Source organism: Ranitomeya imitator, chromosome 3 (assembly GCF_032444005.1).
Source record: "Ranitomeya imitator isolate aRanImi1 chromosome 3, aRanImi1.pri, whole genome shotgun sequence".
In the NCBI taxonomy this organism is placed as follows: domain Eukaryota; kingdom Metazoa; phylum Chordata; class Amphibia; order Anura; family Dendrobatidae; genus Ranitomeya; species Ranitomeya imitator.
Window position 1 is genome coordinate 362,397,773 of NC_091284.1, and position 72,089 is coordinate 362,469,861.

Below are 72,089 nucleotides of genomic sequence, written 5' to 3' on the forward strand. Positions count from 1 at the left end.
TGTTTCAATTTTTCTTTTTCTCTATTGTACATTAGCTTAGAATCTATCTTTAGATTTGCCATCTTGCACACTGCATACAAGCTCAGCCACAAGGCTTCTACATTTTAGACTCTTCATTTAAAGATAAAAATTTCATTGACTTGACATAGAATATGAATGACTTAAATCCATTTTTCTTACCTTGAAATATCTCAGCTTGTAATTCCTTTGTTGGACAACGGTGGGCTCTGGTCATCAGCAGGTCTATTTTCAGTATGTTTGGCACTTATAGTACTTCCAGTACTTGTCAATCTATCTGGCATCTGTTAGTCCTCACTCGTAGGTTCTGTGTGACTTGAAGTGTTGTAGTGGATTTCCTGAAAACTTGTACAATTGAAGCTTAGCAAAGCTCTTCTCTTCCCCCGTGTGCAAGTCGAAGGAAATCCATGAAAAAATAGCACAAAAAAATCATATCTGGCTGGCTTGGCCAAATGTTAAATATGCTTCTTTCGCACATTTATTTAATTAGGACTCTTTACCAGATGCGATACTCTTAAAGAAAAATGTCATGATATTTTCATTAAAAATGTAGTGATTTATTGGATTGTCCGCAAAAAACCCACATTGCAGCAAAACATAAAATAGATGAAATAGTTACGAATAGATTGTCCATTTGTCCATATCAAAGTTTTTTCCCCATCTTTCCTTAGATTCTGAATGGTAAATGGCGTCTGACCCTGTCATGGAGTATGGTAGAGGTCTTCATAAGCACATCTACCAGCTGTTCATTCCATCTGTCTGGAGTCTGTAGAGAGTGAAGGTGACAGCCGGAGGAGCCCCCTCGTGACCGCCCGCACGTGATTTTATATGTCCCATAGAACACATGTTCTCTCTGCATGTTGTTAACTTTTACTCTGAGATAAATATACAGAAATAGCTTTTGTCATGTCAGCGACGCCTTCCATGAGGCTCAGTACAGAATTGAGTATAATAATAATTCAATTAATAATTAATATTTAATATAGGAAAATTGGCAAATATAAGAATAAATGGGAAGAATCAACTTATATCTCATGTTTATGACATTTTCCCCTGGGGGATAAACTTTTTTTTGTTTCAAATTATTAAAGGGCATCTTAAAAAGAGCCTTGCATAATAATAATAATAATAATAAAAATCTTTATTTTTATATAGCGCTAACATATTCCGCAGCGCTTTACAGTTTGAACACATTATCATCACTGTCCCCGTTGGGGCTCACAATCTAAATTCCCTATCAGTATGTCTTTGGAATGTGTGAGGAAACTGGAGTACCCGGAGGAAACCCACGCAAACACGGGGAGAACATACAAACTCTTTGCAGATGTTGTCCTTGGTGGAGTTTGAATCCAGGACTCCAGCACTGCAAGGCTGCTGTGCTAACCACTGCGCCATAATTGAATGGCTGTAACAGCATGCAACACATTCACGATCGTGTTCTAGTGGCAGCAAATGATGATATGTGAAGTAAAGCATTATTAAAAACTAGGACCAATGTTAAGGAGCGGGTCTAATAGACTTGTAATGCCCATACACCAAGTGCATGGGCTGACAAACATTTTCCCATAGGGGGTACAGTTGTAAAAAATTATTTATGAGTAGGGTTGAGTGAAACGGATCGGAAAAATTCAAAAATCGCCGACTTTTGGCAAAGTCGGGTTTCATGAAACGCGACCCGATCCTAGTGTATGATCGGACATGAGGTCGGCGATCTTCGCGCCAAAGTCATGTTTCATATGACGCTTTCAGCGCCATTTTTCAGCCAATGAAGGAGGACGCAGAGTGTGGGCAGCGTGATGACATAGGTCTCGGTCCCTACCATCTTAGAGAAGGGCATGAGAGTCATTGGTTTGCTTTCTTCGGCGTTACAGGGGCTATAAAGGGGCATGCACGTCGACCGCCATCTTCTGCCGATTGTAGCATAGGGAGAGGTTGTCGCAGCTTCATCAGAAGAAGGGATATATTTAGGGAGGGAAGATTAAGCCCCGAAACTGCATGTGCTGTAGCGATTTCCACTGTCCAACACCACCATTTGTTTGCAGGGAAAGTGGAGGCTATATTTTTGTGCATCAGCTCTGTAGCTTATGAGGCTGCCTTATAAGGCTCCCTGATAGCTACATTGCTGTTTGCACGCTGCTGTGCAAACCAACTGCTTTTTTAAAAGCAAAAATCCTGTTGCTCCTTTCTGCACAGTTATCTTGTTTATTTGTCCACAATTTTGTGTGCAGCAGTCCTTTTTATTGCTGCCATACTTTTCCTGAGATCATTGTAGGGAGATTGAAATTGTACTACAGTCCTTGCATTTTTTCATATATATTCCAGCCACTTTCTGCCACTAGGGTTGAGCGAAACGGGTCGTTCATTTTCAAAAGTCGCCGACTTTTGGCAAAGTCGGGTTTCATGAAACCCGATCCGACCCCTGTGCGGGGTCGGCCATGCGGTACGCGACTTTCGCGCCAAAGTCGCGTTTCAATGACGCGAAAAGCGCCATTTCTCAGCCAATGAAGGTAAACGCAGAGTGTGGGCAGCGTGATGACATAGGTCCTGGTCCCCACCATCTTAGAGAAGGGCATTGCAGTGATTGGCTTGCTGTCTGCGGCGTCACAGGGGCTATAAAGGGGCATTCCCGCCGACCGCCATCTTACTGCTGCTGATCTGAGCATAGGGAGAGGTTGCTGCCGCTTCATCAGAAGCAGGGATAGCGTTAGGCAGGGTACATTAACCCCCAAACCGCTTGTGCTGTAGCGATTTCCACTGTCCAACACCACCTTTTGTTTGCAGGGACAGTGGAGGCTACATTTTTTTCCCCTCAGTGCTGTAGCTCATTGGGCTGCCCTAAAAGGCTCCCTGATAGCTGCATTGCTGTTTTTACGCCGCTGTGCAAACCAACTGCTTTTTTCAAAGTTATCTAAAAACTACCAGCCCCAAGAATTTCTTCCTTTAGCGCTGTATTTTTTAACGTCTATCTTTTTTGCATTATACCCAACAGAAGCCAGCACAGCTTCTGTCTAAATACCAGCAGCTCTCCTTCTCTTTTTCTTTTAAGTGTCAGCACATGTAGCGCCAGTGAGGTTTTTTGATAAATTATACCTTTCTCTCCTTGATAACCAGTAATGATAAAGCTGACAGATGAGGGTTGCAGCCTGCAGATGTCAGTTTTGCCAAAGCTTATTACCAAAAATATATCAGATCCTACATTTTTTTTAATTTACTGATTTATTAATTTACAGCACAGGCCCTGGATGATGAATACTCCCATCAGCTGCACTTGCTATCTTTGCTTTCAGTGACAGCAGGCGTAGGCTGATAGGAGTGGTACTCCCTCATCAACCGATGCCTGGGACCAGCAATAAACTTTTTACCGACGGTCATAGCTGCTGGCTGATGTTGTCATCTGACAGCGTGGGAATTGCATCTCTCTGACCGGCAGTAATAATCTTACCACCTATAAGAGCCTGTGAATGTTGAAGGTCACTGGGTCCAGGTTCAGCTACCGTTTGGGTACTCTGACTGCACCTTTTTTATGTTTGGCAGACCCCGGCAGACCCGAACATCCACAGATTTGCATATCACCACTCAGGAGGGAGTGGAAAGTTTCAAAGAGTCATTTAAGATTGTTTGCTAGTGATATAATAATATATTCTAGGTTCTTCAAAGAAGCCACCTTTTGCTTTGATGACTGCTTTGCACACTCTTCACATTCTCTTGATGAGCTTCAAGAGGTAGTCAACGGAAATGGTTTTCACTTCACAGGTGTGACCTGTCAGGTTTAATAAGTGGGATCTCTTGCCTTATAAATGGGGTTGGGACCATCAGTTGTGTTGAGCAGAAGTCTGGTGGATACACAGCTGATTGTCCTACTGAATAGACTGCTAGAATTTGTATTATGGCAAGAATAAAGCAGCTAAGGAAAGAAAAACGAATGGCAATCATTACTTTAAGAAATGAAGGTCAGTCCGAAAAATTGGGAAAACTTTGAAAGTGTCCCCAAGTGCAGTTGCAAAATCCATTAAGTGCTACAAAGAAACTGGCTCACATGAGGACCGCCCCAGGAAAGGAAGACCAAGAGTCACCTCTGCTTCTGAGGATAAATTTATTCGAGTAACTAGCCTCAGAGATTGCAGGTTAACAGAAGCTCAGATTAGAGACCAGGTCAATGCCACACAGAGTTCTAGGAGCAGACACATCTCTACAACAACTGTTAAGAGTAGACTTTGTGCAGCAGGCCTTCATGGTGAAATAGCTGCTAGGAAACCACTGCTAAGGACAGGCAACAAGCAGAAGAGACTTGTTTGGGCTAAAGAACACAAGGAATGGACATTAGACCAGTGGAAATCTGTGCTTTGGTCTGATGAGTCCAAATTTGAGATCTTTGGTTCCAACCATTGTGTCTTTGTGCGATACAGAAAAGGTGAATGGATGGACTCTACATGCCTCGTTCCCACAGTAAAGCATGGAGGAGGAGGTGTGATTGTGTGGGGATGCTTTTCTGGTGACACTGTTGGGGATTTATTCAAACTTGAAGGCATACTGAACCAGCATGGCTACCACAGCATCTCTCAGCGACATGCTATTCCATCCAGTTTGCGTTTATTTGGACCATCATTTATTTTTCAACAGGACAATGACCCCAAACACACTTCCAGGCTGTGTAAGGGCTATTTGACCAAGAAGGAGAGTGATGGGTTGCTATGCCAGATGACCTGGCCTCCACAGTCACCAGACCTGAACCCAATCGAGATGGTTTGGGGTGAGCTCGACTGCACAGTGAAGGCAAAAGGGCCAATAAATGCTAAGCATCTCTGGGAACTCCTTCAAGATTCTTGGAAGACCATTTCCGGTGACTACTTCTTGAAGCTAATCAAGAGAATGCCAAGAGTGTGAAAAGCAGTCATCAAAGCAAAAGGTGGCTACTTTGAAGAACCTAGAATATAAGAAATAACGTTATTGTCATGATCCGTTCCAGGGTTTATTATTTTCAGTTGTAACATGTCTGTCCAATATCCCCATTTGTTTATTGTCATGATCACCTATGGTTATTACTAGGGTTGAGCGAAACGGGTCGTTCATTTTCAAAAGTCGCCGACTTTTGGCAAAGTCGGGTTTCATGAAACCCGATCTGACCCCTGTGCGGGGTCGGCCATGCGGTACACGACTTTCGCGCCTAAGTCGCGTTTCAATGACGCGAAAAGCGCCATTTCTCAGCCAATGAAGGTAAACGCAGAGTGTGGGCAGCGTGATGACATAGGTCCTGGTCCCCACCATCTTAGAGAAGGGCATTGCAGTGATTGGCTTGCTGTCTGCGGCGTCACAGGGGCTATAAAGGGGAGTTCCCGCCGACCGCCATGTTACTGCTGCTGATCTGAGCTTAGGGAGAGGTTGCTGCCGCTTCGTCAGAAGCAGGGATAGCGTTAGGCAGGGTCCATTAACCACCAAACCGCTTGTGCTGTAGCGATTTCCACTGCCCAACACCACCTTCGGTGTGCAGGGACAGTGGAAGCTACATTTTTTTTTTTTCCCCCTCAGCGCTGTAGCTCATTGGGCTGCCCTAGAAGGCTCCCTGATAGCTGCATTGCTGTGTGTACGCCGCTGTGCAAACCAACTGCTTTTTTCAAAGCACAAATCCTCTTGTTCCTTCCTTTCTGCACAGCTATCTTTTTTGTTTGTACACACTTTTTATTTAATTTGTGCATCAGTCCACTCCTTATTGCTGCCTGCCATACCTGGCTGAGATTACTGCAGGGAGATAGTAATTGAAGGACACTCCCTGTTTTTTTTTTTTTTTTGTGGGAGATTAAGATTGACATTTCCGCTAGAGTGCCATCCCTGTCTGTGTCATCTCTCACTCAGTGGGCCATAGAAAGCCTATTTATTTTTTTGCTTGATTTGGGTTATAAAATCTACCTGAAAAAATCAGTACATCAATCAGTGGGAGAAAAATATTGGCCTCAGGGCTTGTGTGCCACTCTTGACTCCTGTGTGTGCCATCTCTCAGTCAGTGGGCCATAGAAAGCCTATTTATTTTTTTGCTTGATTTTGGTTCTAAAATCTACCTGAAAAAATCACTACATCAATCAGTGGGAGAAAAATATTGGCCTCAGGGCTTGTGTGCCACTCCTGACTCCTGTGTGCATCATCACTCACTCAGTGGGCCATAGAAAGCCCATTTTTTTTTTTTGCTTTATTTGGGTTCTAAATTCTACCTGAAAAAATCAATAAATCAATCAGTGGGAGATTAATATTGGCCTTTGGGCTTGTGTTACAGTCCTAAGCGTGCCATCTCTCTCTCTCAGATAGTGGGCCATAGAAAGCCTATTTATTTATTTTTTTATTGGGTTTATAAATTTTCCCTGGAACCAAAAAAAAAAAAGTGGGAGATTAATATTGGCCTCTGGGCTTGTGTGCCAGTCCTGAGCGTGCCATCTCTCTCACAAATAGTGGGCCATAGAAAGCCTATTTATTTTTTTGCTTGATTTGGGTTCTAAAATGTACCTGAAAAAATCACTACATCAATCAGTGGGAGAAAAATATTGGCCTCAGGGCTTGTGTGCCACTCCTGACTCCTGTGTGCATCATCACTCACTCAGTGGGCCATAGAAAGCCCTTTTTTTTTTTTTTGCTTTATTTGGGTTCTAAATTCTACCTGAAAAAATCAATAAATCAATCAGTGGGAGATTAATATTGGCCTTTGGGCTTGTGTGCCAGTCCTAAGCGTGCCATCTCTCTCTCTCAGATAGTGGGCCATAGAAAGCCTATTTATTTTTTTTTTTTTTATTGGGTTTATAAATTTTCCCTGGAAAAAAAAAAAAAGTGGGAGATTAATATTGGCCTCTGGGCTTGTGTGCCAGTCCTGAGCGTGCCATCTCTCTCACAAATAGTGGGCCATAGAAAGCCTATTTATTTATTTTTTTTTGGTTTTATAAATTCTCCCTTAAAAAAAAAAAGGAGATAAATATTGGCCTTTGGGCTTGTGTGCCAGTCCTAAGCGTGTCATCTCTCTCTGTCTCTCAGATAGTGGGCCATAGAAAGCCTATTTATTATTTTTTTTATTGGGTTTATAAATTTTCCCTGGAACAAAAAAAAAAAAGTGGGAGATAAATATTGGCCTCTGGGCTTGTGTGCCACTCCTGACTCCTGTGTGCGTCATCTCTCACTCAGTGGGCCATAGAAAGCCTTTTTTTGTTTTATTTGTTTTCTAAATTCTCCCTGAAAAAATCATTTTATTTTATTTGGTTTCTAAATTCTTCCTGAAAAAATCATTTTATTCTATTATTTTTTTTTCCTAAAGTCTCCCTGAAAAAAACAAAAAAAAACAAATCAGTGGGAGATTAATATTGCCCTTTCTGCTTGTGTGCCAGTCTTGACTCCTGGGTGTGCCATCTCTCTCTCTCTCCAATTGTGGGCCATAGAAAGCCTATTATTTTTTTAGCTTGATTTGGGTTCCAAAATCTACCTGAAAAAATCACTACATCAATCAGTGGGAGATAAATATTGGCCTCTGGGCTTGTGTGCCACTCCTGACTCCTGTGTGCGTCATCTCTCATTCAGTGGGCCATAGAAAGCCTTTTTTTGTTTTATTTGTTTTCTAAATTCTCCCTGAAAAAATCATTTTATTTTATTTGGTTTCTAAATTCTTCCTGAAAAAATCATTTTATTCTATTATTTTTTTTTCCTAAAGTCTCCCTGAAAAAAAAAAAAAAATCAAATCAGTGGGAGATTAATATTTACATTTGTGCTTCAGTGACAGTCCTGCGTGTGTGGCATCTCTCTCATTTGTTGCCACCAACAACAGAGTGTGTAACATTGTGCCTGATTTTCGTTGTGGTCTCACTCACCTGTAAAGGGGTAGCTAAATCATACTGAAGTTATAGCTCACCGTGTAATTTGTGTGACAGCAACAAATACCGTTAGTTTGTTTACGTTTTTAAAACAATGAGGAAGTATGGTGGAAGAGGTCGTGGCCGGGGGCGTTCATTGTCAGCTGGTAATGAGGGTAGTGGTAGTGGTGGAGCATCAGCTGGTCGTGGGAAAAAAAATATTGCACCTAAGTCTGGAGCTGTGGAGCCAGGTTCGTCGTCAGGCTACACAAGGCCTCGAACGCTCCCTTTTCTGGGAGTAGGAAAACCGCTTTTAAAGCCGGAGCAGCAAGAGCAAGTTTTGGCTTATCTTGCTGACTCAGCCTCTAGCTCTTTTGCCTCCTCTCGTGAAACTGGTAAATGTCAAAGCAGCGCGTCGTTAGTGGATGTTCACGGTCAGGGACAAGTCGCTTCCTTGTCCTCTTCAGCAAAAACAACAACAGAGAAGAATGCAGCAGGCGACACAACGGGTTACTCCATGGAGCTCTTTACACATACCGTCCCTGGCTTAGAAAATGAAGCAGTTAACAGTCCATGCCCATTACAAGTTGAATCTGACATGGAGTGCACTGATGCACAGCCACAGCCAGACTACTATGCTGGTCCTTTGACTCAGACCACAACATTGCCCTCGCAGGGTAATGATCAAGAATCAGACCCTGATGAGACTATGTTGCCCCATCACGAACGCTATACCACCGACCGACACGGTGACACAGACGAAGTTGCACACGAGCTACAAGAAGAGGTAATAGATGACCCAGTTCTTGACCCCGATTGGCAGCCATTGGGGGAACAGGGTGCAGGCGGCAGCAGTTCTGAAGCGGAGGAGGAGGGGCCGCAGCAGGCATCAACATCGCAACAGGTTCCATCTGCCGGGCCCGTATCTTGCCCAAAACGCGTGGCAAAGTCAAAACCTGTTGGAGGACAGCGTGGCCATCCGGTTAAAGCTCAGTCTGCAATGCCTGAAAAGGTATCCGATGCTAGAAAGAGTGCAACGAAGAAAAAGAAGACTGACAGCACTCACTTATTGGGGCGCCAGGTCCGCATCCAGGGAACCTTCCTGGATCATCCACATAGTCCAAAGAGAAACAAAAGACCAGCGCTCCATCCGGATGTAGTATTCCAACGTGCAAACTTTATTGAGCCATGTAACAGCGACGTTTCGACCCGGAGGTCTTTATCAAGCATGCTTGATAAAGACCTCCGGGTCGAAACGTCGCTGTTACATGGCTCAATAAAGTTTGCACGTTGGAATACTACATCCGGATGGAGCACTGGTCTTTTGTTTCTCTTTGGGCTAGAAAGAGTGCAGTCTGGCATTTTTTTAAACAACATCCAATTGATCAGCGCAAAGTCATCTGTCAAAAATGTTCAACTACCTTAAGCTGTGGACAGAATCTGAAAAGTCTCAATACAAGTTGCATGCATAGACATTTAACCACCATGCATTTGCAAGCCTGGACTAACTACCAAACGTCCCTTAAGGTTGTAGCACCCTCGGCCAATGAAGCTAGTCAGCAACGCAACATCCCTTCCGGCAGTGTTGGGCCACCATTTTCCGCACCACCTGCAGTATCTGTGCAGGTTTCTTTGCCAGGCCAAAGCAGTCAGGGTCAGGGAATCACCAGTTTCGTAGTAGGAAACACTGCATCTAGGGCACCGGCGGCAACAATACCATCTCCCACCGTCTCTCAGTCTGCCATGTCCACCGGCACCCCCGCTAGTTCCACGATCTCCAGCTCTCCAGTCCAGCTCACCCTACATGAGACTATGGTTAGAAAAAGGAAGTACTTAGCCTCGCATCCGCATACACAGGGTTTGAACGCACACATAGCTAGACTAATCTCGTTAGAGATGATGCCCTACCGGTTAGTTGAAAGCGAAGCTTTCAAAGCCCTGATGGACTACGCTGTACCACGCTACGAGCTACCCAGTCGACACTTTTTTTCCAGAAAAGCCATCCCAGCCCTCCACCAGCATGTTAAAGAGCGCATCGTCCATGCACTCAGGCAATTTGTGAGCACAAAGGTGCACCTGACAACAGATGCATGGACCAGTAGGCATGGCCAGGGACGTTACGTGTCCATCACGGCACACTGGGTAAATGTGGTGGATGCAGGGTCCACAGGGGACAGCAAGTTTGGGACAGTTCTGCCTAGCCCACGGTCTAGGAAACAATTGACTGTAGCCGTTCGCACCCCCTCCTCCTCCTCTTCGTCCTCCTGCAGAAGCGAGAGCTCGTCCACAGACCGCAGTCGCACAACCACTCCATCCGCAGCTGCCACTGTTGCACACCAGGTCTCCCATTATGGGGCAGCTACTGGCAAACGTCAGCAGGCTGTATTGGCTATGAAGTGTTTGGGCGACAACAGACACACCGCGGAAGTTCTGTCCGAGTTCTTGCAGAAAGAAACGCAGTCGTGGCTGGGCACTGTAGATCTTGAGGCAGGCAAGGTAGTGAGTGATAACGGAAGGAATTTCATGGCTGCCATCTCCCTTTCCCAACTGAAACACATTCCTTGCCTGGCTCACACCTTAAACCTGGTGGTGCAGTGCTTCCTGAAAAGTTATCCGGGGTTATCCGACCTGCTCCTCAAAGTGCGTGGACTTTGCTCACATATCCGCCGTTCGCCCGTACACTCCAGCCGTATGCAGACCTATCAACGTTCTTTGAACCTTCCCCAGCATCGCCTAATCATAGACGTTGCAACAAGGTGGAACTCAACACTGCACATGCTTCAGAGACTGTGCGAACAGAGGCGGGCTGTTATGTTTTTGTGGGAGGATACACATACACGGGCAGGCAGTAGGATGGCAGACATGGAGTTGTCAGGTGTGCAGTGGTCGAAGATTCAAGACATGTGTCAAGTCCTTCAGTGTTTTGAGGAATGCACACGGCTGGTTAGTGCAGACAACGCCATAATAAGCATGAGCATCCCCCTAATGCGTCCGCTGATGCAAAGTTTGACGCACATAAAGGATCAGGCGTCTGCAGCTGAGGAAGAGGAAAGCCTTGATGACAGTCAGCCATTGTCTGGCCAGGGCAGTGTACAGGACGAGTTAGCGGGCGAAGAGGAGGAGGAGGACGAGGAGGATGATGGGGATGATTATATTTTTAATGAGGAAGCTTTTCCGGGGCCACTGGAAATTGGTGGCGCGGCAAGGCCGGGTTCTGGTTTTTGGAGGGACACAAGTGACGTGGATTTGCCTGAAACTGCCCCTCAACCAAGCACAACCGCAGATTTGAGAACTGGAACTTTGGGCCACATGGCGGATTATGCCTTACGTATCCTCAAAAGGGACACACGCATAACTAAAATGATGAATGATGACGATTACTGGTTGGCCTGCCTCCTTGATCCTCGCTATAAAGGCAAATTGCAAAATGTAATGCCACATGAGAACTTGGAACTAATATTAGCAACCAAACAATCAACTCTTGTTGACCGTTTGCTTCTGGCATTCCCTGCACACAGCACCCGTGATCGTTCTCACACGAGCTGCAGGCGCCAGCAGACCAGAGGAGTTAGAGGGGCAGAAATCAGAAGTGGCGTTGGCCAGAGGGGTTTTCTGACCAGGTTGTGGAGTGATTTTGCTATGACCGCAGACAGGACAGGTACTGCAGCATCAATTCAAAGTGACAGGAGACAACATTTGTCCAGTATGGTTACAAACTATTTTTCATCCCTTATCGATGTTCTCCCTCAACCGTCATTCCCATTTGATTACTGGTCATCAAAATTAGACACCTGGCCAGAATTGGCAGAATATGCATTGCAGGAGCTTGCTTGCCCGGCAGCTAGTGTCCTATCAGAAAGAGTATTCAGTGCTGCAGGTTCAATACTAACAGAAAAAAGGACTCGTCTGGCTACCCAAAATGTAGATGATCTAACCTTCATTAAAATGAACCACAACTGGATTTCGAAATCTTTTGCCCCACCTTGCCCGGCTGACACCTAGCTTTCCAATGAAAAGGTCTTGCCTGTGGACTATTCTGAATGCCTTTTCCAATCTCGTAATTTTCTGCACCTGATTGTCCAGCATACGACATATTTACACCTCACTAAATGGCCAAACTCCCCACACGGGGCCGTGGTATCGACACTTGGCGACAGCACCCGTGAGAGTGCAGTTTGTCTGAAGAGGTGGGTGTGCCCGCTTTTGGTCGACGGCACTGCCACTGGGTCCCTCCTAGTACAATAAAGTGTCTCTGGCAGTGGTGGTGCGCACCCAACGTCAGACACACCGTTGTAATATGAGGGGCCCTGGGCCTGTACCGCCGGCCACAAGACAGTTCCCCCCCCAGCTCAAACAGTGCTCTACCACTTGCAAAATTATCTCACAGCTCCACCAATGTTTAGTCTATGCGCTGACATCCTTCAATGCCTGCCACTGACAATACCATTGTATTGACATTTTTGTTATGTTAGGCCTTCGATGCCTGTCTGTGGTCACTCCTTCCACTAGGCCTCCACTGACCACATCACTGCTGCCCGTGTACCCCTGTAACCAATTTAAAATTGCCTACAGCCATGTGTTATTATTTTAGGCCTTCGATGCCTGTCTGCGGTCACTCCTTCCACTAGGCCTCCACTGACCACACCACTGCTGCCCGTGTACCCCTGGAACCAATTTAAAATTGCCTACAGCCATGTGTTATTATTTTAGGCCTTCGATGCCTGTCTGCGGTCACTCCTTCCACTAGGCCTCCACTGACCACACCACTGCTGCCCGTGTACCCCTGGAACCAATTTAAAATTGCCTACAGCCATGTGTTATTATTTTAGGCCTTCGATGCCTGTCTGCGGTCACTCCTTCCACTAGGCCTCCACTGACCACACCACTGCTGCCCGTGTACCCCTGGAACCAATTTAAAATTGCCTACAGCCATGTGTTATTATTTTAGGCCTTCGATGCCTGTCTGCGGTCACTCCTTCCACTAGGCCTCCACTGACCACACCACTGCTGCCCGTGTACCCCTGGAACCAATTTAAAATTGCCTACAGCCATGTGTTATTATTTTAGGCCTTCGATGCCTGTCTGCGGTCACTCCTTCCACTAGGCCTCCACTGACCACACCACTGCTGCCCGTGTACCCCTGTAACCAATTTAAAATTGCCTACAGCCATGAGTTATTAATTTTAGGCCTTCGATGCCTGTCTGCGGTCACTCCTTCCACTAGGCCTCCACTGACCACACCACTGCTGCCCGTGTACCCCTGGAACCAATTTAAAATTGCCTACAGCCATGTGTTATTATTTTAGGCCTTCGATGCCTGTCTGCGGTCACTCCTTCCACTAGGCCTCCACTGACCACACCACTGCTGCCCGTGTACCCCTGTAACCAATTTAAAATTGCCTACAGCCATGAGTTATTAATTTTAGGCCTTCGATGCCTGTCTGCGGTCACTCCTTCCACTAGGCCTCCACTGACCACACCACTGCTGCCCGTGTACCCCTGGAACCAATTTAAAATTGCCTACAGCCATGTGTTATTATTTTAGGCCTTCGATGCCTTTCTGCGGTCACTCCTTCCACTAGGCCTCCACTGACCACACCACTGCTGCCCGTGTACCCCTGGAACCAATTTAAAATTGCCTACAGCCATGTGTTATTATTTTAGGCCTTCGATGCCTGTCTGCGGTCACTCCTTCCACTAGGCCTCCACTGACCACACCACTGCTGCCCGTGTACCCCTGTAACCAATTTAAAATTGCCTACAGCCATGTGTTATTATTTTAGGCCTTCGATGCCTGTCTGCGGTCACTCCTTCCACTAGGCCTCCACTGACCACACCACTGCTGCCCGTGTACCCCTGGAACCAATTTAAAATTGCCTACAGCCATGTGTTATTATTTTAGGCCTTCGATGCCTGTCTGCGGTCACTCCTTCCACTAGGCCTCCACTGACCACACCACTGCTGCCCGTGTACCCCTGGAACCAATTTAAAATTGCCTACAGCCATGTGTTATTATTTTAGGCCTTCGATGCCTGTCTGCGGTCACTCCTTCCACTAGGCCTCCACTGACCACACCACTGCTGCCCGTGTACCCCTGGAACCAATTTAAAATTGCCTACAGCCATGTGTTATTATTTTAGGCCTTCGATGCCTGTCTGCGGTCACTCCTTCCACTAGGCCTCCACTGACCACACCACTGCTGCCCGTGTACCCCTGGAACCAATTTAAAATTGCCTACAGCCATGTGTTATTATTTTAGGCCTTCGATGCCTGTCTGCGGTCACTCCTTCCACTAGGCCTCCACTGACCACACCACTGCTGCCCGTGTACCCCTGGAACCAATTTAAAATTGCCTACAGCCATGTGTTATTATTTTAGGCCTTCGATGCCTGTCTGCGGTCACTCCTTCCACTAGGCTTCCACTGACCACACCACTGCTGCCCGTGTACCCCTGGAACCAACATCAGAAAATATAAAAATAAGTATTTTGCTTATAAAAAAGAAAATACTGGAGAGATATCAAATGCAGACATTTTAACATTAAAAACAAACACATACAACAAAAATCTGGTACAGTACTAAAAATGGCCACCAGCTACAATAACTTTCTCCTGCAAGTAGTTAACTGAAAGGTTTTTTCAATTTTAAACACAGATATGGCATCCACCGAGTGTTGTCCTGTCGCGTCTTCTTTATATTATTGCCAAGAAGATGCAAAACAATGAAAATAATAAAATCATTATTTACCAAAAAAATAGAGTAAGTCAAAACCACATTGCAAATAAACATTCATTACAAATAAAGAAGCAGGGCGCGTCCGAGGGTGAGTATATACCTAATAAGAATATAATCACCCTCAGACGCGCCCTGCTTCTTTCCGACAGCCTTCCTTCCTAAGAATCAGCCCTTCCGTGGTGTAGAGAGAGGGTTTGTTACACTCCAAGGTGTTCCCCAGGTTGCCTTTCCTGAGCTTCGATCTTCCGGCTCTCGTTTAGTAGTTGTTGAAAACTATGCTGCATTAGGCCTACAAATTGGGTATGGGGTGTAGAGAGATGGTGTGTTCCACTCCAAGGTGTTCTCCAGGTTGCCTTTCCTGAGCTTCGATCTTCCGGCTCTCGTTTAGTAGTTGTTGGAAACTACGCTGCATTAGGCCTACAAATTGGGTATGGGGTGTAGAGAGATGGTGTGTTCCACTGTAGAGAGATGGTGTGTTCCACTCCAAGGTGTTCCCCAGGTTTCCTCGCCAATGCTTCGATCATCATGCTCTCGTTTAGTAGTTGTTGGAAACTACGCTGCATTAGGCCTACAAATTGGGTATGGGGTGTAGAGAGATGGTGTGTTCCACTCCAAGGTGTTCCCCAGGTTTCCTCGCCAATGCTTCGATCATCATGCTCTCGTTTAGTAGTTGTTGGAAACTACGCTGCATTGGGCCTACAAATTGGGTATGGGGTGTAGAGAGATGGTGTGTTCCACTCCAAGGTGTTCCCCAGGTTGCCTTTCCTGAGCTTCGATCTTCCGGCTCTCGTTTAGTAGTTGTTGGAAACTACGCTGCATTAGGCCTACAAATTGGGTATGGGGTGTAGAGAGATGGTGTGTTCCACTCCAAGGTGTTCCCCAGGTTTCCTCGCCAATGCTTTGATCATCATGCTCTCGTTTAGTAGTTGTTGGAAACTACGCTGCATTAGGCCTACAAATTGGGTATGGGGTGTAGAGAGATGGTGTGTTCCACTCCAAGGTGTTCTCCAGGTTGCCTTTCCTGAGCTTCGATCTTCCGGCTCTCGTTTAGTAGTTGTTGGAAACTATGCTGCATTAGGCCTACAAATTGGGTATGGGGTGTAGAGAGATGGTGTGTTCCACTGTAGAGAGATGGTGTGTTCCACTCCAAGGTGTTCCCCAGGTTTCCTTGCCAATGCTTCGATCATCATGCTCTCGTTTAGTAGTTGTTGGAAACTACGCTGCATTAGGCCTACAAATTGGGTATGGGGTGTAGAGAGATGGTGTGTTCCACTGTAGAGAGATGGTGTGTTCCACTCCAAGGTGTTCCCCAGGTTTCCTCGCCAATGCTTCGATCATCATGCTCTCGTTTAGTAGTTGATGGAAACTACGCTGCATTAGGCCTACAAATTGGGTATGGGGTGTAGAGAGATGGTGTGTTCCACTCCAAGGTGTTCCCCAGGTTTCCTCGCCAATGCTTCGATCATCATGCTCTCGTTTAGTAGTTGTTGGAAACTACGCTGCATTAGGCCTACAAATTGGGTATGGGGTGTAGAGAGATGGTGTGTTCCACTCCAAGGTGTTCCCCAGGTTTTCTCGCCAATGCTTCGATCATCATGCTCTCGTTTAGTAGTTGTTGGAAACTACGCTGCATTGGGCCTACAAATTGGGTATGGGGTGTAGAGAGATGGTGTGTTCCACTCCAAGGTGTTCCCCAGGTTGCCTTTCCTGAGCTTCGATCTTCCGGCTCTCATTTAGTAGTTGTTGGAAACTACGCTGCATTAGGCCTACAAATTGGGTATGGGGTGTAGAGAGATGGTGTGTTCCACTGTAGAGAGATGGTGTTTCCACTCCAAGGTGTTCCCCAGGTTTCCTCGCCAATGCTTCGATCATCATGCTCTCGTTTAGTAGTTGTTGGAAACTACGCTGCATTAGGCCTACAAATTGGGTATGGGGTGTAGAGAGATGGTGTGTTCCACTCCAAGGTGTTCCCCAGGTTTCCTCGCCAATGCTTCGATCATCATGCTCTCGTTTAGTAGTTGTTGGAAACTACGCTGCATTAGGCCTACAAATTGGGTATGGGGTGTAGAGAGATGGTGTGTTCCACTCCAAGGTGTTCCCCAGGTTTCCTCGCCAATGCTTCGATCATCATGCTCTCGTTTAGTAGTTGTTGGAAACTATGCTGCATTGGGCCTACAAATTGGGTATGGGGTGTAGAGAGATGGTGTGTTCCACTCCAAGGTGTTCCCCAGGTTGCCTTTCCTGAGCTTCGATCTTCCGGCTCTCGTTTAGTAGTTGTTGGAAACTACGCTGCATTAGGCCTACAAATTGGGTATGGGGTGTAGAGAGATGGTGTGTTCCACTGTAGAGAGATGGTGTTTCCACTCCAAGGTGTTCCCCAGGTTTCCTCGCCAATGCTTCGATCATCATGCTCTCGTTTAGTAGTTGTTGGAAACTACGCTGCATTAGGCCCACAAATTGGGTATGGGGTGTAGAGAGATGATGTGTTCCACTCCAAGGTGTTCCCCAGGTTTCCTCGCCAATGCTTCGATCATCATGCTCTCGTTTAGTAGTTGTTGGAAACTACGCTGCATTGGGCCTACAAATTGGGTATGGGGTGTAGAGAGATGGTGTGTTCCACTCCAAGGTGTTCTCCAGGTTGCCTTTCCTGAGCTTCGATCTTCCGGCTCTCGTTTAGTAGTTCTTGGAAACTACACTGCATTAGGCCTACAAATTGGGTATGGGGTGTAGAGAGATGGTGTGTTCCACTCCAAGGTGTTCTCCAGGTTGCCTTTCCTGAGCTTCGATCTTCCTGCTCTCGTTTAGTAGTTGTTGGAAACTACGCTGCATTAGGCCTACAAATTGGGTATGGGGTGTAGAGAGATGGTGTGTTCCACTCCAAGGTGTTCCCCAGGTTTCCTCGCCAATGCTTCGATCATCATGCTCTCGTTTAGTAGTTGTTGGAAACTACGCTGCATTAGGCCTACAAATTGGGTATGGGGTGTAGAGAGATGGTGTGTTCCACTCCAAGGTGTTCCCCAGGTTTCCTCGCCAATGCTTCGATCTTCATGCTCTCGTTTAGTAGTTGTTGGAAACTATGCTGCATTAGACCTACAAATTGGGTATGGGGTGTAGAGAGATGGTGTGTTCCACTCCAAGGTGTTCTCCAGGTTGCCTTTCCTGAACTTCTATCTTCAGGCTCTCATTAAATTGTGGTTAAACGGAACAACTGCATTTGGCGTACTAGTTGGTTTGGGGCCTACTATCGGTGTCTGCCACTCCTTGCTGTTCTGCTGGTTTCCTGTCCTGAAATTCCGTTTTCAGGCGCTCGTTAAGTAGTTGTTAATGTTAGACTGCATTTGGCCTACTAGTTGGGTTGGGGCCTACTATCGGTGTCTGCCACTCCTTGCTGTTCTCCTCCACTGAACAAAGCTGTGCCGCCTGTTTACTACTGTTGCTAATTTTGAACTGCATTTCGACTACTTACTGATTTGGGCCTACTCTCTGTGTCAGCCTCTCATTCCAGTTGTCCTCCACTGCAATGCCCCCTGATTAGTCCTGTGTTACCAATTTTGAATTGCATTGAGCCCACTTTATTCTTTGGGCCTATATTTGTGTTTCCTCCTCATCCTGCCCATTGCCCAGCCAGTGATAGATGAGTCTGCTGGTACATTGACCCATAACGCAACATTTCCCGTGCACGCTACACTGCAAGATTGTGACCCTGCTGAAAGTCAGGTCCCCCTTCCCGCATACCATACCACCTTACACGGGGACAAACAGGAAGGTGCAGATGAAAGTGCAGGTTCCTTCATCAGGTGGGGGGAGGAATACTAGTTGGCGACGTCACTGGCACAAGGCCTCTCATAGTACGCAAAAGTGTTGCTGCCGGTGGGAGGCGCCCCCGCCATGCAAACACACCGCTGTACTTTGAGGGGCCCTGTGCCAGTGCCAATGCCAACGAGTGGGCCCCCCCTGCTTGCTCAGGTTCACAGCACTTGCAAAGTTGAAATACTTACCTCTCCCTGCTCCACTGCCGTGACGTGGTCCAGATTTCCTGGGCCCACTAATTACTTGAACCAGCCCTACCCACCACAACTTTAGCCAAATGAACCCCAATTTCAAATGCCTTCCAATTATTATAAGGTAAATTACGCTTGACAAGCTTCATTAAGAAGAATGGATGGTTTTGACATTAAAATGGGCACTCTAGGTGTTTTCCTGGCCCCCACTCACTGCCGACTATGCTGCCCCATTGACTTGCATTGGGTTTCGTGTTTCGGTCGATCCCGACTTTACGTCATAATCGGCCGATTTCACTCGACCCGACTTTTGAGATAGTCGGGTTTCGCGAAACCCGGCTCGACTCTAAAAAGGTCAAGGTCGCTCAACCCTATCTGCCACTGCATCGATTTAAAGTGACAGGAGACAGCATTTGTCCAGTATGGTTATGAACTACTTTTCCTCCCTCATCGATGTTCTCCCTCACAAGTCATTCCCCTTTGATTACTGGGCATCTAAAATAGACACCTGGCCTGAATTGGCAGAATATGCATTTCAGAAGCTCGCTTGCCCTGCTTCTAGTGTGCTATCAGAAAGACTCTTCAGTGCTGCTGGTTCAATACTGACCGAAATAAGGACACGAATGGCTACCCAGAATTTTGATGAACTAACCTTCATTACAATGAACAATCATGGATTTCAAATTATTTTGCCCCACCTTCTCCTGCTGACACGTAGCTTGCCTGAAAAATGTCTTGCTTTCGGCCTCCTCTTACTGACTTCTCCAATTCCGCCATTTGCAGCTGCTGAATGTCCACCATAGGCCATTTTTATACCTCCCTAAATGGGCTGACTCCCCCCACAGGGCCGTGGTCACCACCTGGCGCAAGCAACCGTGCGAGTGCTGTTTGCCTGGACAGGTGTGTGCACCCACTCTTGGCGACGGCACTGGCACAGGGTCCCTCATAGTACAATGAAGTATCTCTGACAGTGGTGGTGCACAATTAACGTCAGACACGCCGTCGTAATATGAGGGGCCCTGTGCCAGTACCGCCGCCCATGAGAGAGTGTTCCCCCCAGCTCGAACAGTGCTCTACCACTTGCAATACTTACCTCTCTCTGCTCCACCACTGTGTAGTCTGTGCTGTTAAATCCTTCAATGGCACTGCCAATACAAATTTGTTGAAAAGATAGATGATAGTTAAAATATACAGGAGCCCTGGCCTCCATTTAGACCAGTTAATACTTTGCACCTAATACCACTGTCTGCTACTCAGCAGAGGAGCCCACCCCAGTGCATAGCTATGCTGCCTGTTTAGTCCTGTTACCAATTTTGAACTGCATTTAGCCTGCTTTTTTATTGTGGGCCTCCAAACTGTGTCTGCGCCACTGATTACAGTTGTCCTCCACTGAACAAAGCAATGCCGCCTGTTTGGTCCTGTTACAAATTTTGAACTGCATTTAGCCTACTTTTTTATTGTGGGCCTACTAACTTTGTCTGCGCCACTCATTACAGTTGTCCTCCACTGAACAAAGCTATGCCGCCTGTTTAGACCTGTTACCAATTTTAAACTGCATTTAGCCTACTTTTTTAGTTGGGCCTACTAACTGTGTCTGCACCACTCATTACAGTTGTCCTCCACTGAACAAAGCTAGGCCGCCTGTTTAGTCCTGTTACCAATTTTGAACTGCTTTTAGCCTACTTTTTTATTTTGGACCTACTAATTGTGTCTGCGCCACTCATTACAGTTGTCCTCCACTGAACAAAGCTATGCCGCCTGTTTAGTCCTGTTACCAATTTTGAACTGCTTTTAGCCTACTTTATTGTTTGGGCCTATATCTGTGTTTCCTCCTCATCCTGCCCATTGCCCAGCCACTGCTAGATGAGTCTGCTGGTACATTTACCCAGACCACTACATTCCCCTTGCACTCTACACAGCCTGAATCTGACCCTGCTGAAAGTCATGTTCCCCTTCCTGCATACTATACCACCTTACACGGGGACAAAGAGGAAGGTGCAGATTAAAGTGCAGGTTCCTTCATCAGGTGGGGGGGCATACTGGTTGGTGACGTCACTGGCACAGGGCCCCTCATAGTACTCAAAAGTGTCTCTGGCAGTGGGAGGCGCCACACGCTGTCAAACACACCGTTGTACTATGAGGGGCCCTGTGCCAGTGCCAATGAGTGAGCCCCCCCGCTTGCTCAGGATCACAGCACTTGCAAAGTTAAAATACTTACCTCTCCCTGCTCCACTGTTCTGATGCATTCCGCGCTTCCTGGTCCCACGAAAATCTTGAGCTAGCCCTACCCCCCACAACTTTAGCCAAATGACCGCCTGTTTTCATAGCCTAACTATTGTTATAAAGTAAATTAAGATTGACAAGCTTAGGAAATAAGAATTTATGTTTTTGGCATTAAAATGGACACTGTAGGTGTTTTCCTGGTTTCCACTCACTGCCGACTTTGATTCCCCATTGACTTAATCAGCCGATTTCACCCGACCCCACTTTTGACAAAGTCGGGAGTCACAAAACCCAACTCGATCCTAAAAAAGTAAAAGTCGCTCAATTCTATTTATGAGTATCATAGACATCCTTGCTTAAAAAATGAATGGCTGTAGCAGCATACAACACATTCACCATGGTGTTCTAGTGGTGGCGATTGATATCATGAGGAAGGCATTATTAACAACTAGGCCCAAAGTTAAGGAGTGGGTCTCCTAGATTTATAATGCCCATACAGTAAGTGCATGGGCTGACAAACATTTCCCCATGGGGGTTAAATGTTTTAAAAATCTTTTATGGGCATCATAGACACCCTTGGCAAAAATTGGACTGGCTGTAGCAGAACAAAACCCGTTAACCCTGGTGATCTAATGGTGAAGAATGAGGAGACATAAAATAAATCATACTGAAATAAAAGAAATAAATAAAAAATGTGACTCCACCTATGAAAGAAAATAACAAAAGGGAGGGGCGAACACTGGTTCATAAATATGAAGCCAAATGTGTCCAACGAGATTCGTTTGTCCCTAGCAACACCTCAGAGACAGGGATATGAATAAAAATATAATATAAAAGCATTTGAATAATTTTCTATTGTAGAGGTATGCACTACCTCATTAGAGGACTATCCAGAGCTAAAAAAATCAGAAAATATAAGAATACATGGGAAGAAGATACGTACATCTCCTTTTTACTAAATTTCCCCCTTGGGGAGTAACATTTCTTTTGGTTTCAAAATGGTAGCGGGCATCATGTAGACACTTTTGCCCAAAATTGCACTGGTGTATCAGCACAGAACACGTTAAACCTGGTGATTCAGTGGTGGAGAATGAGGAAACAGTGATGAAGGCCTTATAAAAAACTAGGCTCAATGTAAAGGAGCCGGTCTCCTAGACTTATAATGCCCATACACGAAGTGCATGGGCTGACAAACATATCCCTATGGGGGTTACAGTTTTAAAAAATTATTTATGGGTATCATAGACACCCTTGCCCAAAAATTGAATGGCTGTAGCAGTATACAATACATTCACAATTGTGTTCTAGTGGCAGTGAATGATGATATGTGGAGGAAGGCATTATTAAAAAATAGGCCCAATATCAAGGAGCGAGTCTTCTACACTTGTAATGCCCATACACAAAGTGCATGGGCTGCCAAACATTTCCCCATTGTGGGTAAATTTAAAAAAAATATTTTCTGGGCATCATAGACACCCATGACAAAAATTGGACTAGCTGTAGCAGCACAGGACCCCTTAACCCTGGTGATGTTGTGGTTGAGAATGAGGAAACATTGAAGGCCTTATTAAAAACTAGGCTCAATGTAAAGGAGTAGGTCTCTTAGACTTGTAATGCGCATACACGAAGTGCATGGGCTGCAAAACATTTCCTCATTGGGGTTAAATCTTTTTAAAACATTTTAAGGACATCATAGACACCCTTGCCAAAAATTGCACTGGCTGTAGCAGCACAGAACCCGATCTAGTGGTAGAGAATGAGGAAGCATAAGATAAAGGCCTCATTAAAAACTAGGCCCAATGTAAAGGAGCGGGTCACCTAGACTTGTAATGCCCATACATGAAGTGCATGGGCTGAAAAACATTTCCCCTTTGGGGTAAAATTTTAAAAAAATATTTTATAGGCATCATAGACAACCTAGCCAAAAACTGGACTGCCTATAGCAGCACAGAACATGTTAACCCTGGTGATCTAGTGGCGGAGAATGAGGAAACATAAGATAAATCATACTGAAATCAAAGAAATAGATAAAACATGTGAGTCCACCTGTGAAAGAAAATAACAAAAGGGAGGGGCGAACACTGGTTCATAAATATATAGCCAGAATGTGTCCAACGTGATTTGTTTGTCCCTAGCAACAGCTCAGAGACAGGGATATAAATAAAAATATAATATAAAAGTATTTTTCCATTGTAGAGTATACACTACTTCACTAGAGGACTGTCCAGAGATAGGAAAACCGGAAAACATAAGAATAAATGGGAAAAATAGAAGTACATCTCTTTGTTTTACATTTTCCCCTGGGGGAGTAACATTTGTTTTGGTTTCCAATAAGTAACGGGCATCATAAAAACACCCTTGCGCCAAAAAATTAGTGACTTTTGCCTCACGGAATCCGTTCACACTGGTGCTCTACTGGTTGTGGATGATGAGGATGAGGATAAGGAGGAGGATAACACCAAACAGACCACATCTGGAAGTGTATACCAAAAGTGGTTGTGAAGAGGTGCATAAGAATACACCTCCCCAAAAAAAGACAATGTATTAGAGGTTATGTTTCACTGTTTTCACTTGGTGGTGTCCAGAAGTCTTGCCCAATCCAGTCCTTGTTCAGTTTTATATAAGTCAGCCTGTCAGCATTTTCAGTTGACAGGCGGATGTGCTTATCTGTTATAATTCCACCAGCGGCACTAAAAAACAGCTCTGACAGAATGCTAGCAGCAGGGCAGGCCAGGACTTCCAAGGTGTAGAGAGCCAGTTCATGCCACATGTCCAGCTTGGAAACCCAATAATTAAAAGGCACAGAGGAATCCTGGAGGACGATTGTATGATCTGCAAAGTACTCCCTCGGCATCTTCCCAAACATTGCACTTCTTGTGACAGCACCCCTTGCCTCTGTGCTGACACGATGGGAGGGTCTGAGAAAACTGTTCCAGAACTTTGCCATTGTTACACTGCCTGAGCTGGATTGTAGTCTGTGCCTCTTGCTTGGACTCATTGGTTGGACAACAAATTCTGATGTCTGCTGCCAGCGTTCTCATATGGGAATTTTCTAAGTAATTCCGCTACAAGGGCCCTCTGGTACTGCAACATTTTAGTACACCTCTCTGCCTCTGGCAGAAGAGATTGAAAGTTCTCCTTGTAGCATGGGTCTAGAAGTGTTACCAACCAGTAATGAGTATCACCAAAAAAATGTTATAATGCGAGGGTCATGGGAACTGCAGCGCAACATAAAGTCAGCCATGTGTTCCAGACTGCTAACAGTCAAGACTTCCATGTCCTCACCACCAGGACAACTGACCATGCTGACCTCCTCCTCATCCTCCTCTTCCCTGTCCTCAGGCCATCCTCGCTGAACAGACGGTATGACAGCTGTGTAGTACAGTCTATAGTGCATGAATGTAGCTCCTGTTCTTCCTCCTCCTCCTCATTGTCTACCAATCCACCTTGGGAAGAAATGAGGCTCTGACTGCAAAGCATACCTTTTAAATGTGTGCAGAAAGGTTTTCAGAATGCAGAGAAGTGGGATGGTGATGCTAATTATGGCATGATCGCCGCTCAACATTTTGGTGCAATTCTCAAAGTTTTGCAGGATGGTACATACTGTATGTCTGACATCCATGTCCACTCCTGAGGTCTTATGTATGATGCTATTAGTCAACAACTGCCCTCTTCTGCTCACAAATCCTTTCCAACATATGCAGTGTAGAGTTCCAACGCATGGGGGACATCACACACTAGTTGGTGAGCTGGAAGCTGCAAACGCTGCTGAAGCAACGCAAGGGCGGCTGAAGCTGCAACTTACTTTCTAAAATGGGCAGGCAGACAGCGTACTTTCACTAGCAGATCCGGCAGCTCCAAGTAGCATTTCAGAAAATGTTAAACCACAAGGTTAAGCACATGGGCCAAGCAAAAGTACGTGTGTGAGCTCACCTTGCCTCAGAGCCGCCACCAGGTTACGGCCATTGTCACACATGACCATGCCTGGCTGTAAGTTCAGCGGTGTCATCCAAATATCTGACTGATCTTTCAGTGCTGTCCACAACTCTTCAGCATTATGTGGTTTGTCACCTAAGCAGATGAGCTTCAGCACAGCCTGTTTCCGCTTGGCTGAGGAAGTGCTGCAGTTCTTCCAGCTCCTGACTGATGTGTTAATGTCACAGACGGAGGCTGAAGAGGAGGAGGAGGAGGTGCAGGAGCTGTAGACTGTGGGGGCAACCCTGATTGACATAGGGCCCGCAATTCTCAATGTGAGGAGGATGTGTTCCATCCCAAGGTCCGACTGGGTCCCGGCTTCCACTATGTAAACCCAGTGTGCCATCAGTGAGTTGTACCGTCCCTACCCACAAGCACTTATCCACATGTCAATGGTTAGGTGGACTTTCCCAGTAACAGCATTGTTGAGGGCACGGGTAATGTTATAGGACTCGTGCTGGTGTAATGCCGTAATGGCACACCGGGAGCAATAGTGGCGACTGGGGACCGAGTACCTTGGGATGGTCGCCGCCATCAGGTTACAGAAAGGTTCCATCTCAACAAGCCTAAAAGGCAACATTTCAAGCGCAAGCAGACAAGAAATGTTAGAATTTAGTACTGTGGCCTGTGGGGCATTGGCTGGGTATTTACGCTTGCATTCCAATGATTGGGGTATAGACAACTGAAGGCTGTGCTGGGACAAAGATGTGGATGGGCTTGATGATGGTGCTGCTTGACTGTGGGCAGCAACAGGTGCAGGGCCAGAGGCATCTTAACATGCACGGTGGACTGGGGATTGGCTTCTACGCAAAACAATGGAAGATGCGGTGGTGTCACCTGCAGACAGTGTTCCTGGAGCCTTGGGTTCGGCACACAATGTCAGGTGCTTTGCTGCCATGTGCCTGATTATGCTGGTAGTGGTCAGGGTTCTAGTTTTACTACCCCTGCTGATGTGGGCATGGCAGGTGCTGCAAATGGCCCATTTGGTGTTATCGGCAGAGTCTTTAAAAAATAACCAGACTTGGGAAGATCTAACAGTTGGAATAGCAACTTCCCTCATGTTGGTGTTATGGGCAACGGATGCACACCTTCTGTCTGTGGCCACCACACTGCTTATTCCTGCCTGTTGGAGTGATATGCCTCCTTCTCCATGTGTGCTGCTGTCCTTGCTCTGCATGTCCTCCTGCCAGGTTGGGTCAGTCACTATGTCATCCACCACCTCGTCTTCCACATCCACACCCACCTCCTCCTCCTACTGAACTATTTTAAAAGCTCAAGACAAATATATTTATTTGGAGAAATATTATGTGATCACTGATCAGTATGACTGCAAAGCGAAGATTTATCCGCCACAGATACACCAAGCCTCAGCCTGAGATAACAGACTGTATACATTTTTATTTCAGTTTTGTTGTGAAATTTGGAAAAAAATAAAAAAATTTGTAGAATAAGGCTAGCAGATAGAACTATGCAACTTATGCCTGCGAAGCTACAATTTTTCTACCACATACACCAGGCCTTAACATGACATAACAGAGTGTATTATTTTTTTTACGTTTTTTGTGAAATTTGGAAAAAAAATAAAAAATGAGTAGAACATGGCTAGCAGACAGAACTATGCAACTTATGCCTGTGAAGCCGTCAGCCTGAGATAACAGACTGATCCAAATGTGGCCTTGATTTTTTTGGGCACAACAAAATTGTGTCAACAAGTTGGCTATGACACAAAAAAGAAGGATACCAAAAAATGTAAGATATTTTGCACAATGATAGGTGATGCATGTGGCGTACAACTCACAGTGATAAATCTAAGAACTGTAGCTAAATATTTTTAGGACAGCTACAGGGTTTTGGTGCAGCAAAATGGTGTCCAAAAATGTTGTAAGACACTACAAAATATTAGATAGTACAAAAAAATATACATATTTTTTTGCGCACTCACATCTGATGCCTGGGACAAAAAATAAAATTAAAATTCTTAGATTTGCACGCTCTTCTATTACAATGACCTGGCTTTAGTCTGCAGCATGACCAAGCAAATAAATGTAGAAATAAGGGGGCTATGGATTGCTTTAGAATAATAGGAGCAGGTATAAGGTGAAAAAAAATTGCCACAGAAAACTGCAGCTAGGTATTTATTAAATAAGCAGCAGCAGACAGTAATGGAGCTTTTAGAGGTATGCAGTGAGAGCTATATACGCACATGCAATGCCTGCAGGTCTTGCACTCATGTGGATATGTGCACATAGACTCCCTTACCTACCTAGTGCTGCAATCTCTGGACCCTTGAATTAGCCCTAAAAAGGGCTGTTGGTTCCTCAGGAGTAGTGTTGAGCGATACCGTCCGATACTTGAAAGTATCGGTATCGGATAGTATCGGCCGATACCCGAAAAGTATCGGATATCGCCGATACCGATATCCGATACCAATACAAGTCAATGGGACAACAAGTATCGGAAGGTATCCTGATGGATCCCAGGGTCTGAAGGAGAGGAAACTCTCCTTCAGGCCCTGGGATCCATATTAATGTGTAAAATAAAGAATTAAAATAAAAAATATTGTTATATTCACCTCTCCGGCGGCCCCTGGAACATCACCGCGAGGAACCGGCGTCCGGCAGGCTTCTTTGTTCAAAATGAGCGCCTTAAGAACCTGCGGAATGACGTCGCGGCTTCTGATTGGTCGCGTGCCGCCCATGTGACCGCCACGCGACCAATCAGAAGCCGCGACGTCATTCCTCAGGTCCTAAAGGCGCTCATTCTAGGAATTTATCTGAGGAATGACGTCGCGGCTTCTGATTGGTCGCGTGCCGCCCATGTGACCGCCACGCGACCAATCAGAAGCCGCGACGTCATTCCTCAGGTCCTAAAGGCGCTCATTCTAGGAATTTATCTGAGGAATGACGTCGCGGCTTCTGATTGGTCGCGTGGCGGTCACATGGGCGGCACACGACCAATCAGAAGCCGCGACGTCATTCCTCAGGTCCTAAAGGCGCTCATTTTAAACAAAGAAGCCTGCCGGACGCCGGTGACTCGCGGTGATGTTTCAGGGGCCGCCGGAGAGGTGAATATAACAATATTTTTTATTTTAATTCTTTATTTTACACCTCCAATACCGATACCTGATACCACAAAAATATCGGATCTCGGTATCGGAATTCCGATACCGCAAGTATCGGCCAATACCCGATACTTGCGGTATCGGAATGCTCAACACTACTCAGGAGTTGTGGACTGAACACCAGAAGACCCACACAAACTATTAAAAGGACGATTCTGACCCTATCTCAGCAGCAGCTCTCCCTACACTAGCTAAGTCCTGAGCAGAATGCGGCGAGCAGAGTGTTGCCAGGTCTCTTATAGACCTGATGACGCTGTGTGGCCAGCCAATCACTGTAATTTCACAACAAAGATGGCTGCGGCATTAGAGCGCAAAGAATTGCAGGTCGGAGATCCGAGCTCCCGCCGAATAATCCTGGAAATATTTGGTGCTCGCCGAGTACACTGAGCTTAGTGATACTCGGGTGAGTACCGAGTAGTGGTGAGCATGTTCGCTCATCACTAGTCAGGACCCTTTGTTTGTACATAGTTACCCTGGTTTGGTCTAGAAAATGAACTGCCAGCGTAGCCGAAGATTAGGCCCACCAACAGAAAGTCCAGCAGCCACGCCAGGGAACAAAGGTGGGTGGGTTGGGGAGTTCCCACCTAGACAACTCAAAAGTCTGGAGGAAACACAAAAGGACCAGTGTTGCCCCAGTAACTTAATTGGCCAATTCTGACTGCTTGTTTTGGTTTTTGTAATTTTTTATATTTTTTAAAAACCTGTAAACTTTAATAATTGTTCACCTGTTAATATGTTTTCTTTTTGTTTCCTCCGTCTGGGAGTACTGAATTGTACTGGATGAAATGTGGCACCCCAGGAGTCCAGTTGCCACAATGGCATTGCCTTCCTCATGGGGGGTGATGTCATGCCTGGACGTAAGGAGGGATTCCCTTATCAGGTTGCAATTACATGCAATACCTTACCTGACTCCAGACCAGAAGGGGGAGCTTTAAACCCGGCTTCAGTGAAGCTTCCCTATAAATTCTGGTCTGGAGGCGGAGTTATAGAGTTTAGTGTGAGACACTGAAGGGAGAGGAGGCAAGAAGAGAGAGGAGCCTGGGGTGGGGAGCTGTGATTTGAGTCTGTGGTGGTGAGAGGATTGCATACCTAGCCATTGAATCCAGAGAGCAGGAGATTCCAAGTCTCCTGGCCCCAATTGACACCCGGAGACAACACAGCAGGTTATAAGCCTGGGGCTGCCAGTGAGAAGGCAGTGCCCAAGACAGGCTCAGGCTGTCAGCCATATGGGTTGAGAGTACAGACACTGAGAGGACTTGTGCAGAGCTTCAGGCAGCAAGGGTGAGAGTACAATGCGCAGAAGGAAGGCCTCCAAACCCCTTTGGTTAGGTGGATCCCAAGTTGCTGCCAGTAGGGTTGAGCGACCTTTACTTTTATAGGATCGGGTCGGGTTTCACGAAACCCGACTTTTGAAAAAGTCGGGTCGAGTGAAATCGGCCGATCCTATAAAAAAGTCGGGGTCGGGGTCGGACAAAACTCGAAACCCAATGCAGTGCGTTGGGTTTCCATGGTTCCCAGGGTCTGAAGGAGCAGAAACTCTCCTTCAGGCCCTGCGATCCATATTTTAGTGTAAAATAAAGAATGAAAATAAAAAATATCGCAATACTTACCCTCTGACGCGCCCTGGTACTAACCGGGAACCTTCCTTCCTTAGAATCAGCCTTCCAGGACCTTGCGGTGACGTCGTGGTGACGTCGCGGCTTGTGATTGGCCGCGCGGCCGCCCATGTGACCACTCGCACGGCCAATCACAAGCCGCGACGTCACCCGCGACGTCACCGAAGGTCCTGGAAGGCTGATTCTAAGGAAGGAAGGTTCCCGGTTAGTACCAGGGCGCGTCAGAGGGTAAGTATTGCGATATTTTTTATTTTAATTCTTTATTTTACACTTAAATCTGAATTCCGATACCAATTCCCGATATCTTAAACATATCGGGAATCGGTATCGGAATTCCGATTCTAGATTCAAAAGATCGCCGACTTCATGGCCGACCCCACACTGGGGTCGGGTCGGGTTTCATGAAACCCGGCCTTGCCAAAAGTCGGCGACTTTTGAAAAATTTCGACCCGTTTCGCTCAACCCTAGCTGCCAGGCTGCCCGGACCCCATCACCACCTGTTACCTGTACCCTGGACTGTACCTGTACTTCATCAGTAAAAGGTAAAGGAAATTGCTACCCTTGTTACGTGTGCCCTCAGGCGTGTACCCCATTGTTTACTATTCCTGGGGCACTGCTTCACCTGTGGGGAGCAGAACCATAAAAGCTGCATTACCATCAGCCCCAGCGGTCCCTTAAAGCAGCGTTGGCCATCCTCCCGTCACGAGTTATCCATTAAGAACTTTATTTCCACTTTAATTCACATCCTCTTTAACTGGAGGCCCAGGGCCATGGACCAGTCACTGCCACTGTGACCACCCCCTTTAAGTGCCACCGGACTTTTGCAGATAATTTGACTTGAGTCATCCTTTGCGGTCTCAAAAAAAGCCCAGGTTAGGAAACCCTGTACCTGCAAACTGCAGACTCATGACCTCCGCTGGACACAACCACAGTGGTGGATGAGGATATAGCTTTTGTCATGGTTGCATCGCTGCATGTCTGTGTGGAAAGCCACAATGTAACCTTCTCATCTTCCTCCTCCCCCAACTCCTCTGCTGAGCTACTCAGCTGTGTGCCTCCTTTTCCTGCCCTGACAGTACAGTACAGTCCATGCGCGTCTCAGGTATCTGAGTCCTCTGAGGATTGTACTGTGTATGAGGTTAAAGTGGAAGAAGAGGAGGAGAGGCCACTTGATGCAGCAGTTGCCATCCACTGGAGCACATGCTCTTTCTGGCCCTCATCTACAAGGTGTAATGCTGCGCGGCTGCCAAAGACAGGTAGTCAAGTAGACTGTCCAGTAACAGATGTCAGTTGTCTTTGGAAAGGATGAGACGGTGTTTGTTCAGTTAAGATTTCAGTACGATTACCATCGAACCCCCATACACGTCGAACAGCAAGCTTATTTCCCCTTCTACCACAACCTCGCTTTTTCTCACTCCTTTTGGATCTACCCTTCCCCTCTTTTAACCAGATGTTTCACAACCCTAGGCCCTGACCTGTCAGTCACCTGTAACTAAATTAGCAGTCAGTATTTGTTTGCTGAGATATTGTGCCTGCACAACAATATTTGCCCAATTGATTTTGATTAGGAAATGTGACCTCCTGACTGCAACACGGTATTAGCCCAAACGATTTTGATTAAGAAATATGTACTCCTGCTGGAACCTGAATATTATCCAAAATGGTTTTGATTAGAAAAATTGGACTGGTGCATGCACAACAATATTAGCAAAATTGATTTTTAATAAGGAAATGGGGCCTGGTGCCTGCAAAACAATATTAGCCTAAACGAGTCTGCTCAACTCTACTCCTCAGAGTGTCCGAGTGTGAGATGCTTTGTGTTCTGGGACTCGCCATGGTGGGAAGAAAGAGGATCAGGATGAGGATTATGTGGTCCAGACTCTTGGCTAGTGAGACTGGACCATGTGGAAGGCAGGGTAGTGCTGGGAAACATACTGGAGCATTATATTCCATCCAACTGAAGACCTGCTTGCACTTTTATAGCTTCAAGACTGGTGTCCAGTGGGTCCAGAGTCCCCCCTCCAAAGCGGGCATGGAAGTTAGGTCTCGTGAATGAGTGTGTTTGTTGTGCTTCTGTAGCAGGTACAGTTTTACCTGTCCCACAGCCTTTGCCTGTGCGTGGACCATAAGCAGCATGTTCTTTACCGCACGCCTTGCGTACTTTAAATTTTGTATTTAATTTATGCCTGCAAACTTTGAGATGTATAGTAAAATATGCAGCCCTGAAAAATAATTTTTCTATTTATGTGGCAGCAGCAGTATACCTATAGATGAACGGTAATGCAATAAATCTTGCCTGTCACGGGTTTAGCGTGACAGAAAGTAGGCCAGAAGACCATGTTGTCCGATTTCACGTACTCATAAACTGATTAGAAACAGTCCACCATCATATTAAACTGAACATGTTTATACTAGCAATGCAGGTGTTAATATGTTCAGTTGAGAGCTTTAACCCCTTCCCGACCTTTGACGCATACGCTGCGTCATGAAAGTCGGTGCCATTCCGACCCATGACGCAGCATATGCGTCATGGAAAGATCGCGTCCCTGCAGATCGGGTGAAAGGGTTAACTCCCATTTCACCCGATCTGCAGGGACAGGGGGAGTGGTAGTTTAGCCCAGGGGGGGTGGCTTCACCCCCTCGTGGCTACGATCGCTCTGATTGGCTGTTGAAAGTGAAACTGCCAATCAGAGCGATTTGTAATATTTCACCTAAAAAAATGGTGAAATATTACAATCCAGCCATGGCCGATGCTGCAATATCATCGGCCATGGCTGGACACACTAATGTGCACCCACCCCACTCCTCCGATCGCGCCCCCCAGCCCCCCGATCTGTGGTCTGCTCCCCTCGGTCCTGTGCTCTGCTCCCCCGTCCTCCTGCCCGCTCCCCCCGTGCTCCAATCACACCCCCCGTGCTCCAATCAAACCCCCCGCACTCCGATCCCCCCCCGCACAGCGATTCCCCCCCCGTGCTCCGATCCACCCGCCCGCACAGCGATCCCCCACTCCGTGCTCCAATCCACCCCCCCGTGTTCCGATCCACCCCCCCGTGCTCCGACGTCCCTCCCGTGCCCTGATCTCCCCCCCCCTTATACTTACCTGGCCTCCCGGGGACCGTTCGTCTTCTTTCCTGGGCGCCGCCATCTTCCAAAATGGCGGGCGCATGTGCAGTGCGCCCGGCCGGCAGATTCGTTCCAGAGTGAATTTTGATCACTGAGATAGGTTATATCTCAGTGATCAAAATAAAAAAAAAAGTAAATGACCCCCCCCCCTCTTTGTCACCCCCATAGGTAGGGACAATAAAAAAAATATTTTTATTTTTTCCACTAAGGTTGGGGTAAGAACTAGGGTTAGGGTTAGGGTTAGGGTTAGGGGTAGGGTTAGGGGTAGGATTAGGGTTAGGGGTAGGGTTAGGGTTAGGGGTAGGGTTAGGGGTAGGGTTAGGGTTAGGGTTAGGGTTAGGGGTAGGGTTAGGGTTAGGGTTAGGGTTTCGGTATGTGCACACGTATTCTGGTCCTCTGTGGATTTTTCCGCTGCGGATTTGATAAATCCGCAGTGCTAAACCGCTGCGGATTTATGGCGGATATACTATGTTTTTTCTGCGCATTTCAATGCGGTTTTACAACAGCGATTTTCTATTTGAGCAGTTGTAAAACCGCTGCGGAATCCGCAGAAAGAAGTGACATGCGGCGGAATGTAAACCGCTGCGTTTCCGTGCAGTTTTTCTGCAGCATGTGTACAGCGATTTTTGTTTTCCATAGGTTTGCATTGAACTGTAAACTCATGGGAAACTGCTGCGGATCCGCAGCGTTTTCCGCAGCGTGTGCACATACCTTTAGAATTAGGCTATGTGCACACGGTGCGGATTGGCCGCTGCGGATCCGCAGCAGAGTTCCATCAGGTTTACAGTACCATGTAAACATATGGAAAGCCAAATCCGCTGTGCCCATGGTGCGGAAAATACCGCGCGGGAACGCTGCGTTGTATTTTCCGCAGCATGTCAATTCTTTGTGCGGATTCCGCAGCGTTTTACACCTGTTCCTCAATAGGAATCCGCAGGTGAAATCCGGACAAAAAACACTGGAAATCCGCTGTAAATCCGCAGGTAAAACGCAGTGCCTTTTACCCGTGGATTTTTCAAAAATGGTGCTGAAAAATCTCATACGAATCCGCAACATTGGCACATAGCCTTAGGGCTAGGGTTGGGTTGGAATTAGGGTTGTGGTTAGGTTTAGGGGTGTGTTGGGGTTACGGGTGTGTTGGGGTTAGGGTTGTGATTAGGGTTACGGCTACAGTTGGGATAAGGGTTAGGGGTGTGTTGGAGTTAGAATTGAGGGGTTTCCACTGTTTAGGCACATCAGGGGGTCTCCAAACGCAACATGGCGCCACCATTGATTCCAGCCAATCTTGTATTCAAAAAGTCAAATGGTGCTCCCTCACTTCCGAGCCCCGACGTGCACCCAAACAGTGGTTTACCCCCACATATGGGTTACCAGCATACTCAGGATAAACTGCGCAACAATTACTGGGGTCCAGTTTCTCCTGTTACCCTTGTGAAAATAAAGAAATGCTTGCTAAAACATCATTTTTGAGGAAAGAAAAATTATTTTTTATTTTCACCGCTCTGCGTTGTAAACGTCTGTGAAGCACTTGGGGGTTCAAAGTGCTCACCACATATCTAGATAAGTTCCTTGGGGGTCTAGTTTCTAAAATGGGGTCACTTGTGGGGGGTTTCTACTGTTTAGGCACACCAGGGGCTCTGCAAACGCAATGTGACGCCCGCAGACCATTCCATCAAAGTCTGCATTTCAAAACGTCACTACTTCCCTTCTGAGCCCCGACGTGTGCCCAAACAGTGGTTTACCCCCACACATGGGGTATCAGCGTACTCAGGAGAAACTGAGCAACAACTTTTGGGGTCCAATTTATCCTGTAACCCTTGGGAAAATAAAAAATTCTGGGCTAAATAATTATTTTTGAGGAAAGAAAACGTATTTATTATTTTCACGGCTCTGCATTATAAACTTCTATGAAGCACTTGGGGGTTCAAAGTGCTCACCACACATCTAGATAAGTTCCTTTCGGGGTCTAGTTTCCAAAATGGGGTCACTTGTGGGGGGTTTCTACTGTTTAGGCACATCAGGGGCTCTGCAAACGCAACGTGACGCCCGCAGAGCATTCCATCAAAGTCTGCATTTCAAAACGTCACTACTTCAATTCCGAGCCCCGGCATGTGCCCAAACAGTAGTTTACCCCCACATATGGGGTATCTCCATACTCAGGAGAAACTGGACAACAAATATTGGGGTCAAATTTCTCCTGTTACCCTTGGGAAAATTAAAAAATTCTGGGCTAAATAATTATTTTTGAGGAAAGAAAACGTATTTATTATTTTCACGGCTCTGCATTATAAACTTCTGTGAAGCACTTGGGGGTTCAAAGTGCTCACCACACATCTAGATAAGTTCCTTTCAGGGTCTAGTTTCCAAAATGGGGTCACTTGTTGGGGGTTTCTACTGTTAAGCCACATCAGGGGCTCTGCAAACGCAACGTGACGCCCACAGAGCATTCCATCAAAGTCTGCATTTCAAAACGTCACTACTTCACTTCCGAGCCTCGGCATGTGCCCAAACAGTGGTTTACCCCCACAGATGGGGTATCAGCGTACTCAGGAGAAACTGGACAACAACTTTTGGGATCCAATTTCTCCTGTTACCCTTGGGAAAATAAAAAATTCTGGGCTAAATAATTATTTTTGAGGAAAGAAAACGTATTTATTATTTTCACGGCTCTGCATTATAAACTTCTATGAAGCACTTGGGGGTTCAAAGTGCTCACCACACATCTAGATAAGTTCCTTTCGGGGTCTAGTTTCCAAAATGGGGTCACTTGTGGGGGGTTTCTACTGTTAAGCCACATCAGGGGCTCTGCAAAAGCAACGTGACGCCCACAGAGCATTCCATCAAAGTCTGCATTTCAAAATGTCACTACTTCACTTCCGAGCCCCGGCATGTGCCCAAACAGTGGTTTACCCCCACATATGGGGTATCAGCGTACTCAGGAGAAACTGGACAACAACTTTTGGGATCAAATTTCTCCTGTTACCCTTTGTAAAATAAAAAATTGCAGGCTAAAAGATCATTTTTGAGAAAATAATTTTTTTTTTTTATTTTCATGGCTCTGCGTTATAAACTTCTGTGAAGCACTTGGGGGTTCAAAGTCCTCACCACACATCTAGATTAGTTCCTTTGGGGGTCTAGTTTCCAAAATGGGGTCATTTCTGGGGGATCTCCAATGTTTAGGCACACAGGGGCTCTCCAAACGTGACATGGTGTCCGCTAATGATTGGAGCTAATTTTCCATTTAAAAAGCCAAATGGCGTGCCATCCCTTCTGAGCCCTGCCGTGCGCCCAAACAGTGGTTTACCCCCACATATGGGGTATCAGCGTACTCAGGACAAACTGGACAACAATATTTGGGGTCCAATTTCTCCTATTATCCTTGGCAAAATAGGAAATTCCAGGCTAAAAAATCATTTTTGAGGAAAGAAAAATTATTTTTTATTTTCATGGCTCTGCGTTATAAACTTCTGTGAAGCACCTGGGGGTTTAAAGTGCTCAATATGCATCTAGATAAGTTCCTTGGGGGGTCTAGTTTCCAAAATGGGGTCACTTGTGGGGGAGCTCCAATGCATAGGCACACAGGGGCTCTCCAAACGCGATATGGTGTCCGCTAACAATTGGAGCTAATTTTCCATTCAAAAAGTCAAATGGCGCGCCTTCCCTTCCGAGCCCTGCCGTGTGCCCAAACAGTGGTTTACCCCCACATATGAGGTATCGGCGTACTCGGGAGAAATTGCCCAACAAATTTTATGATCCATTTTATCCTACTGCCCATGTGAAAATGAAAAAATTGAGGTGAAAAGAATTTTTTTGTGAAAAAAAAGAACTTTTTCATTTTTACAGATCAATTTGTGAAGCACCTGAGGGTTTAAAGTGCTCACTATGCATCTAAATAAGTTCCTTGGGGGGTCTAGTTTCCAAAATGGGGTCACTTGTGGGGGAGCGCCAATGTTTAGGCACACAGGAGCTCTCCAAACGCGACATGGTGTCCGCTAACGATGGAAATAATTTTTCATTCAAAAAGTCAAATGGCGCTCCTTCCCTTCCGAGCCTTACCATGTGCCCAAACAGTGGTTTACCCCCACATATGAGGTATTGGCGTACTCAGGAGAAATTGCCCAACACATTTTAGGATCCATTTTATCCTGTTGCCCATGTGAAAATGAAAAAATTGAGGCTAAAAGAATTTTTTTGTGAAAAAAAAGTACTTTTTCATTTTTACAGATCAATTTGTGAAGCACCTGGGGGTTCAAAGTGCTCACTATGCATCTAAATAAGTTCCTTGGGGTGTCTAGTTTCCAAAATGGGGTCACTTGTGGGGGAGCTCCAATTTTTAGGCACACGGGGGCTCTCCAAACGTGACATGGTGTCCGCTAAAGAGTGGAGCCAATTTTTGATTCAAAAAGTCAAATGGCGCTCCTTCCCTTCCAAGCCCTGCCGTGCGCCCAAACAGTGGTTTACCCCCACATATGAGGTATCAGCGTACTCAGGACAAATTGGACAACAACTTTCGTGGTTCAGTTTCTCCTTTTACCATTGGTAAAATAAAAAAATTGTTGCTAAAAGATAATTTTTGTGACTAAAAAGTTAAATGTTCATTTTTTCCTTCCATGTTGCTTCTGCTGCTGTGAAGCACCTGAAGGGTTAATAAACTTCTTGAATGTGGTTTTGAGTACCTTGAGGGGTGCAGTTTTTAGAATGGTGTCACTTTTGGGTATTTTCAGCCATATAGACCCCTCAAACTGACTTCAAATGTGAGGTGGTCCCTAATAAAAATGGTTTTGTAAATTTTGTTGTAAAAATGACAAATCGCTGGTCAAATTTTAACCCTTATAACTTCCTAACAAAAAAAAATTTTGTTTCCAAAATTGTGCTGATGTAAAGTAAACATGTGGGAAATGTTATTTATTAACTATTTTGTGTCACATATCTCTCTGGATTAACAGAATAAAAATTCAAAATGTGAAAATTGCGAAATTTTCAAAATTTTCGCCAAATTTCCGTTTTTATCACAAATAAACGCAGAATTTATTGACCTAAATTTACCACTACCATGAAGCCCAATATGTCACGAAAAAACAATCTCAGAACCGCTAAGATCCGTTGAAGCGTTCCTGAGTTATTACCTCATAAAGGGACACTGGTCAGAATTGCAAAAAACGGCAAGGTCTTTAAAGGGACTCTGTCACCTGAATTTTACGGGCTCTGTTAATGGTCAGATGGGCGGTGTTTTCTGTTTTTTCATGCATCCCTTCCTTACCCGCCGGCCACAATATTGTCTTTAATTTGGTTAGGTTTCCTCCGTAGTACACGCGTGCGCAGTGCAATCTCGCCTTGCGCACACGCAGTATGCTTTGCCCAACTGCGGGCAAAGCCGAAAAGCATTAGTGCACATGTCCCGGAAGTATTTTGCTGTGTTCCGGGACATAGTGTGCCGCAACATGCGCATTAATGCTTTTCGGCTTTGCCCACAGTTGGGCAAAGCATACTGCGCATGCGCAAGGCGAGATTGCATTGCGCACGCATGTACTACAGAGGAAACCTAATCAAATTCAAGACAATATTACGCCCAGCGGGAAAGGAAGGGGTGCATGAAAGAACAGAAAACACCGCTCATCTCACCATTAACAGAGCCCACCAAATTCAGGTGACAGAGTCCCTTTAAGAGCTTTCCTGCTTTGATGGTCTAAGCTATTCAGTAATGGCAATCCTTGCCTCTGGCTATCAGGGACTGCCAGTGTTAGTTTCATACTGCCTGGTTCTGTAGTTGGAGATGTTGGTTGTTCGAGGAAGCCTTTGGTGTTATTTTCAGATGATTCTTGCTTTGTGATTTGTCTTTGTGTGTATCTTCATCCTCTCCTATTTAGTTTTTTCTTACCTTACTTCCTGATGTTCCACTCTGTTGATTGTGAGTCTATATTTGTATGATTGGTATCTTCATTTATCCCTGTGCATCTTACCTTGCTGACTGGTTTCTATATTCTTAAATACATCTCCCCACTTCCCTGAGTGGTGGAAGGGACAGACAAGGGCTGATTTTGGAAATCAGCAAGGCACAAGGCCTCTGAATCTTCACCAACAGAAGTTATTCTGGGAGCAGGGACAGCTAGGGCTGAACTAGCTTTAGGGATAGTGTAGGAGCCCCTAGCCTCGCGATATCCTGCAACAGTGCCGTGACACTGCCTATACACCTCTAATCTAAAACTATCCATCCTCCACAAGCTATCCCTACACTTATTGCAGGTACCAGCAGTTTTACTAAAGAAAGACACAGTATGTATTCCTGATAAAGACTTTTATTTTATTAGTGCAATAGCAATTAAAGTAATTATTAAAGGTAAGAATAAGACTAAAGTACTGCAATAGCAATTAAACAATACAATAAGATTAAAGTAATGCAATACAATAAGATTATACTATAATAACTTGATAGAATAAAATTAAACTAAACTAATACAATACAATTATTACTTAATACAATTTACACATTTACAAGATTAAATTACTGCAATAGCAAATGAACACTGCCTACACACTTGTTCAAAATTGTTGGTACCCCTTGCTTACTGACAGAAAACCCCACAGTGGTCACAGAAATAACTTGAATCTGACAAAAGTAATAATAAATTAAAGATCTATGAAAATGGACAAATGAAAGTCAGACATTGATTTTCAAACATGCTGTTAGGACTGGCGGAAAAGACACCTGCTGCTCGGTAATGATGGACTATATGGCGGTATAAAGAGAAGACAGACACGGGTTAGCTTCACTCGGTATGAAGGAACTGAACCCTGTTGAGTCACAGGGCAGCGATACCGCACAGAGAGCGCAAGTCCCAAGACTCAGGGTAAGAGTCCCTATAGACCTCTTGCACTCGACACTGCTACAGTGGTGTCAGGGAATTAACTAAACTTAAATAAATTTAGTGCACTGGGTGCCCGCAGCATCGCTCTGGCGGACACCACTAACCGCCCTAACTAGGGACTGGAAAGCGCACTAGTTGCGCACGGTGCCGCACTGGCTAATGCTGCTATCAGATGCTATAAGATCATGCCTTGTGCTGGATGGCACTAACTGGTGCTATGTAGAGAAAATTGGCGCGCACTCAGGGTAATAAGGGAGCGAGGTGCAGGTGTAGTGGGCTATGACAGCCCTACGTCCATATAAAATATAGTACACCGCACACTCTGTATATATATTGCAAATAGTGAAGGATTTATTTATATAAAGTAGAATTAGGTGACATGAAAAGCGACCAAAGGTAATTATAATGACGTTTCGGCCCTGCCAGGGCCTTAATCATATAATCGCTATAGAAAAAATAAAGAACAGACAAAAAAATACATGAACATACAATATATGAAATACACCGTATTTAAAGTCCAACAAAAATAAAGTTCCCATCCTGGATAAGAGAGAAAAATGCAAAATAAAATAGAGGGGAAAAGGGGGGGGAAAAAAGTCATAGTAACTGTAGCGTAATCTGATATACTTCCATAATATATAACACTTCGTATGTCAGCAAGGAAGACATGAGGTTAGAAACATGATAACAGGGTAAGGCTAAGACTCCTGAAGCAAGACCATATGACAGTACACTTGGGCAATTTTACTAGATGCAATTTACCTTCAATGTGCACAGAGGAGAGGAAAAGATCCTGGTAGGTAGAGGCATATACTGTGGAGAAGACAGAAGTACGTGAGATGGAGGGTATATAGGGAGGATACATAGATAATGAGAGGCTATAGGTGAAATGCTGTATAATATATACCTTAGATGCCAGTAAGCTGTGTATATATCACGCAAAGAGAGCCCTGTAGGGGTCTGTGGAAATGTAAGGCGTAGTACTGTAAGGGAAAGGTACGTAAATAAATGTAATGGTAGCTAAACCAATAAATGGTAGAAGAGGGGAAGACTTATTACCTTTATAAGTGCAGTAGATATGCGGCGCTCCCGCGCCCTGCAGTCAGTGTGTGGTGTGGCTGGCGCTGCTGTGTTATGAAGGCGCAAACCGGAAGTAGGACCTGCGGTACCGGAAGTGATGCAGGCGGCTCCGGAGCGCTACTGCGCATGCGCGGCCGGCGATATTGTTGATGCCTGGTTGCTGGGAAACCCAGGCGCTCCAATGCACAGCCATGGAAAGCGAAGCCAAAGCGCTAGTGTGGGCAGTGTCACCTATGATAGCATGGTATAGTGGTGACATTGAAAGTGTAGGGCAGGCACAAAAGGTAATAAATTGGACCTAGTGCTAGAACTTGTAATGTAGAAAAGGGTAGTGCATGTAAAAAAGACAAAATACCGTGTGGCAGAAATAACATGAGCGATAATATGGGTACGATTACTACATAAATAGACTAACAAGGGGTCATGTATGAAATGAAAATATGGACATAGCTAGAGTAATGTGGCTAGGGGACTCACCGGGGTGATCAACGGATCTGCGGGGAAAGAAAAGGACAATATCAATAGGCTTAAAGAACTATATCAGCCAATCTATTTCCCTATTGAGACCCCTAGGTGCAAGTGTATCCAATGTATATATCCAATAAGTCTCCCTAGATTTTAATTGTTTGATATGATTGCCGCCCCGTCTAGGTCGGGGTACCTGCTCCAAAACCTGGAATTTGAGTTGGGCCACCGTGTGTCTCGCCTTAATGAAGTGGTCAGGTAGGGGAAGCCATGTTTTGTTACATCTGATGGTGGACTTATGGCTAGCGATTCTATCGCGTATATGTTGCGTGGTTTCGCCCACGTACAGTAGGCCGCAGGGGCATTTGATGGTATAGACCACGAAATTAGAATCGCATGTGTAAAATCCACGGATGGGATATGACTTCCCAGTCCTAGGGTGGGTCACGTTGTCTGATTTTATTACGTTTGAGCAAGCAGCACAGTTCAAACATGGGAAGGTCCCGTTGCGTCGTGAGCCTAAAAATTGTTGGGTAGGTATCCGGTGTGTGCTGCCCATGTCAGCCCTGACAATCTGATCGCGGATATTAGGTGGTCTCCTCGTGCTCATAAGTGCGGGTACCTTAAAAGACGGGATTTCGGGGTGGGCCCTACCTAGAAGGGGCCAATGTTTTTTGATGACGGAGTATATTTTAGTCATGAAGGGATGATGGGTATGGACAAACGGTATCCTTTCTTGGGGATGACGTGGCGTGGGGCTAGTGGGTGGACCGGAGGACCTGTTGAGTTCCTGCGTCAGGAGAGTAGAAGGATAATTCCTGTCGCTGAATTTCTGTGCCATGGACGTTAATCTGACTTGTCGCGTCTCGGGGTCCGTTACAATGCGGGACACTCTTTTAAATTGAGATCTGGGCAAACTGTTTTTAGTGGTGGTGGGATGGCAGCTGGAATAAAGTAGCAGGCTGTTACAGTCCGTGGGTTTTGTATACAGGTCCGTTTGTAGGAATCCGTTGGTGTCTTTCAATACCAAGGTGTCCAGGAAAGCAATTTCTGTTGCATGGGTATGGATAGTGAATTTAAGTTCTTGGAAAGTGGAGTTAAGGGTAGAAAAGAATGAGTCGAGGGTATCTGATGACCCTGTCCAAATTAGGAAAACATCATCTATGTATCTACAGTAGTCTAAAGCATGTTGGGAAAAGGACTCATTATTATAGACGTAATGTGATTCGAAGTAATCCATATACGCATTAGCGTAGGCCGGAGCCACATTAGAACCCATGGCGGTCCCGCACAACTGGACATAATATGTGTCCTCATATAGGAAATAATTTTCAAATAAGACCATACTTAGAAGTTCAAGACAAAAGGATATGGCATTCTGAGACATATCAGATCGTTCCAGGAGCTCTCTGGTGGCTCGTATACCTTTCTCGTGGGTTATGGATGTATATAGACTGTTCACGTCCATGGTGACGAGAAGGCTGTGGGGAGGTACCTGATGTATCTGTTTGATTTTCTCTAGAAATTGGTTGGTGTCTAATATATAGGATCTAGTGTTTTTTGTTAGTGGTGTCAGGATTTTTTCGAGAAATACGGACAGTGGTGAAAGGACTGAACCGGTTGAGGCCACAATAGGTCTGCCAGGGGGGTTCTGTAGAGATTTGTGTATTTTAGGAAGGACGTAAAAAACTGGGATTATTGGGTGGGGGTTCTGTAAGAATGTAGCCGTCTTGCTATCGATAGTACCGTTGTCCAGGTATACTCCAACGAGGTCCTTGATTTTTTTGGTGATAACTGTAGTGGGGTCTCTAGGAATGGACCTATAGGTATTGGTGTCTGACAGTTGCCTAAGTATCTCGCTACGGTATTGTGACCGGTCCATTACAACTGTAGCACCCCCTTTGTCAGCAGGTTTTATGGTAATTGTATTATTAGACCGTATTGCGGAGAGTGCCTGTTTCTCTTCAAGTGTCATGTTGGTATGTGTTGGAAAGAATCCCAATCTTTGTTCATGTGATAAGGATTTGATGTCACGGTCTACAAGAGAAATAAATGTTTCAACGGCATGATAAGAGTGAGGAGGTGAAAAGGTGCTGACGTTACGAAGTCCCAGAGAAGAAATGGATAATGCCGGGATGGTGTCAGAAAGTCCGGAGGGCCTGCCAGCTGTGTCCATTGTTGGCATGTTGCCAAAGTGAGTCTTAAGTCTAATCGATCTGTAGAATCGATGCAGGTCCTTTTCAAGTTGGAATGGATCCCAGTGGGGCGTCGGACAGAAAGATAATCCTTTCTGTAGGACCGTTAGTTCCGCTGGTGACAGGGAATAGCTGGAGATGTTGACCACTTGATTGGTTGGCTTACCTGGCTTCGGGTCACCATTCTGTCGCCGCGCTCTTCGGGTGGGTTTGTTTGATATCGTCCGCCCCTGCGGCCTGTGGCTAAAAAATGTTGCCTGTTGGAACCGGTGGAGGAGTCGCTGCCGGAGCTGAAGGATCCTGGTCTCCTGGAGTTGTAGCGCTGTCGCCAATTCGGGGTGTTGGAGGAGTCGCTCCATCTGTACACCTTGTCGTTGGCGTAGTCCTCACTGTCTCGCTGGAACTTAAGTCTCTTTCTTTCCTGTAGGTTTTTCTCGAACTCTGCGATGGCTTTGTCCGTTTTTGTTTTGAGTGCGGTCCAATCCGTAGATGAAAGTGTGGTAGTGAGCTGGGTCTCGATGGCCTGGATACTTTTTTGAACGTCAATAATTTCCTTTTGGAGGTATTCAATTGTCAGGACAATAATGTCTAGTGAGCATTTATTGAGAATTTGTTTATACCTGTCACAGAATTCAGGATTGTCTGCGAATAGAGTAGGTCGCAGATTACATCTCAATCCTCTAGGAATTTTGTTCTGACGAAAATATTCGGCAAGGGTAGTGCAGTGCAAGTCATATGAGACTAGCTTACGCTTAGTCTTCTCGTAATCCCTGGTTCTCAAATCCGTTGCGGGTGTTTTGAGGAACTCAGTGGAACCAGTTACTGATGAAATGATACTGGCGCTAGTGGCTGTATCGTAAGCAAAGGTGGTAGTGGACATTAGGGCAACCCGGTGCAGCAGCCAAGACTATAGCAAGATATGTAGAGAAAATTGGCGCGCACTCAGGGTAATAAGGGAGCGAGGTGCAGGTGTAGTGGGCTATGACAGCCCTACGTCCATATAAAATATAGTACACCGCACACTCTGTATATATATTGCAAATAGTGAAGGATTTATTTATATAAAGTAGAATTAGGTGACATGAAAAGCGACCAAAGGTAATTATAATGACGTTTCGGCCCTGCCAGGGCCTTAATCATATAATCGCTATAGAAAAAATAAAGAACAGACAAAAAAATACATGAACATACAATATATGAAATACACCGTATTTAAAGTCCAACAAAAATAAAGTTCCCATCCTGGATAAGAGAGAAAAATGCAAAATAAAATAGAGGGGAAAAGGGGGGGGGGAAAAAGTCATAGTAACTGTAGCGTAATCTGATATACTTCCATAATATATAACACTTCGTATGTCAGCAAGGAAGACATGAGGTTAGAAACATGATAACAGGGTAAGGCTAAGACTCCTGAAGCAAGACCATATGACAGTACACTTGGGCAATTTTACTAGATGCAATTTACCTTCAATGTGCACAGAGGAGAGGAAAAGATCCTGGTAGGTAGAGGCATATACTGTGGAGAAGACAGAGGTACGTGAGATGGAGGGTATATAGGGAGGATACATAGATAATGAGAGGCTATAGGTGAAATGCTGTATAATATATACCTTAGATGCCAGTAAGCTGTGTATATATCACGCAAAGAGAGCCCTGTAGGGGTCTGTGGAAATGTAAGGCGTAGTACTGTAAGGGAAAGGTACGTAAATAAATGTAATGGTAGCTAAACCAATAAATGGTAGAAGAGGGGAAGACTTATTACCTTTATAAGTGCAGTAGATATGCGGCGCTCCCGCGCCCTGCAGTCAGTGTGTGGTGTGGCTGGCGCTGCTGTGTTATGAAGGCGCAAACCGGAAGTAGGACCTGCAGTACCGGAAGTGATGCAGGCGGCTCCGGAGCGCTACTGCGCATGCGCGGCCGGCGATATTGTTGATGCCTGGTTGCTGGGAAACCCAGGCGCTCCAATGCACAGCCATGGAAAGCGAAGCCAAAGCGCTAGTGTGGGCAGTGTCACCTATGATAGCATGGTATAGTGGTGACATTGAAAGTGTAGGGCAGGCACAAAAGGTAATAAATTGGACCTAGTGCTAGAACTTGTAATGTAGAAAAGGGTAGTGCATGTAAAAAAGACAAAATACCGTGTGGCAGAAATAACATGAGCGATAATATGGGTACGATTACTACATAAATAGACTAACAAGGGGTCATGTATGAAATGAAAATATGGACATAGCTAGAGTAATGTGGCTAGGGGACTCACCGGGGTGATCAACGGATCTGCGGGGAAAGAAAAGGACAATATCAATAGGCTTAAAGAACTATATCAGCCAATCTATTTCCCTATTGAGACCCCTAGGTGCAAGTGTATCCAATGTATATATCCAATAAGTCTCCCTAGATTTTAATTGTTTGATATGATTGCCGCCCCGTCTAGGTCGGGGTACCTGCTTCAAAACCTGGAATTTGAGTTGGGCCACCGTGTGTCTCGCCTTAATGAAGTGGTCAGGTAGGGGAAGCCATGTTTTGTTACATCTGATGGTGGACTTATGGCTAGCGATTCTATCGCGTATATGTTGCGTGGTTTCGCCCACGTACAGTAGGCCGCAGGGGCATTTGATGGTATAGACCACGAAATTAGAATCGCATGTGTAAAATCCACGGATGGGATATGACTTCCCAGTCCTAGGGTGGGTCACGTTGTCTGATTTTATTACGTTTGAGCAAGCAGCACAGTTCAAACATGGGAAGGTCCCGTTGCGTCGTGAGCCTAAAAATTGTTGGGTAGGTATCCGGTGTGTGCTGCCCATGTCAGCCCTGACAATCTGATCGCGGATATTAGGTGGTCTCCTCGTGCTCATAAGTGCGGGTACCTTAAAAGACGGGATTTCGGGGTGGGCCCTACCTAGAAGGGGCCAATGTTTTTTGATGACGGAGTATATTTTAGTCATGAAGGGATGATGGGTATGGACAAACGGTATCCTTTCTTGGGGATGACGTGGCGTGGGGCTAGTGGGTGGACCGGAGGACCTGTTGAGTTCCTGCGTCAGGAGAGTAGAAGGATAATTCCTGTCGCTGAATTTCTGTGCCATGGACGTTAATCTGACTTGTCGCGTCTCGGGGTCCGTTACAATGCGGGACACTCTTTTAAATTGAGATCTGGGCAAACTGTTTTTAGTGGTGGTGGGATGGCAGCTGGAATAAAGTAGCAGGCTGTTACAGTCCGTGGGTTTTGTATACAGGTCCGTTTGTAGGAATCCGTTGGTGTCTTTCAATACCAAGGTGTCCAGGAAAGCAATTTCTGTTGCATGGGTATGGATAGTGAATTTAAGTTCTTGGAAAGTGGAGTTAAGGGTAGAAAAGAATGAGTCGAGGGTATCTGATGACCCTGTCCAAATTAGGAAAACATCATCTATGTATCTACAGTAGTCTAAAGCATGTTGGGAAAAGGACTCATTATTATAGACGTAATGTGATTCGAAGTAATCCATATACGCATTAGCGTAGGCCGGAGCCACATTAGAACCCATGGCGGTCCCGCACAACTGGACATAATATGTGTCCTCATATAGGAAATAATTTTCAAATAAGACCATACTTAGAAGTTCAAGACAAAAGGATATGGCATTATGTGGCTCCGGCCTACGCTAATGCGTATATGGATTACTTCGAATCACATTACGTCTATAATAATGAGTCCTTTTCCCAACATGCTTTAGACTACTGTAGATACATAGATGATGTTTTCCTAATTTGGACAGGGTCATCAGATACCCTCGACTCATTCTTTTCTACCCTTAACTCCACTTTCCAAGAACTTAAATTCACTATCCATACCCATGCAACAGAAATTGCTTTCCTGGACACCTTGGTATTGAAAGACACCAACGGATTCCTACAAACGGACCTGTATACAAAACCCACGGACTGTAACAGCCTGCTACTTTATTCCAGCTGCCATCCCACCACCACTAAAAACAGTTTGCCCAGATCTCAATTTAAAAGAGTGTCCCGCATTGTAACGGACCCCGAGACGCGACAAGTCAGATTAACGTCCATGGCACAGAAATTCAGCGACAGGAATTATCCTTCTACTCTCCTGACGCAGGAACTATACAGGTCCTCCGGTCCACCCACTAGCCCCACGCCACGTCATCCCCAAGAAAGGATACCGTTTGTCCATACCCATCATCCCTTCATGACTAAAATATACTCCGTCATCAAAAAACATTGGCCCCTTCTAGGTAGGGCCCACCCCGAAATCCCGTCTTTTAAGGTACCCGCACTTATGAGCACGAGGAGACCACCTAATATCCGCGATCAGATTGTCAGGGCTGACATGGGCAGCACACACCGGATACCTACCCAACAATTTTTAGGCTCACGACGCAACGGGACCTTCCCATGTTTGAACTGTGCTGCTTGCTCAAACGTAATAAAATCAGACAACGTGACCCACCCTAGGACTGGGAAGTCATATCCCATCCGTGGATTTTACACATGCGATTCTAATTTCGTGGTCTATACCATCAAATGCCCCTGCGGCCTACTGTACGTGGGCGAAACCACGCAACATATACGCGATAGAATCGCTAGCCATAAGTCCACCATCAGATGTAACAAAACATGGCTTCCCCTACCTGACCACTTCATTAAGGCGAGACACACGGTGGCCCAACTCAAATTCCAGGTTTTGGAGCAGGTACCCCGACCTAGACGGGGCGGCAATCATATCAAACAATTAAAATCTAGGGAGACTTATTGGATATATACATTGGATACACTTGCACCTAGGGGTCTCAATAGGGAAATAGATTGGCTGATATAGTTCTTTAAGCCTATTGATATTGTCCTTTTCTTTCCCCGCAGATCCGTTGATCACCCCGGTGAGTCCCCTAGCCACATTACTCTAGCTATGTCCATATTTTCATTTCATACATGACCCCTTGTTAGTCTATTTATGTAGTAATCGTACCCATATTATCGCTCATGTTATTTCTGCCACACGGTATTTTGTCTTTTTTACATGCACTACCCTTTTCTACATTACAAGTTCTAGCACTAGGTCCAATTTATTACCTTTTGTGCCTGCCCTACACTTTCAATGTCACCACTATACCATGCTATCATAGGTGACACTGCCCACACTAGCGCTTTGGCTTCGCTTTCCATGGCTGTGCATTGGAGCGCCTGGGTTTCCCAGCAACCAGGCATCAACAATATCGCCGGCCGCGCATGCGCAGTAGCGCTCCGGAGCCGCCTGCATCACTTCCGGTACCGCAGGTCCTACTTCCGGTTTGCGCCTTCATAACACAGCAGCGCCAGCCACACCACACACTGACTGCAGGGCGCGGGAGCGCCGCATATCTACTGCACTTATAAAGGTAATAAGTCTTCCCCTCTTCTACCATTTATTGGTTTAGCTACCATTACATTTATTTACGTACCTTTCCCTTACAGTACTACGCCTTACATTTCCACAGACCCCTACAGGGCTCTCTTTGCGTGATATATACACAGCTTACTGGCATCTAAGGTATATATTATACAGCATTTCACCTATAGCCTCTCATTATCTATGTATCCTCCCTATATACCCTCCATCTCACGTACCTCTGTCTTCTCCACAGTATATGCCTCTACCTACCAGGATCTTTTCCTCTCCTCTGTGCACATTGAAGGTAAATTGCATCTAGTAAAATTGCCCAAGTGTACTGTCATATGGTCTTGCTTCAGGAGTCTTAGCCTTACCCTGTTATCATGTTTCTAACCTCATGTCTTCCTTGCTGACATACGAAGTGTTATATATTATGGAAGTATATCAGATTACGCTACAGTTACTATGACTTTTTTCCCCCCCCTTTTCCCCTCTATTTTATTTTGCATTTTTCTCTCTTATCCAGGATGGGAACTTTATTTTTGTTGGACTTTAAATACGGTGTATTTCATATATTGTATGTTCATGTATTTTTTTGTCTGTTCTTTATTTTTTCTATAGCGATTATATGATTAAGGCCCTGGCAGGGCCGAAACGTCATTATAATTACCTTTGGTCGCTTTTCATGTCACCTAATTCTACTTTATATAAATAAATCCTTCACTATTTGCAATATATATACAGAGTGTGCGGTGTACTATATTTTATATGGACGTAGGGCTGTCATAGCCCACTACACCTGCACCTCGCTCCCTTATTACCCTGAGTGCGCGCCAATTTTCTCTACATATCTTGCTATAGTCTTGGCTGCTGCACCGGGTTGCCCTAATGTCCACTACCACCTTTGCTTACGATACAGCCACTAGCGCCAGTATCATTTCATCAGTAACTGGTTCCACTGAGTTCCTCAAAACACCCGCAACGGATTTGAGAACCAGGGATTACGAGAAGACTAAGCGTAAGCTAGTCTCATATGACTTGCACTGCACTACCCTTGCCGAATATTTTCGTCAGAACAAAATTCCTAGAGGATTGAGATGTAATCTGCGACCTACTCTATTCGCAGACAATCCTGAATTCTGTGACAGGTATAAACAAATTCTCAATAAATGCTCACTAGACATTATTGTCCTGACAATTGAATACCTCCAAAAGGAAATTATTGACGTTCAAAAAAGTATCCAGGCCATCGAGACCCAGCTCACTACCACACTTTCATCTACGGATTGGACCGCACTCAAAACAAAAACGGACAAAGCCATCGCAGAGTTCGAGAAAAACCTACAGGAAAGAAAGAGACTTAAGTTCCAGCGAGACAGTGAGGACTACGCCAACGACAAGGTGTACAGATGGAGCGACTCCTCCAACACCCCGAATTGGCGACAGCGCTACAACTCCAGGAGACCAGGATCCTTCAGCTCCGGCAGCGACTCCTCCACCGGTTCCAACAGGCAACATTTTTTAGCCACAGGCCGCAGGGGCGGACGATATCAAACAAACCCACCCGAAGAGCGCGGCGACAGAATGGTGACCCGAAGCCAGGTAAGCCAACCAATCAAGTGGTCAACATCTCCAGCTATTCCCTGTCACCAGCGGAACTAACGGTCCTACAGAAAGGATTATCTTTCTGTCCGACGCCCCACTGGGATCCATTCCAACTTGAAAAGGACCTGCATCGATTCTACAGATCGATTAGACTTAAGACTCACTTTGGCAACATGCCAACAATGGACACAGCTGGCAGGCCCTCCGGACTTTCTGACACCATCCCGGCATTATCCATTTCTTCTCTGGGACTTCGTAACGTCAGCACCTTTTCACCTCCTCACTCTTATCATGCCGTTGAAACATTTATTTCTCTTGTAGACCGTGACATCAAATCCTTATCACATGAACAAAGATTGGGATTCTTTCCAACACATACCAACATGACACTTGAAGAGAAACAGGCACTCTCCGCAATACGGTCTAATAATACAATTACCATAAAACCTGCTGACAAAGGGGGTGCTACAGTTGTAATGGACCGGTCACAATACCGTAGCGAGATACTTAGGCAACTGTCAGACACCAATACCTATAGGTCCATTCCTAGAGACCCCACTACAGTTATCACCAAAAAAATCAAGGACCTCGTTGGAGTATACCTGGACAACGGTACTATCGATAGCAAGACGGCTACATTCTTACAGAACCCCCACCCAATAATCCCAGTTTTTTACGTCCTTCCTAAAATACACAAATCTCTACAGAACCCCCCTGGCAGACCTATTGTGGCCTCAACCGGTTCAGTCCTTTCACCACTGTCCGTATTTCTCGAAAAAATCCTGACACCACTAACAAAAAACACTAGATCCTATATATTAGACACCAACCAATTTCTAGAGAAAATCAAACAGATACATCAGGTACCTCCCCACAGCCTTCTCGTCACCATGGACGTGAACAGTCTATATACATCCATAACCCACGAGAAAGGTATACGAGCCACCAGAGAGCTCCTGGAACGATCTGATATGTCTCAGAATGCCATATCCTTTTGTCTTGAACTTCTAAGTATGGTCTTATTTGAAAATTATTTCCTATATGAGGACACATATTATGTCCAGTTGTGCGGGACCGCCATGGGTTCTAATGTGGCTCCGGCCTACGCTAATGCGTATATGGATTACTTCGAATCACATTACGTCTATAATAATGAGTCCTTTTCCCAACATGCTTTAGACTACTGTAGATACATAGATGATGTTTTCCTAATTTGGACAGGGTCATCAGATACCCTCGACTCATTCTTTTCTACCCTTAACTCCACTTTCCAAGAACTTAAATTCACTATCCATACCCATGCAACAGAAATTGCTTTCCTGGACACCTTGGTATTGAAAGACACCAACGGATTCCTACAAACGGACCTGTATACAAAACCCACGGACTGTAACAGCCTGCTACTTTATTCCAGCTGCCATCCCACCACCACTAAAAACAGTTTGCCCAGATCTCAATTTAAAAGAGTGTCCCGCATTGTAACGGACCCCGAGACGCGACAAGTCAGATTAACGTCCATGGCACAGAAATTCAGCGACAGGAATTATCCTTCTACTCTCCTGACGCAGGAACTCAACAGGTCCTCCGGTCCACCCACTAGCCCCACGCCACGTCATCCCCAAGAAAGGATACCGTTTGTCCATACCCATCATCCCTTCATGACTAAAATATACTCCGTCATCAAAAAACATTGGCCCCTTCTAGGTAGGGCCCACCCCGAAATCCCGTCTTTTAAGGTACCCGCACTTATGAGCACGAGGAGACCACCTAATATCCGCGATCAGATTGTCAGGGCTGACATGGGCAGCACACACCGGATACCTACCCAACAATTTTTAGGCTCACGACGCAACGGGACCTTCCCATGTTTGAACTGTGCTGCTTGCTCAAACGTAATAAAATCAGACAACGTGACCCACCCTAGGACTGGGAAGTCATATCCCATCCGTGGATTTTACACATGCGATTCTAATTTCGTGGTCTATACCATCAAATGCCCCTGCGGCCTACTGTACGTGGGCGAAACCACGCAACATATACGCGATAGAATCGCTAGCCATAAGTCCACCATCAGATGTAACAAAACATGGCTTCCCCTACCTGACCACTTCATTAAGGCGAGACACACGGTGGCCCAACTCAAATTCCAGGTTTTGGAGCAGGTACCCCGACCTAGACGGGGCGGCAATCATATCAAACAATTAAAATCTAGGGAGACTTATTGGATATATACATTGGATACACTTGCACCTAGTGGTCTCAATAGGGAAATAGATTGGCTGATATAGTTCTTTAAGCCTATTGATATTGTCCTTTTCTTTCCCCGCAGATCCGTTGATCACCCCGGTGAGTCCCCTAGCCACATTACTCTAGCTATGTCCATATTTTCATTTCATACATGACCCCTTGTTAGTCTATTTATGTAGTAATCGTACCCATATTATCGCTCATGTTATTTCTGCCACACGGTATTTTGTCTTTTTTACATGCACTACCCTTTTCTACATTACAAGTTCTAGCACTAGGTCCAATTTATTACCTTTTGTGCCTGCCCTACACTTTCAATGTCACCACTATACCATGCTATCATAGGTGACACTGCCCACACTAGCGCTTTGGCTTCGCTTTCCATGGCTGTGCATTGGAGCGCCTGGGTTTCCCAGCAACCAGGCATCAACAATATCGCCGGCCGCGCATGCGCAGTAGCGCTCCGGAGCCGCCTGCATCACTTCCGGTACCGCAGGTCCTACTTCCGGTTTGCGCCTTCATAACACAGCAGCGCCAGCCACACCACACACTGACTGCAGGGCGCGGGAGCGCCGCATATCTACTGCACTTATAAAGGTAATAAGTCTTCCCCTCTTCTACCATTTATTGGTTTAGCTACCATTACATTTATTTACGTACCTTTCCCTTACAGTACTACGCCTTACATTTCCACAGACCCCTACAGGGCTCTCTTTGCGTGATATATACACAGCTTACTGGCATCTAAGGTATATATTATACAGCATTTCACCTATAGCCTCTCATTATCTATGTATCCTCCCTATATACCCTCCATCTCACGTACCTCTGTCTTCTCCACAGTATATGCCTCTACCTACCAGGATCTTTTCCTCTCCTCTGTGCACATTGAAGGTAAATTGCATCTAGTAAAATTGCCCAAGTGTACTGTCATATGGTCTTGCTTCAGGAGTCTTAGCCTTACCCTGTTATCATGTTTCTAACCTCATGTCTTCCTTGCTGACATACGAAGTGTTATATATTATGGAAGTATATCAGATTACGCTACAGTTACTATGACTTTTTTCCCCCCCCTTTTCCCCTCTATTTTATTTTGCATTTTTCTCTCTTATCCAGGATGGGAACTTTATTTTTGTTGGACTTTAAATACGGTGTATTTCATATATTGTATGTTCATGTATTTTTTTGTCTGTTCTTTATTTTTTCTATAGCGATTATATGATTAAGGCCCTGGCAGGGCCAAAACGTCATTATAATTACCTTTGGTCGCTTTTCATGTCACCTAATTCTACTTTATATAAATAAATCCTTCACTATTTGCAATATATATACAGAGTGTGCGGTGTACTATATTTTATATGGACGTAGGGCTGTCATAGCCCACTACACCTGCACCTCGCTCCCTTATTACCCTGAGTGCGCGCCAATTTTCTCTACATATCTTGCTATAGTCTTGGCTGCTGCACCGGGTTGCCCTAATGTCCACTACCACCTTTGCTTACGATACAGCCACTAGCGCCAGTATCATTTCATCAGTAACTGGTTCCACTGAGTTCCTCAAAACACCCGCAACGGATTTGAGAACCAGGGATTACGAGAAGACTAAGCGTAAGCTAGTCTCATATGACTTGCACTGCACTACCCTTGCCGAATATTTTCGTCAGAACAAAATTCCTAGAGGATTGAGATGTAATCTGCGACCTACTCTATTCGCAGACAATCCTGAATTCTGTGACAGGTATAAACAAATTCTCAATAAATGCTCACTAGACATTATTGTCCTGACAATTGAATACCTCCAAAAGGAAATTATTGACGTTCAAAAAAGTATCCAGGCCATCGAGACCCAGCTCACTACCACACTTTCATCTACGGATTGGACCGCACTCAAAACAAAAACGGACAAAGCCATCGCAGAGTTCGAGAAAAACCTACAGGAAAGAAAGAGACTTAAGTTCCAGCGAGACAGTGAGGACTACGCCAACGACAAGGTGTACAGATGGAGCGACTCCTCCAACACCCCGAATTGGCGACAGCGCTACAACTCCAGGAGACCAGGATCCTTCAGCTCCGGCAGCGACTCCTCCACCGGTTCCAACAGGCAACATTTTTTAGCCACAGGCCGCAGGGGCGGACGATATCAAACAAACCCACCCGAAGAGCGCGGCGACAGAATGGTGACCCGAAGCCAGGTAAGCCAACCAATCAAGTGGTCAACATCTCCAGCTATTCCCTGTCACCAGCGGAACTAACGGTCCTACAGAAAGGATTATCTTTCTGTCCGACGCCCCACTGGGATCCATTCCAACTTGAAAAGGACCTGCATCGATTCTACAGATCGATTAGACTTAAGACTCACTTTGGCAACATGCCAACAATGGACACAGCTGGCAGGCCCTCCGGACTTTCTGACACCATCCCGGCATTATCCATTTCTTCTCTGGGACTTCGTAACGTCAGCACCTTTTCACCTCCTCACTCTTATCATGCCGTTGAAACATTTATTTCTCTTGTAGACCGTGACATCAAATCCTTATCACATGAACAAAGATTGGGATTCTTTCCAACACATACCAACATGACACTTGAAGAGAAACAGGCACTCTCCGCAATACGGTCTAATAATACAATTACCATAAAACCTGCTGACAAAGGGGGTGCTACAGTTGTAATGGACCGGTCACAATACCGTAGCGAGATACTTAGGCAACTGTCAGACACCAATACCTATAGGTCCATTCCTAGAGACCCCACTACAGTTATCACCAAAAAAATCAAGGACCTCGTTGGAGTATACCTGGACAACGGTACTATCGATAGCAAGACGGCTACATTCTTACAGAACCCCCACCCAATAATCCCAGTTTTTTACGTCCTTCCTAAAATACACAAATCTCTACAGAACCCCCCTGGCAGACCTATTGTGGCCTCAACCGGTTCAGTCCTTTCACCACTGTCCGTATTTCTCGAAAAAATCCTGACACCACTAACAAAAAACACTAGATCCTATATATTAGACACCAACCAATTTCTAGAGAAAATCAAACAGATACATCAGGTACCTCCCCACAGCCTTCTCGTCACCATGGACGTGAACAGTCTATATACATCCATAACCCACGAGAAAGGTATACGAGCCACCAGAGAGCTCCTGGAACGATCTGATATGTCTCAGAATGCCATATCCTTTTGTCTTAAACTTCTAAGTATGGTCTTATTTGAAAATTATTTCCTATATGAGGACACATATTATGTCCAGTTGTGCGGGACCGCCATGGGTTCTAATGTGGCTCCGGCCTACGCTAATGCGTATATGGATTACTTCGAATCACATTACGTCTATAATAATGAGTCCTTTTCCCAACATGCTTTAGACTACTGTAGATACATAGATGATGTTTTCCTAATTTGGACAGGGTCATCAGATACCCTCGACTCATTCTTTTCTACCCTTAACTCCACTTTCCAAGAACTTAAATTCACTATCCATACCCATGCAACAGAAATTGCTTTCCTGGACACCTTGGTATTGAAAGACACCAACGGATTCCTACAAACGGACCTGTATACAAAACCCACGGACTGTAACAGCCTGCTACTTTATTCCAGCTGCCATCCCACCACCACTAAAAACAGTTTGCCCAGATCTCAATTTAAAAGAGTGTCCCGCATTGTAACGGACCCCGAGACGCGACAAGTCAGATTAACGTCCATGGCACAGAAATTCAGCGACAGGAATTATCCTTCTACTCTCCTGACGCAGGAACTCAACAGGTCCTCCGGTCCACCCACTAGCCCCACGCCACGTCATCCCCAAGAAAGGATACCGTTTGTCCATACCCATCATCCCTTCATGACTAAAATATACTCCGTCATCAAAAAACATTGGCCCCTTCTAGGTAGGGCCCACCCCGAAATCCCGTCTTTTAAGGTACCCGCACTTATGAGCACGAGGAGACCACCTAATATCCGCGATCAGATTGTCAGGGCTGACATGGGCAGCACACACCGGATACCTACCCAACAATTTTTAGGCTCACGACGCAACGGGACCTTCCCATGTTTGAACTGTGCTGCTTGCTCAAACGTAATAAAATCAGACAACGTGACCCACCCTAGGACTGGGAAGTCATATCCCATCCGTGGATTTTACACATGCGATTCTAATTTCGTGGTCTATACCATCAAATGCCCCTGCGGCCTACTGTACGTGGGCGAAACCACGCAACATATACGCGATAGAATCGCTAGCCATAAGTCCACCATCAGATGTAACAAAACATGGCTTCCCCTACCTGACCACTTCATTAAGGCGAGACACACGGTGGCCCAACTCAAATTCCAGGTTTTGGAGCAGGTACCCCGACCTAGACGGGGCGGCAATCATATCAAACAATTAAAATCTAGGGAGACTTATTGGATATATACATTGGATACACTTGCACCTAGGGGTCTCAATAGGGAAATAGATTGGCTGAGATAGTTCTTTAAGCCTATTGATATTGTCCTTTTCTTTCCCCGCAGATCCGTTGATCACCCCGGTGAGTCCCCTAGCCACATTACTCTAGCTATGTCCATATTTTCATTTCATACATGACCCCTTGTTAGTCTATTTATGTAGTAATCGTACCCATATTATCGCTCATGTTATTTCTGCCACACGGTATTTTGTCTTTTTTACATGCACTACCCTTTTCTACATTACAAGTTCTAGCACTAGGTCCAATTTATTACCTTTTGTGCCTGCCCTACACTTTCAATGTCACCACTATACCATGCTATCATAGGTGACACTGCCCACACTAGCGCTTTGGCTTCGCTTTCCATGGCTGTGCATTGGAGCGCCTGGGTTTCCCAGCAACCAGGCATCAACAATATCGCCGGCCGCGCATGCGCAGTAGCGCTCCGGAGCCGCCTGCATCACTTCCGGTACCGCAGGTCCTACTTCCGGTTTGCGCCTTCATAACACAGCAGCGCCAGCCACACCACACACTGACTGCAGGGCGCGGGAGCGCCGCATATCTACTGCACTTATAAAGGTAATAAGTCTTCCCCTCTTCTACCATTTATTGGTTTAGCTACCATTACATTTATTTACGTACCTTTCCCTTACAGTACTACGCCTTACATTTCCACAGACCCCTACAGGGCTCTCTTTGCGTGATATATACACAGCTTACTGGCATCTAAGGTATATATTATACAGCATTTCACCTATAGCCTCTCATTATCTATGTATCCTCCCTATATACCCTCCATCTCACGTACCTCTGTCTTCTCCACAGTATATGCCTCTACCTACCAGGATCTTTTCCTCTCCTCTGTGCACATTGAAGGTAAATTGCATCTAGTAAAATTGCCCAAGTGTACTGTCATATGGTCTTGCTTCAGGAGTCTTAGCCTTACCCTGTTATCATGTTTCTAACCTCATGTCTTCCTTGCTGACATACGAAGTGTTATATATTATGGAAGTATATCAGATTACGCTACAGTTACTATGACTTTTTTCCCCCCCCTTTTCCCCTCTATTTTATTTTGCATTTTTCTCTCTTATCCAGGATGGGAACTTTATTTTTGTTGGACTTTAAATACGGTGTATTTCATATATTGTATGTTCATGTATTTTTTTGTCTGTTCTTTATTTTTTCTATAGCGATTATATGATTAAGGCCCTGGCAGGGCCGAAACGTCATTATAATTACCTTTGGTCGCTTTTCATGTCACCTAATTCTACTTTATATAAATAAATCCTTCACTATTTGCAATATATATACAGAGTGTGCGGTGTACTATATTTTATACTAACTGGTGCTAGACAGCTCCAACTTTCGCGAGCATTCATCTACTCTAGTAATGGGTATGATTCGGAGCTTTCACCAGAACAGGCATACATCCACACACACACGATAACAGGTTTACAGTAGCGTATGGCTGAGCGAACCTTTTATAGTAGTAGCGCTCCGGGACCTTCCTGATTGTCCAATAGGAGTCGCAACAGGACCTGAGCATGTGACCCCCGACCTCCAATGGGAGGTCGACCTGTGGGCATGCTCAGTATTGGGAAATCAGGACTTAGTACCAAAACGCCTGATCGCTGCTGATCAGTGCTGGCTACAAAGGCAGAGCCTGGAAAGGCAGTTGTAACTAAGTGCACAGTATCAGCTTGAGTCAGAAGCTGGGATCGACATCTCTGCTGAGCAGGCTCCACTGCGGCTGGAGGAGAATGGGAGACTGCAGCGGACATGGTTCGAGATTCCCCCTGTGCAGCGGCGGGAACTTGACTCCTAACATATGCTTCAACAGAATTAAAAAAAAAAATAAAACTCATGAAATAGGCCTGGACAGAAATGATGGTACCCCTGAAAATAATGTGACTAAAGGGACATGTTAAAACAAGGTGTATCAGCTAACTTGCATCACAGATGTCTATAATCTTGGAATCAGTGAGTCGGCCTGTATATAGGGCTACAGATACTCACTGTGCTGTTTGGTGACATGCTGTGTATCACACTCAACATGGACCAGAGGAAGAAAAGGAAAGAGTTGTCTCAGGAGATTAGAAAAAAAATGAAAGACAAACATGTTAAAGGTAAAATTTATAAGACCATCGTCAAGCAGCTTGATGTTCCTGTGACTACAGTTGCACATATTATTCAGAAATATTTAAGATCCATGGCACTGTAGTCAACCTCTCTGGACGTGGCAACAGGAGGAAAATTGACAAATCAGAGACTGGTGATACAAATGGTAACAAAAGAGCCCAGAAAAATTTCTAAACTGATTAAAGGTGAACTTCAAGCTCAAGGAACATCAGAGTCAGATTGCACCATCCGTCGTTGTGTGAGCCAAAGTGGACTTCATGTTAGATGACCAAGGATGACACGATTGTTGAAAAAAAAATCATAGAACAGCCAGACAGGAATTTGGCAAAATACATGCTGACTAACCACAAAGCTTCTGGGAGAATGTCCTATGGACAGATGAGACAAAAATGAAACTTTTTGGCAAGGCACATCAGTTCTATGTTCACAAATGGAAAAATGAAGCATATCGAGAAAAAAAAATTGTTAATACTATGAAACATGGAGGACGCTCTGTTATGTTCTGGGACTGCTTTGCTGCATCTGGCAGAGGGTGTCTAGAATCTGTGCAGGGTACAATGAAATCTCAAGACTAACTAGGGATTCTAGAGAGAAATGTGCTGTGCAGTGTCAGAGAGCTTGGTCTCAGTCGCAGGTCATGGGTCTTGCAACAGGATAGTGACCCAAAAGACACATCTAAAAACACCCAAGAATGGCTAAGAGGAAAACATTGGACTATTCTGAAGTGGCCTTCTGTGAGCCCTGACCTAAATCCTATTGAGCATCTTTGGAAAGAGCTGAAACATGCCGTCTGAAAAAGGCAACCTTCAAACACAAGACAACTGGAGCAATTTGCTCTTGAGAAGTGGGCCAAAATACCTGTCGAGAGGTGCAGAAGTCTCATTAACAGTTGCAGGAATCGTTTGATTGCAGTGATTGCTTCAAAAGGTTGTGCAACAAAATATTAAGTTAAGGGTACCATCATTTCTGTTCAGGCCTATTTCATGAGTTTTATTTTTTTTTTATTTTGTGGAAGCATTGTTGAAAAGCAAAGTCTGTCTTCCATTTGTTCATTTTTAAAGATCTTTAATCTATTATTACTTTTGTCAGATTCAAGTAATTTCTGTGATCAATGTGGAGTTTTCTGTCATTACACGAGGGGTACCAACAATTTTGACCATGTGTGTATATATACCTGCTCCAATCTAAGGTCTCCCTCCTGGATCAGCTCTCTCTGAACTGCTTCCAGAGTACAGTGTGCCGAGCATTGCATCACCGCATCTTATTCATTGCATCACCGGGTCTTTAATATCCCATGAAACAATTCAGCCGACCAATCACAGTAAAGCCAGTAGCCACCATAGCTGCAGCATTACTGTGTATGGCAGGCAATCTCTGCATGTTTATTGGCAGTCTAACAGCCGCAAAACATGCGGAACCTGTACTCGAGAATGGTGCTCAAGCACTCGCAATACTCAATCGTCTAACGAACATACCCGAGTACTAAGATGCTCAATCGAGTATCGAGCAGTGGTGAGCACGCTCGCTCATCACAAATTTTCAACCATCCACGTAGCCAGAATGAGAATAGCCTTTCAATGTACATCCTGCACTAAACCAGCAGGATTTGAAGAAAAAAAGTATCAACTAAATGAATTAAGTCTGGGATCTATTAGTAGTATTTATTCAAATTTATTATCATTATTGATGTTCCGAATTTAGTAAAACGATACAGATCAGTGTAATCCATAACTCCATTATATTATTAAAAATTTTTTATGTTTTCCACTCATCAAAAATGAATTTTTATTCTTAATATTTATAAATCTATTTCTGTTATGCCTATTATGCAGATATAAAGAGAAGAAAAACAATGTGATAGTACCTTCATTCTGTACTGGAGCTGGAGCCTGTTGAGCACGAGCATATGTTGTTTAGAAGGGAAAGTACAGCAAGCTTAGTTCTAACAATAGAGTAATTGAAATGGTGTCAACAGCAAGAAGAATAATGCAAATGTTACTGAAAACTTGAATTTCACAAAGCTATTTATATAAGTACTATGCAGGACATATCACATCAATCTCAAGCATCTCACTCTTAGCTATTATGCCCACAACCTGCCATGTTCTGGTTCATAATTATCGAGGACAGCATTACATTACAGCAAATCAGATAGGACCCTTGTCTTACATTAGTTAGGGCTTTTTTTCCCGATCTTTGTCATTATGTTTCAGCAGAGGCTGCTAATGCTATCTTTACAGGAATATATATTAGATTAAACTGTTTATTCATGCCATTATGTATTTCAGCAGTAATCATAAATATATGTTCACAATGCTCCAGGGATATAGAGGGGCTGTAATAACGCATCATTGGCAACGTACTTCATTACCACCAGCCGTGTTCAAAATAATAAGCTTTGGTGGGTAATTTAGAAACCTATTGGACCAGACAGAACGTTATGTTGGGAAGTAGTGCGTGCCTGAAGCAGGGAGGGCAGAGGGAGAAATTCTCTGTTTTCTCTCCAGCCTCATATGTGCAATTGATGACTTTTGTTTCCAGAACAATATTGCAGAGTGTACAGCTTATTAAAGATCCGACTCTTATTGCATGCTGATTTTAGAGACAAATTGAGAAATAAGCAGATTTAACAGGGAGGGTTTGACTGTTGATAGGTATTATAGACATTTCAACTCTTTAAGTCTTTTTCCTTCGATTTGTTGTCAGTTTGTCTGAATTGCAGCTACAGAGACTCAAATCTTTAATACAGGTTTACTGCCGGAATCAACGGTTTTTAAAATGTAAAATAAAATGAAATAACGATAAAGCAATATGTGGTTTGGGGAATGGCAGGGTCTAAAGGAGTTAGCCATTTCAGCAATGCAAGTCGGAGAATATAAATATAATGATTGTGCTTAATGCATTTATTTTTCTAATACCTGCCAGTTATGAATTCTTCTGCAACATGTCTGTCCAATATCCCCATTTGTTTATTGTCATGATCACCTATGGTTATTACTAGGGTTGAGCGAAATGGGTCGTTCATTTTCAAAAGTCGCCGACTTTTGGCAAAGTCGGGTTTCATGAAACCCGATCTGACCCCTGTGCGGGGTCGGCCATGCGGTACGCGACTTTCGCGCCAAAGTCGCGTTTCAATGACGCGAAAAGCGCCATTTCTCAGCCAATGAAGGTAAACGCAGAGTGTGGGCAGCGTGATGACATAGGTCCTGGTCCCCACCATCTTAGAGAAGGGCATTGCAGTGATTGGCTTGCTGTCTGCGGCGTCACAGGGGCTATAAAGGGGCGTTCCCGCCGACCGCCATGTTACTGCTGCTGATCTGAGCTTAGGGAGAGGTTGCTGCCGCTTCGTCAGAAGCAGGGATAGTGTTAGGCAGGGTCCATTAACCACCAAACCGCTTGTGCTGTAGCGATTTCCACTGCCCAACACCACCTTCGGTGTGCAGGGACAGTGGAAGCTACATTTTTTTTTTTCCCCTCAGCGCTGTAGCTCATTGGGCTGCCCTAGAAGGCTCCCTGATAGCTGCATTGCTGTGTGTACGCCGCTGTGCAAACCAACTGCTTTTTTCAAAGCACAAATCCTCTTGTTCCTTCCTTTCTGCACAGCTATCTTTTTTGTTTGTCCACACTTTTTATTTAATTTGTGCATCAGTCCACTCCTTATTGCTGCCTGCCATACCTGGCTGAGATTACTGCAGGGAGATAGTAATTGTTGGACACTCCCTGTTTTTTGTTTTTTTTTGTGGGAGATTAAGATTGACATTTCTGCTAGAGTGCCATCCCTGTGTATGCCATCTCTCACTCAGTGGGCCATAGAAAGCCTATTTATTTTTTTGCTTGATTTGGGTTCTAAAATCTACCTGAAAAAATCACTACATCAATCAGTGGGAGATTAATATTGGCCTTTGGGCTTGTGTGCCAGTCCTAAGCGTGCCATCTCTCTCTCTCAGATAGTGGGCCATAGAAAGCCTATTTATTATTTTTTTAACTGGGTTTATAAATTTTCCCTGAAAAAAAAAAAAAAAGTGGGAGATTAATATTGGCCTCTGGGCTTGTGTGCCAGTCCTGAGCGTGCCAACTCTCTCACAAATAGTGGGCCATAGAAAGCCTATTTATTTTTTTGGTTGATTTGGGTTCTAAATTCTACCTGAAAAAATCAATAAATCAATCAGTGGGAGATAAATATTGGCCTCTGGGCTTGTGTGCCACTCCTGACTCCTGTGTGCGTCATCTCTCACTCAGTGGGCCATAGAAAGCCTATTTTTTGTTTTATTTGTTTTCTAAATTCTCCCTGAAAAAATCATTTTATTTTATTTGGTTTCTAAATTCTTCCTGAAAAAATCATTTTATTCTATTATTTTTTTTTTCCTAAAGTCTCCCTGAAAAAAATAAATAAAAACAAATCAGTGGGAGATTAATATTGCCCTTTCTGCTTGTGTGCCAGTCTTGACTCCTGGGTGTGCCATCTCTCTCTCTCCAATTGTGGGCCATAGAAAGCCTATTATTTTTTTAGCTTGATTTGGGTTCCAAAATCTACCTGAAAAAATCACTACATCAATCAGTGGGAGATAAATATTGGCCTCTGGGCTTGTGTGCCACTCCTGACTCCTGTGTGCGTCATCTCTCACTCAGTGGGCCATAGAAAGCCTTTTTTTGTTTTATTTGTTTTCTAAATTCTCCCTGAAAAAATCATTTTATTTTATTTGGTTTCTAAATTCTTCCTGAAAAAATCATTTTATTCTATTATTTTTTTTTCCTAAAGTCTCCCTGAATAAAAAAAAAAAAAAAAAATCAGTGTAAGATTAATATTGCCCTTTCTGCTTGTGTGCCAGTCTTGACTCCTGGGTGTGCCATCTCTCTCTCTCTCTCTCCAATTGTGGGCCATAGAAAGCCTATTATTTTTTTAGCTTGATTTGGGTTCCAAAATCTACCTGAAAAAATCACTACATCAATCAGTGGGAGATAAATATTGGCCTCTGGGTTTGTGTGCCACTCCTGACTCCTGTGTGCGTCATCTCTCACTCAGTGGGCCATAGAAAGCCTTTTTTTGTTTTATTTGTTTTCTAAATTCTCCCTGAAAAAATCATTTTATTTTATTTGGTTTCTAAATTCTTCCTGAAAAAATCATTTTATTCTATTATTTTTTTTTCCTAAAGTCTCCCTGAAAAAAAAAACAAAAAAACAAATCAGTGGGAGATTAATATTGCCCTTTCTGCTTGTGTGCCAGTCTTGACTCCTGGGTGTGCCATCTCTCTCTCTCTCTCCAATTGTGGGCCATAGAAAGCCTATTATTTTTTTAGCTTGATTTGGGTTCCAAAATCTACCTGAAAAAATCACTACATCAATCAGTGGGAGATAAATATTGGCCTCTGGGCTTGTGTGCCACTCCTGACTCCTGTGTGCGTCATCTCTCACTCAGTGGGCCATAGAAAGCCTATTTTTTGTTTTATTTGTTTTCTAAATTCTCCCTGAAAATTTTTTATTTTATTTGGTTTCTAAATTCTTCCTGAAAAAATCATTTTATTCTATTATTTTTTTTTCCTAAAGTCTCCCTGAAAAAAAAAAAAAAAACAAATCAGTGGAAGATTAATATTGCCCTTTCTGCTTGTGTGCCAGTCTTGACTCCTGGGTGTGCCATCTCTCTCTCTCTCTCCAATTGTGGGCCATAGAAAGCCTATTATTTTTTTAGCTTGATTTGGGTTCCAAAATCTACCTGAAAAAATCACTACATCAATCAGTGGGAGATAAATATTGGCCTCTGGGCTTGTGTGCCACTCCTGACTCCTGTGTGCGTCATCTCTCACTCAGTGGGCCATAGAAAGCCTATCTTTTGTTTTATTTGTTTTCTAAATTCTCCCTGAAAAAATCATTTTATTTTATTTGGTTTCTAAATTCTTCCTGAAAAAATAATTTTATTCTATTATTTTTTTTTCCTAAAGTCTCCCTGAAAAAAAAAAAAAAAAAAACAAATCAGTGGGAGATTAATATTGCCCTTTCTGCTTGTGTGCCAGTCTTGACTCCTGGGTGTGCCATCTCTCTCTCTCTCTCCAATTGTGGGCCATAGAAAGCCTATTATTTTTTTAGCTTGATTTGGGTTCCAAAATCTACCTGAAAAAATCACTACATCAATCAGTGGGAGATAAATATTGGCCTCTGGGCTTGTGTGCCACTCCTGACTCCTGTGTGCGTCATCTCTCACTCAGTGGGCCATAGAAAGCCTATTTTTTGTTTTATTTGTTTTCTAAATTCTCCCTGAAAATTTTTTATTTTATTTGGTTTCTAAATTCTTCCTGAAAAAATCATTTTATTCTATTATTTTTTTTTCCTAAAGTCTCCCTGAAAAAAAAAAAAAAAAAAAAATCAGTGGGAGATTAATATTGCCCTTTCTGCTTGTGTGCCAGTCTTGACTCCTGGGTGTGCCATCTCTCTCTCTCTCTCCAATTGTGGGCCATAGAAAGCCTATTATTTTTTTAGCTTGATTTGGGTTCCAAAATCTACCTGAAAAAATCACTACATCAATCAGTGGGAGATAAATATTGGCCTCTGGGCTTGTGTGCCACTCCTGACTCCTGTGTGCGTCATCTCTCACTCAGTGGGCCATAGAAAGCCTTTTTTTGTTTTATTTGTTTTCTAAATTCTCCCTGAAAAAATCATTTTGTTTTATTTGGTTTCTAAATTCTTCCTGAAAAAATCATTTTATTCTATTATTTTTTTTTCCTAAAGTCTCCCTGAAAAAAAAAAAAAAAAAACAAATCAGTGGGAGATTAATATTGCCCTTTCTGCTTGTGTGCCAGTCTTGACTCCTGGGTGTGCCATCTCTCTCTCTCCAATTGTGGGCCATAGAAAGCCTATTATTTTTTTAGCTTGATTTGGGTTCCAAAATCTACCTGAAAAAATCACTACATCAATCAGTGGGAGATAAATATTGGCCTCTGGGCTTGTGTGCCACTCCTGACTCCTGTGTGCGTCATCTCTCACTCAGTGGGCCATAGAAAGCCTTTTTTTGTTTTATTTGTTTTCTAAATTCTCCCTGAAAAAATCATTTTATTTTATTTGGTTTCTAAATTCTTCCTGAAAAAATCATTTTATTCTATTATTTTTTTTCCTAAAGTCTCCCTGAAAAAAAAAAAAATCAAATCAGTGGGAGATTAATATTTACATTTGTGCTTCAGTGACAGTCCTGCGTGTGTGGCATCTCTCTCATTTGTTGCCACCAACAACAGAGTGTGTAACATTGTGCCTGATTTTCGTTGTGGTCTCACTCACCTGTAAAGGGGTAGCTAAATCATACTGAAGTTATAGCTCACCGTGTAAGTTGTGTGACAGCAACAAATACCGTTAGTTTGTTTATGTTTTTAAAACAATGAGGAAGTCTGGTGGAAGAGGTCGTGGCCGGGGGCGTTCATTGTCAGCTGGTAATGAGGGTAGTGGTAGTGGTGGAGCATCAGCTGGTCGTGGGAAAAAAAATATTGCACCTAAGTCTGGAGCTGTGGAGCCAGGTTCGTCGTCTGGCTACACAAGGCCTCGAACGCTCCCTTTTCTGGGAGTAGGAAAACCGCTTTTAAAGCCGGAGCAGCAAGAGCAAGTTTTGGCTTATCTTGCTGACTCAGCCTCTAGCTCTTTTGCCTCCTCTCGTGAAACTGGTAAATGTCAAAGCAGCGCGTCGTTAGTGGATGTTCACGGTCAGGGACAAGTCGCTTCCTTGTCCTCTTCAGCAAAAACAACAACAGAGAAGAATGCAGCAGGCGACACAACGGGTTACTCCATGGAGCTCTTTACACATACCGTCCCTGGCTTAGAAAGTGAAGCAGTTAACAGTCAATGCCCATTACAAGTTGAATCTGACATGGAGTGCACTGATGCACAGCCACAGCCAGACTACTATGCTGGTCCTTTGACTCAGACCACAACATTGCCCTCGCAGGGTAATGATCAAGAATCAGACCCTGATGAGACTATGTTGCCCCATCACGAACGCTATACCACCGACCGACACGGTGACACAGACGAAGTTGCACACGAGCTACAAGAAGAGGTAATAGATGACCCAGTTCTTGACCCCGATTGGCAGCCATTGGGGGAACAGGGTGCAGGCGGCAGCAGTTCTGAAGCGGAGGAGGAGGGGCCGCAGCAGGCATCAACATCGCAACAGGTTCCATCTGCCGGGCCCGTATCTTGCCCAAAACGCATGGCAAAGCCAAAACCTGTTGGAGGACAGCGTGGCCATCCGGTTAAAGCTCAGTCTGCAATGCCTGAAAAGGTATCCGATGCTAGAAAGAGTGCAGTCTGGCATTTTTTTAAACAACATCCAATTGATCAGCGCAAAGTCATCTGTCAAAAATGTTCAACTACCTTAAGCAGAGGACAGAATCTGAAAAGTCTCAATACAAGTTGCATGCATAGACATTTAACCACCATGCATTTGCAAGCCTGGACTAACTACCAAACGTCCCTTAAGGTTGTAGCACCCTCGGCCAATGAAGCTAGTCAGCAACGCAACATCCCTTCCGGCAGTGTAGCGCCACCATTTTCCGCACCACCTGCAGTATCTGTGCAGGTTTCTTTGCCAGGCCAAAGCAGTCAGGGTCAGGGAATCACCAGTTTCGTAGTAGGAAACACTGCATCTAGGGCACCGGCGGCAACAATACCATCTCCCACCGTCTCTCAGTCTGCCATGTCCACCGGCACCCCCGCTAGTTCCACGATCTCCAGCTCTCCAGTCCAGCTCACCCTACATGAGACTATGGTTAGAAAAAGGAAGTACTTAGCCTCGCATCCGCGTACACAGGGTTTGAACGCCCACATAGCTAGACTAATCTCGTTAGAGATGATGCCCTACCGGTTAGTTGAAAGCGAAGCTTTCAAAGACCTGATGGACTACGCTGTACCACGCTACGAGCTACCCAGTCGACACTTTTTTCCAGAAAAGCCATCCCAGCCCTCCACCAGCATGTTAAAGAGCGCATCGTCCATGCACTCAGGCAATCTGTGAGCAGAAAGGTGCACCTGACAACAGATGCATGGACCAGTAGGCATGGCCAGGGACGTTACGTGTCCATCACGGCACACTGGGTGAATGTTGTGGATGCAGGGTCCACAGGGGACAGCAAGTTTGGGACAGTTCTGCCTAGCCCACGGTCTAGGAAACAGTTGGCTGTAGCCGTTCGCACCCCCTCCTCCTCCTCTTCGTCCTCCTGCAGAAGCGAGAGCTCGTCCACAGACCGCAGTCGCACAAGCACTCCATCCGCAGCTGCCACTGTTGCACACCAGCCTGCTGACGTTTGCCAGTAGCTGCCCCATAATGGGAGACCTCCCATTATGGGGCAGCTACTGGCAAACGTCAGCAGGCTGTATTGGCTATCAAGTGTTTGGGCGACAACAGACACACCGCAGAAGTTCTGTCCGAGTTCTTGCAGAAAGAAACGCAGTCGTGGCTGGGCACTGTAGATCTTGAGGCAGGCAAGGTAGTGAGTGATAACGGAAGGAATTTCATGGCTGCCATCTCCCTTTCCCAACTGAAACACATTCCTTGCCTGGCTCACACCTTAAACCTGGTGGTGCAGTGCTTCCTGAAAAGTTATCCGGGGTTATCCGACCTGCTCCTCAAAGTGCGTGGACTTCTCACATATCCGCCGTTCGCCCGTACACTCCAGCCGTATGCAGACCTATCAGCGTTCTTTGAACCTTCCCCAGCATCGCCTAATCATAGACGTTGCAACAAGGTGGAACTCAACACTGCACATGCTTCAGAGACTGTGCGAACAGAGGCGGGCTGTTATGTTTTTGTGGGAGGATACACATACACGGGCAGGCAGTAGGATGGCAGACATGGAGTTGTCAGGTGTGCAGTGGTCGAAGATTCAAGACATGTGTCAAGACCTTCAGTGTTTTGAGGAATGCACACGGCTGGTTAGTGCAGACAACGCCATAATAAGCATGAGCATCCCCCTAATGCGTCTGCTGATGCAAAGTTTGACGCACATAAAGGATCAGGCGTCTGCAGCTGAGGAAGAGGAAAGCCTTGATGACAGTCAGCCATTGTCTGGCCAGGGCAGTGTACAGGACGAGTTAGCGGGCGAAGAGGAGGAGGAGGACGAGGAGGATGATGGGGATGATTATATTTTTAATGAGGAAGCTTTTCCGGGGCCACTGGAAATTGGTGGCGCGGCAAGGCCGGGTTCTGGTTTTTGCAGGGACACAAGTGACGTGGATTTGCCTGAAACTGCCCCTCAACCAAGCACAACCGCAGATTTGAGAACTGGAACTTTGGCCCACATGGCGGATTATGCCTTACGTATCCTCAAAAGGGACACACGCATAACTAAAATGATGAACGATGACGATTACTGGTTGGCCTGCCTCCTTGATCCTCGCTATAAAGGCAAATTGCAAAATATAATGCCACATGAGAACTTGGAACTAATATTAGCAACCAAACAATCAACTCTTGTTGACCGTTTGCTTCTGGCATTCCCTGCACACAGCGCCCGTGATCGTTCTCACACGAGCTGCAGGGGCCAGCAGACCAGAGGAGTTAGAGGGGCAGAAATCAGAAGTGGCGTTGGCCAGAGGGGTTTTCTGACCAGGTTGTGGAGTGATTTTGCTATGACCGCAGACAGGACAGGTACTGCAGCATCAATTCAAAGTGACAGGAGACAACATTTGTCCAGTATGGTTACAAACTATTTTTCATCCCTTATCGATGTTCTCCCTCAACCGTCATTCCCATTTGATTACTGGGCATCAAAATTAGACACCTGGCCAGAATTGGCAGAATATGCATTGCAGGAGCTTGCTTGCCCGGCAGCTAGTGTCCTATCAGAAAGAGTATTCAGTGCTGCAGGTTCAATACTAACAGAAAAAAGGACTCGTCTGGCTACCCAAAATGTAGATGATCTAACCTTCATTAAAATGAACCACAACTGGATTTCGAAATCTTTTGCCCCACCTTGCCCGGCTGACACCTAGCTTTCCTATGAAAAGGTCTTGCCTGTGGACTATTCTGAATGCCTTTTCCAATCTCGTAATTTTCTGCACCTGATTGTCCAGCATACGACATGTTTACACCTCACTAAATGGCCAAACTCCCCACACGGGGCCGTCGTATCGACACTTGGCGACAGCACCCGTGAGAGTGCTGTTTGTCTGAAGAGGTGGGTGTGCCCGCTTTTGGTCGACGGCACTGCCACTGGGTCCCTCCTAGTACAATAAAGTGTCTCTGGCGGTGGTGGTGCGCACCCAACGTCAGACACACCGTTGTAATATGAGGGGCCCTGGGCCTGTACCGCCGGCCACAAGACAGTTCAACCCCCCAGCTCAAACAGTGCTCTACCACTTGCAAAATTATCTCACAGCTCCACCAATGTTTAGTCTATGCGCTGACATCCTTCAATGCCTGCCACTGACAATACCATTGTATTGACATTTTTGTTATGTTAGGCCTTCGAAGCCTGTCTGCGGTCTCTCCTTCCACTATGCCTCCACTGACCACACCACTGCTGCCCGTGTACCCCTGGAACCAATTTAAAATTGCCGACAGCCATGTGTTATTATTTTAGGCCTTCGATGCCTGTCTGCGGTCACTCCTTACAATATGCCTCCACTGACCACACCACTGCTGCCCGTGTACCCCTGGAACCAATTTAAAATTGCCTACAGCCAGCCCAATTTTTTTTATTTTAGGCCTTCGATGCCTGTCTGCGGTCTGTTCTTTCTACTACTACTACACTGACCAGGCCACTGCTGCCCGTGTACCCCTGGAACCAATTTAAAATTGCCTACAGCCATGTGTTATTATTTTAGGCCTTCGATGCCTGTCTGCGGTCACTCCTTCCACTAGGCCTCCACTGACCACACCACTGCTGCCCGTGTACCCCTGGAACCAATTTAAAATTGCCTACAGCCATGTGTTATTATTTTAGGCCTTCGATGCCTGTCTGCGGTCACTCCTTACAATATGCCTCCACTGACCACACCACTGCTGCCCGTGTACCCCTGGAACCAATTTAAAATTGCCTACAGCCAGCCCAATTTTTTTATTTTAGGCCTTCGATGATTGTCTGCGGTCCGTTCTTTCTACTAATACTACACTGACCAGGCCACTGCTGCCCGTGTACCCCTGGAACCAATTTAAAATTGCCTACAGCCATGTGTTATTATTTTAGGCCTTCGATGCCTGTCTGCGGTCACTCCTTCCACTAGGCCTCCACTGACCACACCACTGCTGCCCATGTACCCCTGGAACCAATTTAAAATTGCCTACAGCCAGCCCAATATTTTTTTTTTAGGCCTTCGATGCCTGTCTGCGGTCACTCCTTCCACTAGGCCTCCACTGACCACACCACTGCTGCCCGTGTACCCCTGGAACCAATTTAAAATTGCCTACAGCCATGTGTTATTATTTTAGGCCTTCGATGCCTGTCTGCGGTCACTCCTTACAATATGCCTCCACTGACCACATTACTGCTGCCCGTGTACCCCTGGAACCAATTTAAAATTGCCTACAGCCAGCCCAATTTTTTTATTTTAGGCCTTCGATGCCTGTCTGCGGTCCGTTCTTTCTACTACTACTACACTGACCAGGCCACTGCTGCCCGTGTACCCCTGGAACCAATTTAAAATTGCCTACAGCCATGTGTTATTATTTTAGGCCTTCGATGCCTGTCTGCGGTCACTCCTTCCACTAGGCCTCCACTGACCACACCACTGCTGCCCGTGTACCCCTGGAACCAATTTAAAATTGCCTACAGCCAGCCCAATTTTTTTATTTTAGGCCTTCGATGCCTGTCTGCGGTCACTCCTTCCACTAGGCCTCCACTGACCACACCACTGCTGCCCGTGTACCCCTGGAACCAATTTAAAATTGCCTACAACCATGTGTTATTATTTTAGGCCTTCGATGCCTGTCTGCGGTCACTCCTTCCACTTGGCCTCCACTGACCACACCACTGCTGCCCGGGTAAGCCTGGAACCAATTTAAAATTGCCTACAGCCAGCCCATTTTTTTTATTTTAGGCCTTCGATGCCTGT